Source organism: Spea bombifrons, chromosome 5 (assembly GCF_027358695.1).
Source record: "Spea bombifrons isolate aSpeBom1 chromosome 5, aSpeBom1.2.pri, whole genome shotgun sequence".
Classification (NCBI taxonomy): Eukaryota; Metazoa; Chordata; class Amphibia; order Anura; family Pelobatidae; genus Spea; species Spea bombifrons.
Genome location: NC_071091.1, coordinates 77,231,793 through 77,300,644, shown reverse-complemented (window position 1 = coordinate 77,300,644; position 68,852 = coordinate 77,231,793). Strand labels below are relative to the sequence as shown.

Sequence of the window (68,852 nt, the reverse complement as noted above, 5' to 3'; positions counted from 1 at the left end):
GAAAGAATAGTTTGCAGTGTTAAGGTCTCTGATACGATCTAAACCTTCATCAGGACAAGGCATTGTCCATGCCAAAACATTACAAAGAGTTAAAATACAGACTAAGCATTCTAGGCTGATTAGATAAGTGATGTACCATAAATAAAGGAAATGTAAAGCAACGTTTAGCCTATCAGACATCACCACAGCTTAAAAGCCCTTGTGCTGCATTTTTTCCTCTTGGCTAACATCACAAGTTGCAGAAACGTAGTCTTCTTCCCACAGTCGTTCAGGCAGTTACTGACTAATGAACCATAGAACAGCTAAATCTGTTCGTGACAAAGATTGAGATTCATAATCAATGTATGTCATTTTAAGTTACAAAGTTACAGTGGTATCATATATATAACGCAAGTCAGGGGGGGTTATATGCTCACAAAGCCAGACGTGTGTGAAGGATTATTTACTAACGCAAAAGTAAATCATTCTGAAGAGGAAATAGTGTAAGGAGTACATTTGAGACTCAGAAGAAAAACAGTGCAATGTATATTAACCTTATGCATTAGAAGTTAATGGACAATCGACAATAAAACGTTGGTCTTCACTAGAATGTACAGAATGCCATAGAGATTAACCGTTTTTATGTCAGATAATTTACTATGAATGGAGACCCAATGTGGTAGACTTATTTGGGATTCCAGGGGTTAATCATTAGTATGCAGTAGGCAAGACTCTAATAGTCCATGTGGGTTCCTCCAGCAATCTTGCTTGTAATACAATGAGCAACAGAGAAACTAAGATCTAAGGTTATGTAAGTGCAAGTTATTCAGAAACAAAACATCTATTATGGGCAGAATAAGACGCCAAGATATCTCAGATACGTACTGCAGTTGTCCATATAGAATTGCATATGCTAATTTGGTTGTTCATACACTTTTATTATGTTTAGCTCTTTGTGACTCCTTGAATATTAACGGCCATTTGACATTTTAAGATGAATAGACAATCATGCTTCAGATTAAGTTTACATTGAGTGAGAAGTATTTAAGCCTAAAGAAAACCAATTGGATGGCATAAAAGCGTATTTATATAAAAAGTGATTCTGGTGTAAAGTTCAAAAAGTGGTCTTATCAATGATCATGACCATTCCATTACTTGTTTAGGTGACAAGGCCATATTTCAACAGCAATTATTATTTTAACACATAACCCAAGGTATAACCCAGCATGTTGGTTTTATGGCTGGGAGTGATCCCCTTATTTTTGGTCTATGAGTAGAGTGTTCCTCCTTCAAAGTGCAATAGTGAGTTAGCATTGTACTAAAAGGCCTTTGTCACTTCTGTAGGTTAAATGTTTCTAATTCCTTACATTAATTATGGGAATATGGCCTATTACCACAAGGAAAGGCTTTTTTGAGGTTTTGCTCAATACGGTTTAATGGGTTTCATGTAGAGGATTATTTGGGAGGCATTCTAATATCCAGCGCTTAAAAAGACCCAAAAACTGTGCTGTTGGGAAGGATCACCTCTGTGTCATTCAGTAAATAGCTTGTCCTCATCTAACAATTAAGAACTAATTACAAGTTAGTCCTAAAACAAGCTTCCACATCTCCTTATCTTAATCCAACTTGCGCTTGGCACCTTTATGTCTGGGGTCCTTCACAGACTGACTCCTGCTTGAAATGAGTTTGGAAACCAAGTTTCTGTCCCAATCTTAAAATTGTAAGAAAAATGCTTATCTAAATCTAGTAAATCTTTATTTTAATCTTAAATCTCACTTTAACATTAACTAATTTAATTTTATGACGATTCATTAACCCTTTCAGTTCCATTTCTGTAAAACATCTTTTTGGGAGGGGCGTGGCCGACCGTTGGAGAAGATGGCTGCTTGAGACCTGAGCTCCGTCGGTCCCCCGGTAATATTAGCTTTTATTAGCTATCAATCGCAATCATGGTGTGTAATAGACGGCAGTCCTCCGCCCCGTCGGTGCCTGGGGAGGGTGCCGGGTCGTCGGTGGCAACCCTTAGGGAGTACTTTCGTACCCCAGCGGCGCTGGCCTCGCAGGCGCCTGAAGACCACGAGGCAGCGTCGCCCTCGAGTTCCCGCGATTCCGGGGACAGGCGCGAAGATGCAGTGTCCGGAGAGGCCGGTGTACCTACCTGTTCCGCGGATGTTCGCCAGCTTTTCTCCTCTGCTCCGTGGAGGGAGGACTTTAGCACGCTGCTTTCGGAGCTTAAGCAGACTGTGACCGACGCGGTGGCGGGCCTTCGGGCAGATCTGGATGGTGTGGACCGTCGCCTCACGCTCCGGGAGACTGAAGCGGCTCAGCAGGCCCAGAGGACATCTGCCCTGGAGCTATCCTCAGCCCATCATGCTTATTGTCTGGCCGATTACAGGAGGCGTTTGGAGGACCTCGATAACAGGGGCCGACGGCACAACATAAGGATCCGAGGCCTTCCGGAGGTCACTTCTGACACCCCTGAAGATGTTAGGGGTATTGTGGTCCGCTTGTTCAACAGCCTCTTGGGGAGGCCTCCTGAGACTGTGCTCTCTCTGGATCGGGCTCACAGGGCTTTGAGGCCTAGGGGTCCCCCGTCGGCGCCCCCGAGGGATGTTATCTGCTGCGTGACTGACTACCGGTTGAAGGAGCAGCTTATGAGGCGTGCGAGAGAGGTGGGATCCTGGGCTTTCGAAGGAGCCGGGGTCACCCTCTTCCAGGACCTGTCCGACATCACCCTGCAGAATCGCAGAGTGCTGCGACCCCTTACAGCCGAACTCCGGAGCCGTGGCGTTCAGTATTATTGGGGCTACCCCTTTAGCCTTAACGTGCGCTCGGGAGGTTCTACTTTCTCGCTCCGCTTTCACCGGGAGTTGCCTGCTTTCCTCCGGGATCTCCGCCTGCCTGCTCTTCGGATTCCGGATTGGGACTTGCCCGCCATTCCGGCAGATCGTGCAGCTAATTTTGGAGGGACTTCACGTCGACGGGAGCGGTCACCGGGCCGTGTAACCCGTCGCGGCAGGCTGTCTATGCAGCTTCCGGAGGCGACGGACCCGGAGGAATAACTTCAGGAGCTGCGTCCCTGCTGTTTTTGCCCGCGGTCGGGCGTCCATGTTGGTCTTGGGCTCCTGACTTACCTTCTCGGGACCTGTTTGGTGACTCTGGCTGGGTCTTCTTGGGCCCTCATGCCGCACTTGTGGACACTCTCCTGATCCCGATCCTGGGCACTTCTGTCCTTGTGTGGAGCCTATTGCCGTATCGCCGCGCACGTTTATTTAATTTTTGGGGACTATGTTTGTTTTCTTTTACTTTTTGTGTGCGTTGGGGGGGGGTGGTTGTGAGTGTGTATTTTTATTGTGTACGTTACATTCGCTGCCGGCACGCTCCTATATCTGTTGCTGATCTGGGCCCGGGGCTTCTGCCTCGAGTGTCCATATGCTGGCTCTAGATGTGGTTAGTAGGGGTAGGGGGAGGGAATCGGCTCTTTTGGGTGGGGGTTTGGGTTGGGGGGGTTATGTTTTTTTTTTTTTTTTTTTTTATTATTATTTTTCTTTGCGCTAATAGTTTGGTTCTGCCTCTGACCTCTGTTATGCCATCTTTGTGGGAGTGCAGCGCTCTGCGCTTGCTCACTTCCTTTTTTATCTTTGGGCGACACTTCTGTGTGCGTCTCGGCGTGCTCTCGTCCTGGTTGGGGGGTTCGGCTCTTTTGGGTGGGGGTGGGGTCGGGGAGGGGTTTATGTTTTCTTTTTTCTTTTTTGTTGCGCTACTGTATCGATGCTGCCGCTTGCCCTCTGATCTGCTGTCTATGGGGGAGTGCTGCGAGCGGTGATTGCTCGCTTTTTTCTCCTTACGAGCAACACTTCTTTTTCAACGGGGGGGTGGTCCTCTGTTGGTGGGGGGTTCGGCACTTTTGGGGGGGGTCGGGGGGTTTATAGTTTTCGTTTTTATTTTCTTTGCGCTGTGCTGTCGGCGAGGCCATTTGCCCTCTGCTTTGGTGTCTCTGTGGGGGGTGGCGTGCCGCGCTATCTACCTCTCTCTGCCTAGGGGTTCCACTTGCTCTCGCTCGTTTCCCCTTGGGGGGCTGTTGCTATGACACGCTACCTTTCAGGCCGGGGACCGATGGGTGGTCTCATGTTTGTTGTTCCTTTTGCGTTTTTTTTGTTTTGTTTGGTTTTGTCCGGCTTCTTTTTCGGCCGTTACTCCGCCTCTGACCGTAGGCGTCGTGCCGTGCTGGTAGTACACCGTGGTCCTGTTATTTTTGGTCCTACTGTGTTTTCTTTTCCAGCTGACGCCCTTGGTACTTTTTTGGAAGGGGGGGTTTTGTTCTCCTCTCTTTTCCCTTTTTCTTGTTTGTTTGTCTGTACGTTTGTGGGTCGGTTTGTACCTGCTTCCTTCCCTTTTCCTCGTCTCCCTCTCCTAGTGTTTCTCTCCTCCCCCCTTGTCTTTTGTGGACACCGTCATGGCTTATCGGCCTGCTGATCTCACTATCCTGTCAATCAATGTTAAGGGCCTTAATGTGCCGGAGAAACGGTCGGCTCTATTTCGTGATCTGAAGCGTCACCGTGTCTCGGTGGCCTTTGTGCAGGAGACTCATTTTCGGGGCACGTCCCACCCTAGTTTGATGTCCCGGGATTATCCTGTGGCTTTCCTTAGCAATAACGCCCAGTCTAAGTCAAAGGGGGTGGCGATCTTGTTTTCAAGACACTTTCCGCTTACTGATGTTGTGCACCTTGTTGATCCGGACGGTAGATTTATTTTTGTCAAGGGCCGGGTGGCCGGGAAGGCCTATACCTTCGCTAATGTTTACGTCCCTAATGTGAAACAACATGCGTGGCTCTCTAAGACGTTGCGGATACTCCGTTCCTTTCAGGACGGTTTATTGCTTTTTGGGGGCGACCTCAATGTGGCTCTCCACCCCAAACTGGACTCTTCTACGGGGACGTCCCAGACCCCGCCTGGGGTTTTGCGGAGGATTCATGCTTTACTTACTGCTGACCAGTTGGTTGACTGTTGGAGGGCCCTCCACCCGACTGACAAAGACTTTAGCTTTTACTCTGTCCCGCATAAACGATACTCCCGCATTGACTGTCTTTTCCTCACGCACTACCATTTGTCCCTTTTGAAGGAGGCCAGCTATGGTTCCATTACATGGTCGGACCATGCCCCTCTGAAGTTGACGCTTGCATCCCCGTTGACTCGTCCCACTCAGACTTCGTGGCGGTTGAATGAGTCCTTGCTGTCTGATGTGGAGGTGCGGGACTCGACGACCGCGGCCCTTCGCGACTATTTTCTGACCAACGTTACCCCTGATGTGCCCCTTCCTACGGTTTGGGAGGCTCATAAGTGCGTGGCTCGTGGCCGGTTTATCCAGATGGGGGCTGCGAGGAAGAGGGCCTCTGCTCAGAAGCTTAGTGATCTTTCTGTGCAGATAGCAGCTTTGGAGGCAATTCATAAGGATACTTTGCGTGACAGTGACTTTAACCGTTTGCTTGTGCTTCGGGCGGAACTCGCCGATATACTTCATAGTCAATCTCAGAGGCATTATGATAGGCTTAAGGCCATCTTTTATGAGCATGGGGATAAGCCTGGGAAGTATTTGGCTCGCGCTTTACGTCGGAAGAGGCAGCTGTCCTACATCCCCAGAATTCGTTCCCCGGGTGGTCGCATGCGTTATCTCCCGTCGGCTATAGCCGAGGAATTTGTTACTTTCTATTCCGCCCTGTATAATCATTCCCCCACGCATGATGCCCCTGAGGCGCTTGAGGGCCACAGACTGGCTATTCGCCAGTATTTGTCGCGTTTTTTGCCGCGCCGTTTGTCCCCGGCCGACTCTGCGCTGCTGGAGGCTCCGATCTCCAGTGAGGAATTGGCTTATGCGCTCAAGTCCTCTAAGCCGGGGAAATGCCCGGGCCCGGATGGATTGTCTTTAAGTTACTACAAGGTTTTCTTTTCTGTCCTTGGCCCCCAGTTGGTAGCTGTGTTTAACTCCATTCTGGATGGTGCGGGCTTCCACCCCCACACTTTGGCCGCTACGATCTCTGTGATTCCGAAGGAAGGTCGGGATCCGGAGCTTTGTGGGAATTATAGGCCTATTTCCCTTCTCAATGTGGACCTAAAGCTGTTCTCCAAGGTTCTCGCTATGCGTGTTGGGCGCTTTCTCCCTGGTTTGATACATCCGGACCAGTCGGGGTTTGTGCCTGGTAGGGAGTGTAGGGACGGGACCCTGAGGGCGGTCAACTTGATCCATTTAATTAAGCGGTCGGGCGCCAAGGCTGTCTTGCTATCTACGGATGCCGAGAAGGCCTTTGATCGGCTTGATTGGACCTTCATGCTTGAGGTGCTAGGGGCGGTGGGCCTTGGCCCGCATATGCTGCGCTGGGTGTCCGCTCTCTATACTTGCCCGTCAGCTAGGTTGCGTATTAATGGGGCCCTCTCGGACCGGTTCTCTATCTCTAACGGTACTAGGCAGGGTTGCCCGTTGTCCCCTATGCTTTTTGTCCTTTCTCTGGAGCCCCTTCTGGAGGCTGTTCGGGTTAATCCGGACGTTACCGGTGTGGTGGGTGGGGGCGTGCACCATAAAACGGTGGCTTTTGCGGATGATATGTTGTTCTCCCTTGTGAACCCGTGTGTGTCCTTACCTGTGCTGATGGATGAGTTCAAGAGATACGGCTGTCTTTCTAACTTGAAAATCAACTTGTCCAAATCTGAAATTTTGAACATTTCCCTTCCTGTGGCTGAAGTGGAGGCTCTGGCTTCTTCCTTCCCATTCCGGTGGTGTGTGCGTAAACTGCGGCATTTGGGGGTCTGGTTGGCGGATGATGTATCCCTCTTATATGAATTTAATTTTCCCCCTCTTCTTGAGGCGATCCGGAAAGATCTCCGGTCCTGGGGTTCCCTGTTTGTCTCCTGGGTGGGCAGGGTGAATACTCTTAAAATGAACATCCTCCCCAGGGTGCTGTATTTGCTCCAAGCCTTACCGATAGCTTTGCCGCGTGCCTTCTTTTCCTCCTTGAGGGCGCTGTTCCTCTCCTTTATCTGGGCGAGACGGGCTCCGAGGCTGGCTCTGGCCTTGTTGCAGAAACCTAAAGATGCGGGGGGCTTGGGCCTTCCCTGCATTCGCAGCTACTATTTTGCTTGCCACCTGTTGCGTACCCTGGAGTGGACCTACCGCCCTGCCCATAAGCTGTGGGTGGCTCTGGAAGCAGACGCCGCCTCTGTGCCGCTGCAGGTGCTTTTGTGGCTTGAGCCGGCTGTGGCTCGGAGGCAGGCGGGGGGTCACCCCTTTCTTTTGGCTACGTTGGCGGTTCTGCATTCTGTGTCCCGTAGTTCCGGGCTACTCACCTATCCCTCGCCGCAGACGCCGCTGCGGTTTAACCCTGACTTTCCCCCGGGTATGTCGGGGGGTTCCTTTCTGCTATCGGCTCCGGGAGATGCGCCGACGTTGGGGTCCTATATGCAAGGGACGCGACTCCGTTCCCTGTCGACCATTGTTGGGGGTGTTGACCCGACTGCGCTGCAGACTCTGCAATATTTGCAACTCAGGGCTTATGTTGGGTCTATTCCTCAGAAACACAACCTTGTCAGAAACCCCACGCCTTTCGAATCGTTACATTTGAAAGATGCTCTTCCTCCTCATGGGATTTCCCTGCTGTATCAGTTGCTCTTGAGGGTGGGGGATGAGGTTTTGCCGGCCTATGTGGGGAGGTGGGAATCGGATCTTGGGGTGTCCTTCACAGCGGCACAGTGGGGGAAGATTTTCTCTTTAACACATGGTTGCTCTCTTAGCACCAGGTCTCAGGAGCTTTCTTACAAGTTGCTTACGCGCTGGTACCGTACCCCCTCTCGCCTGCATAGCATGTTCCCTGACCATTCGGAGTTGTGTTGGAGGTGTGGACTGTCGGTGGGGTCGATTCTTCATATATGGTGGGAATGCCCCCTTATTGTTCCTTACTGGGAAGCTATCCAGGCAGTCCTCCCGCGTTTCACTGACTCTCCACCTCCTTTTCAGCCTGCCAGTTATCTGCTCCATCATACCACCACGCCTGTTGCGGTGTATAAGAGGTCTGTGCTCCGCCATTTGCTGGATGAGGCTAAAGCCTTGATTCCCTTGCATTGGGCTTCTGTCACCCCGCCCTCGTTTAGGGAATGGATCCTAAGGGTGGAGAGACTGCGCGCTTTGGAGGAGCTGGTGGCCCGCTCTGATAGACAGGGTGAGCGCCATAGGCGGACCTGGTTCTACTGGTCCCAGTACTTTTTGGATCCCTCCACCCAATCTCTGTTGCCTTAATTGAGCTGGGGCCTTGGGCTTCTGGTGTTGGGGTCTCGTATTCCTGTCGTGATTCTACTGTTTGGGTTGTGTCACTGTACTTCGCCCTGCTGCGTCTGGGTCTCGTGCTGTACTCCTGAGTCATGTGCTGTCCATTTTGGTTTTGTTTTTGTCTTCCTCCCCTTCCCCATTCGGTTTCTGTTTCCCCTTCTCACTTTGTGTTATAAAATGTTTGAAAACCAATAAAATTTTGATTTACAAAAAAAAAACATCTTTTTGGACTACTTCTTATAAAATGCAATTATGGTGTAAATGTTGTGTGCACTACTGATTAAACAAAATGTATCCAAATGTACAAATAAAGACTTTAACATAAGTGATACACGACAAGGGTGGCCAAGCAGTTTTTGTAATGTAATTGTGGATGACCTCAAATTCCAAGATTTATTTTTTTACTCAGAGGACCTTTATCATACAGCAGTATGATCCTTCTGTACACGAAATGTAATTGCAAAAAGGGAAATTAACCTTTTGTGAATATATAAAATCGTGACAATGATATATAATTACTTTATATTCTTAATTGAAATACATTTCCTATTTAAAAAAGTCACTAATTACCTGAAACTCTTTGTATCTTTGCTGTAATTGTTTTTTGGAGATATTCTTTTTAAAAAATGCAACACATTAAAGCTGAGATCTGTGTCTCAAAAGTGGCAAAGCCAACATTATCTTATCAAATTCCTGCCCTGAAATATTCTCCTTCTGACTCACCAACCCTTATAAAGACTGCTTGAACCAATCAACACCATAAACCAGAGATTACAGGAAGAATAACCATATAGAACGTGGGAAAAAGAAAGATACCTTTATACATAAAGTGTTTTCTACATATACTTTGCTTATTTTAATCTGTAAAATCACTAAAATTACAAAATGTAGGATTTGGGAAAAGTGGCAAATCTACGTTGAGCAACATATTAATAGGGATAATCATTTCTGTAGATTATAAAAACATGAGGTTAAGGAGTTTTATTACAAAGTTTGCTTAATCTGTAAACACTATGACATGAGTTTACTTGAGGAATTTAAGATGTTTTTTTGGTAATATCCAAGAATCAGCACATTTCTACTGGAACCCATATTTTAAGCGCAGGGAGAAAAACTAAAGTTTCAAGATGTTCCGAATGGGTCATTGTGACCATAAGGTCTAATTTTGCCCCTACCTAATATATGATATGATTTGCACACAAGGTCAGTGAAATATACAATAAACGGGGTGTAAATCTATATACAAAAACTCTTGATATGAACCACGAAGGTCTGATCAGTATATCAGTATGACGCTGTCCAGAGAGGTCCCCGGAGCCACTTTGGCGCTTTGGGATAAGTGGTTGTAATTGTATATCACATGAGAAAATCCCCTTTAATCCAGTGTTGGTTTATATTTCTGAATTATACAACTGAGCCTTACTTTTAAACACTTTGATAGACCTGAACAATGGCACGACGCGGGATTAAGTGGGATTTACAAAAACGAAGTAAAGTACACAGTTTCATAAATGGTCTGATTCACACAATTCTATTTGTGCAACTTTCACTCAACATTCTTTATCTAAAGTTACAACGTATTTTATAATGTTTTCGCCAAATATGGTATTCAATTAAATAATGTTAATAATGAATGTAAAATGATTACATCATATACAATGTTAAAGGTCATTTTACAGTGGATGATTTGCCATTGAAATGTAACTCTTTTGCGGCTCCCTAAGTGTCTTCTTCACCAACTGTAGTTTAACATCTTGCTTTGAAGGAACTTTAAGGAAAAAGGTAATTGAGGAGTCCAAAGTCATATCCATTAATTATTATTTGGGTTGGCTTGGCTGAGCAATCCAGAAGAAGCGAGGAAGCCACGTGGGAGCTCAACAGTATGCTCAACAGAGGATCTCCCCAACTAGTCCATGATCATCACTGTAAAAGCGTGACATTGGGACAGTGCCCCAAAATCTGGTCTGTCCTATGAAAAAAAAAAAATCTGTCCTATGAAAACCAAGACTGTTGGGATGTATGTTTTCATTTAGTAAAACAGTAACAAGCTTCCAAGTGTATAAACATTTGAAGTTCATGGTTATATTTGTTTAGCTTTATAATATCACATTTTTAAGGGTCTGTATCAAATGATAGAAACATAACTCTGAGTATAACATGAATCGTGTCTTGTATGTCATACTGTTTTAGTGCGCTATATCATTTACTAAAACTGGTTAAGTGTTGTTTGATGCACTTTGGTCGCTCACATAACCTTCCCCCTTTTATCTCCTGTTTGAAGACACTAGCAATAAAACCATAAGAAACATTGAATTTGACACAGATAAGAACCATTTGGCCCATCCAGTCTGCCCATATTTCCCTGCTGTTCTGTCCCATGCATATAAATTCTGTTACTGTATTAACCTCTACCCCTTCTGCTTGGAGACCGTTCCACTTACCTACGCCCCTTCTCAGTAAAGTGAAATTGAATTGCATTACATCTAAGAATCTCTCTAGTTTTAGAATATAACCTCTTATTTATGATGATCATGTCATCTTCTTAGGACAACTGATCAGTGTCCTCACTAATTTCAGTAGGTACGCAACTTGTATCTACACATTTTCTTGGGGTAAGCATATATCTAAAACACCTTGATGACATATATATATATATATATCATTACATAAGTTATGGTGGGTAAAAGGTGATGGAAACCCTTCCACTTAAATTTAAGGGGTAGTAGAAGTATTATTAAACACTCATCTACACACACCAGACAAGCCAGGAGGCTTGCTTTTCCCTCAGAAATCTCATGGTGCTTTCACAACCACAAGGGATTCTGGGTAGGCGCATGCAAACAAGGTTAACAATTATCACCTTTGCCTCTATATCCACTTTATACATGGATTCCTTGAAAGTAATTGCCCGCTGTACAAGACAGCCTATAGACAAAACTCAGGAAGAGGTACAATAGCCAGATCACCACTCATGGACAGCTGTTTCGTCCTTCATGGGACTCGTCAGCATGAGGTTGGGATACTGGCTTAATAGTATGAGGCTTGGGGTAACTAAGAAATATCATTACATAAGTTATGGTGGGTAAAAGGTGATGGAAACCCTTCCACTTAAATTTAAGGGGTAGTAGAAGTATTGTTAAACACTCATCTACACACACCAGACAAGCCAGAAGGCTTGTTTTTCCCTCAGAAATATCATGGTGCTGCCACAACCACAAGGGATTCTCTTGTGGTTGTGAAAGCACCATGAGATTTCTGAGGGAAAAGCAAGCCTTCTGCTATATATTAGCATGTACAGTTTAAGTGCATTCTGTGCATTGGACTATCCCTTTAAGGCAATTTACCTTGAATTCTACATAGGGTTGTGGTAAAACTTTGAGCAATTTTTTTTTTTCAGAAACCTGTAAATCCCCTAAATATTAATATAATTAAATATTGACTCAGACCAGCTGAACTGAATGCCAAAGGCAGCGTTGGCTTTATGGGTCTTTTTATTTTTACGTTATGGATAACAGTAGTATTATTCATGTATTGTCTAGACAACTTCAAAGAAAAAGGGCATTTCTAGAGGCAAACAGCTGCAAATCCTTGACAGTGCTTTGTGGCTTTGTCTGTTTTATGTTGATGCGCTGTGCTACTCACTGCATGAACACATACTAACAGTCATGTAAACTCTTCGGATGGAGTCTTTCATCAAAGGTAATACCTTTTATTGGGCCAACCCAGAAAATGCTGTAAAGTAACATAGGCTTTTGAGACCTCACAAGCAGGGCCGGACTGGGACTGAAAAGCAGCCCTGGAAAAATTTGGAGACCAGCCCCATATAGTTTATCTCACGGTGAAGCTCTTATACCCACACGCACCCCTTATACATACCTATATATATGTGCCATTCTTTTTATCTCATTATTTGTATTAAAATGCCAGAAAGCAAAAGTGTTAAAAGGCCCTAATAAATGAAATACATTACACATAATGGGATCAAAACATTTACTACTGCGAACATTTTTAGATGAAAAAGTTCCATTTTATTCAGTGGAACAAAACACTGATCACATTATTCTTCACGATATTCTGGTAAGAAACTTTTATTTCTTTATTAATTCATGTAGACTATTTTTTTCCATATTTAATAAAAGCTATGATTGAGACATGTTTGGTTTTTATTTCCTTTCATTTGACAACCTACTCCCGAGTTATGCACCTCTGCCCCCAGGCTTGCCACTCTGCCCCCCTGATATGCCTTCAAACCCCCTATATGCCACTCTGCCTCCAGAAATGTCTTATGGCCCCTATATGCCAGTCTGCCCCATGATATGCCTTCTAACCCCAAATATGCCACTCTGCCATATAGGGGGTTAAAAGGCATATCATGGGACAGAGTGGCATATAGTGGGTATAAGGCATTCCTGGAGGCAGAGTGGCATAAAGGGGGTTAAAAGGCATATCATGCCCACTCTGCCTCCAGAAATGCCTTATACCCCTATATGCCACACATGCATTCCATCAGAAGAAGAGACATCTGAGGTCTTAAAAGCTTATGTAGCTGTACATATTTGTCTATGGTTATCCAGTTGTACCGCTCCATATCCACATATTTTTTTCATATTAAAGCCTACAGGATATGTATGTGGGATAACCCTAAAGGAAACTGTACTAAATACTGTAAATAGTCCATTGAGTGGAATCTCTTAATTCCTGTTGGTACATCAAACTTAAGCTTTTCATAATAATATTTACTTTTAAACATAGCCAGATGTAAAATAATAGAGCCTTTTGCTTTAAAAAGCTGCCAATTCGTACAAACGAACAGCTCCCAACTGTTGTCCCCTTACAATAAAGTAATCCATGTGTCTGGGTTTTGGCTGCTTATCTCTGCATACATCCGCTATACGTCTTTATCTATAATCACTTGGCTGATTATTTTGTTAATAAGTTACTTTTAGCACCCCATGTAGTAACCAACTGAAAATTTATGTTATGCTAAAATTGCTGGGTGGCAAATATACAGAAGAAGACAGACACGTTGTAGAAGGACCTCCACTAATGTGTTTTATTTGTTTTTTTTCCCTGTGTTGACCTAGGTTCCATCCTTTTTAATTTCTCAAGTTCGTAAAATGAATGACGCAGCTTTGAGTAATAACAAAAAGCAGCTAATTTTCGATAAAAGTGTAAGGAAGCTGTTACGGAGGAAGACAATGGAAAGAGAAAGACCTGAAAGACGTGAGGTACTGTTGGCTGATATTCAGAAAAGGCCATGTTACTTCAATGAACTTTTTTTTATTATTGTTCTCTTAGCACCGATAGACAGACTTTTTACAAAGTAGAACGATGGCAGCCTCATTTAACCTACAACCTGATAATCTCCCCTTTCATTCATAGGTACTTTACACAATACATTTAAACCTACTTTGATCTCATTTATAATGTAGCTATTCCCTGCTGTGGATAACTTAATTAATGAGATTATTTCATTGACCAACAAAAGGACAAGAAAGAATAATCAAATGTGAAAAGTAATTTAAAGGCATAGTAAAAAAAAAAAAAATACTTTTTCTAAAAAATAGTTTTTCTAGTACTTTTCCAAAGCTGGCTTAAATAAATTCCAAAGAATATTTGAGTAACTAATATAAACAGGATTTTGCACGTCAGTTGTATATGTAACCTGAACAAATAGGAGGAAATGAAATACTATGAGTTTAAGTATACAATGTAAGTACTTATGCCCAGATGTAGCTTGTTGACCAGCATCACATGCATACATGTCAAGTTCTCGCTAAACATATGAGAAGCTGCTTTATAGTGGGCTAGGCATCTAACATATCCAACAAAAAAATAACAAAATGGATCATAAAAGCTACTCATTGTTTTCCAAATGTAAATAAGATTATTGTTCTTCTGGCGTTCTGTAAATAAAATGTAAAGTGATGTAATACATGGCATCCGCGATGATTGAGAAGACCTGATTAAGTTATACCAGTCCCCGTGCTAGTTATCACAGTTGTGCTTTGCTATTGTATTACAGCACTGTGATGTACCTGAAGGAGTGATAAGAGTTTACGCTCCATTGCACTCAAAGGTTTCCATGGCGATCCAGCTGAACAGTCGGACGAAAGCCAAAGACATCTTGGCAAGGTTTCAGTGCGAAAACAGGTGTGAAGAGGACCACATTTTTACATTTCCTTCAAAATGACAGGTTTAATAACAGTAGTCATTTCAATTATTTTGGATAACCTACAGAGTGACCTTTATTATGTGTAACGTAAATCTGGTATCACAGTGTGCGGTGTATGTCTTTTTCAATTTCGATTTAAAAAAAAAGATAAGTTCTACTAGATATGTTACTTTGATACGCTCTGTGTTAATTTAGCATCATTTCGCCAGAGTGTGTTTCTTCCGTGTGCCTAGAAACTATTTGTGCGAGTTTCCTTCTTGTCCTGTAACTTGAGAAATAATTATGTTAAATTTGTTTTATATTAGATTAACATACAATTTGATGGCAGATGAGAGAGGTATTCCAGCAGCTTGATAAAAAAAGGTGTTAATCATCTGCCCATTTTTGTCCACATTATTATAACGTTTTATAATTTGTCTTCTTCTTTGTAGTAACGGAACACCAGACAGTGACAGAATAAACAACCAAAGTTTATATGAAATAGGAGGAAATATAGGTAAGCATGGTATACCAAATGGTTCCATAGAACTTACATCATGTGTACTGGCATGGGATAAATATGAGAGAATATCAGCAAATTAGATTTTATAAAGTCAACTGACTGATTGCTAGTACTCTACTGGTCGATAGTTCATATTGGACCAGCACTAGTGTCAGCACTATTTAGGTACTGAATTATTTTATTGATTTTTCTTGGCAATTGCTTATAAAACTTAAACAATGAGGTCCTTTTTTGGAAGTTTTAAGAAAATATTATTTATCTCCCTTTATACAGGTTCATTAAAAACTAGTAAATGCCTAATAGCTCAACTATCATTGTTTTTCTATTTAGATTCCATAAATAGTATAAAAGACCTCATACTAGAATTACTTAGTGACTAATATACCGGTATGTATATATATATATATATATATATATATATATATATATATATATATATATATATATATATATATATATTATACATGTATTTTTTGGGTGGAGATGGTTCACCAGTGTCTTATAGCAATGGTTTATGTTTCACTAATGACCTTTGACTATGTTTATTTTAGGAGAGCATTGCCTGGATCCAGATACCTATATGTTGGATGTGTACAATGTGAACCCTCGCGCAGAATGGATTTTAAAGCCAAAAAACAGCTGAAAATGTGAAGGTGATTTGAAGGACATGCTTTACAAATGCAGTAGACTGCGCCAATGGAATGCAGAAGACTCTGAGCAATAGGAACAATAATGATGGAGACTCGGCTCAAGACTTTGAAAAGAAATAGAGGTACTAAACCACAAGGAGAATGAAACCGTAACCCTTTCAGGAAAAGAGCAGACCATGGAAAAATGTTTCTAGGGAATATATACTAAAAATATATAGTGAAATGACACATCAACAAAAACCTACCTACATAAGGGACAGACGGTCAAGATATCCATGAGGTCATCAGTCTGATCACATAAAAGTATTATTTTTGACGTACAGATTTGGCTTGTGTATCTGTTAAAATGCACTCCTGGACAAACTAGGACCCCATAATCCTTTGATAGTAACAATATTTCTTTTCTAGTAACATTTTTATTATTAACGTTAAATGTTTTATGTGATATAAGTGCCTCACTTATGTATTTCACAGCCTGATGGTATCTCAATTTTGTACATTCTTATGTATAAACCACTATGTACAGTTATGTTTATATCATTTTGTACAGGCACCGATGTTTCAATTTGTATTGTAATGTATCATAATATTGTGCATGTATGTGTGTATGTGTAACCAGTCTTACATTATTTCAGTATTGTAGCGAGAGGTTAACCCGTATCACTAGTTCTTACGGCAGAATGTTCTAAGCATCTCAAATAATTTATTGAAAAAACAACCTTAACTTAAAAAAAGGACATTTCTGGTATATTGCTAGTTATATACTACATTAGATGCATATAGATGCAAACCTATTATACCAAACTAACGCAATCCAAGTTAACATTCCACCAGCCCATCTGGCTTTTTACAGATGAACCTAATGGCTTCTCCAGGTTACTAAAGAAAAGCAAATATTTGTGTCTATGTTTGCGACAAAAGATTCATATTATCAAAATATATTGTCCGATCACACATTTTTAGCTCAACCACGACCCTGGCCACGTATCAGTGTTTGCTATGCTTCTCCTTGTTAAAAGCTGCGTCAGTGTTAGTAGCCATGATTAAAACCCACCAAAACATGAAATAGAATAAAGTCAACATACTTGGCATAAAAGAACAATCCGTGAATAAATTACTCTTTTGTTTCTGTCGATTTGTGTTGCAATTTGTACATTTTATACGGTGTGGTGGCCCTGTTTTTTTTATAATGATATTCTGGCTATTCAGCGTGGTTATCATCTATAAATGTGTTATCTGGGGGTGTTTGAAAGAAAACTGTTACGTCCCAGAAACTGCCACGCAAACTATATATTTAGATCTTCTATAACATAAGCTGGTTGGGACCTAATGAGTATCCGTATATCTATGATGATGGTATATTTTCTCTTTCGGTGAAATAGAATTTGAGCCCCTATTTAAAAAAATGTGTTAGACCATATATACAGCCTATACTATCCCTTTAAAACATTGGATATCATGCACATTTCACTACGATAGAAGGAATTCACTTTATGAAAGAAGAGTATATGTCGCTGTCCTTGAATGACATGAAGCAGGAAAAATGACCTGGGTATCTTCCTAAAATAAGTGTCTCTGTTTATTTCTATTTTGGGATGTAGACATTCTTAAAGGTTCCAACAACTTAGCTCAAAACAGCTGATGTTCCTTTTGTTAAAGGATTATGTTCCTTTAGAGATGAGACCGAGGCAACGATTCTTAAAGAACTTTCCAACGATGTCTGGAATGCGACATCATTTTTATGGCTTTCTATGAAAGTAACACCCCTGAGGTCTGGAATATTTTTATATGTTCAGGTGATTGAACATAAAATAAATGCCATAAGGTTTGTCAATACACAAGTTATTACTTCTTTCTTACCATTCACCATTTTTTTCTCCCCGCTTAACCCTTTTATTCCCTTTTCTCCCCGATCATAACCCCCTCTCTCTGGAGCCAACTGTTGACATAAGAATTAACTTGATTGATCTTTAGTTTTTTTTCACTGCCAGTGATGAATGAACTCATTGCATGTGTTAGGTATTGTGTATAATCAATGTATACAACAAAGTTAATGTTATGAAATAATATGTTAGCTATTAACAATAAACTCTGACTTTCTACGGAAACAAGGAAGGGTAGGAGTTGGTGCATTTTTATAACTTACTGTTGTCACATAATGTTTGTCTTCTGTGTTAAAATAAATTTCCAATATATGAGTTTCCATGTGGGTTATGTACTAACAATAACATTCTGCCATGTTGGTACGCGTCGCTGTGGTTTTATTGCTTCTAAGTTCTATGAAGTACCAGTACCCAGGAAACATTCTGAGCCCATAAGGGAAACAACAGTAGAGAAAATGGATTTGGATCAACAACATGAAACAAAACATGCAACAAACATTTATTTAGCCTGTGGCTTCAACGTTATCAAGTTAGTACCAAGGAAAAGTCATTTAGAAAACAGTAGTACATACTTCTGGTAAGGTTAAGTGTCCTGAAGCTACCATGTATAGTCCACGTCCATGTATAGACCACGCAGACATTCTGTTACTGAATTCCCTTTTATTAAGGCTCACATCAGACGTGTAACACAGTTGCTGCCTTAAGGACTAAAGGATTTTTTGCACTTTAGCTACCTGGTTTTCAAACATAATCCTCTCTCATTTAATTTAACTACACAAGTAGTATATCATTTGATCAGAGAAGGCTTTCAATTGTTTGGGAGTCTCATTTGGGTGAAAATGCAGTGCAGTCTCATTGATTTAGTTATTTGGTAAGCAATATAGCCATGAAAAATTAGATAGGACTTGTCAAACTTGGGGTAAGCAATATATGGCCGTATAGCCATGTAAAATGTACAGATATCCACACAAGATGGGGTTCCATTTTATTTTATGTAAGACATAGACTGGGCTGTTCCTCTAATATTCACTAATCCTCTAATGTACTCTAATGTCTCTGTATACTAACTAAATCGATGCATCTGTTGTAACAATTTCAGTTACACAGGTTGTAAATGTGTTTGTGAGGGCTAAGGGCTAAGCTCTGTACCCCTGCCAAGCCATCATCTGGTGGTCTAGATGGCAGATGGCTATTACTCTTGTTATTATATATTCTGGCATGCATGTTGTTTTACATTCATGCTTCTGCTTCAGCCACAGAAGTTGTTATGACCACCTGGTCACCACAGCCCAAGAGCCACCTTGTGGTGCTCAGCTTCGGAGCATTGCAAGGTGGTCATATTGATTTTACAGCTCCCTGGGCTGGTCAAAGGAGATCAGAGGATCTTCTCAACTGCTCCTCAGCACCCTTAGCATAAGAGAATTATTATGTAAATATAAATCAAATCAATATTCGGTGTAACCTCCCCTGCCTTCAAAACATCATCAATTCTTCCAAAAATCTTGAAGAACTAACCCCTCTTCAGGCACAGACTTCGGCAGATTCAGGCAGCCTCCGTTGCTTCTCTCTCTATATATGTAATCCAAAACAGACTTGTTGATGTCGCAATGAGGGCTCTTGGGGGGGCATGCCATCACTTCCAGGACTCCTTTCTTCTTCTTTACACTGAAGATAGTCATTCAGCATATGTCTTGGCTGTATGTTTGGGGTCATTGTTATGCTGCACAATGAATTTGGGGCCTCCCTGATGGTATTGCATGGTTGATTCATGTCTGCCTGCACTTTTCAGCATTGAGGAGACCATTAATTCTGACCAAATCACCAATTTCACTTCAGAAGTGCAGCCACAAAGCTGCAAGGAACTTCCACCATGCATCACTGTAGCCTACAAACACGCATACTTGTACCTCTCTCCAGCCCTTTGGTGAACAAACTGCCTCCTGCTACAGTTTTTCAGTCGCTTGGCGGCACTACTGAACATCTTCCCATTACAAAGGGAAGAAAGCATGTGTCTTTCAGCTGTAGCTCTACAAAAACCGACATATAATTCTCCATGACTACATCCGGGTTGGGACAAACACATACCAACCTTGCAAAGTCTGACCCTGGTTTTTGTTGCTAATTTTCAAAATTAAACATACTGGAAATTGCCTTTATTTTAAAATGAAAGGAAAATCACCAATCGGAGGGTACTAAATTGATATATCCATGCTACCGTAAACACCAGTGTCGCCGACCACAGGTTCTGTATCATTCAGATTACCTGAAAATTGCAACAATGCACAGTATGCACTTACAACCAAAGGTTTTATTGCTGTATAACGCCATTAAAATTGGCTCAAGGCAGTAAGAGCAAAATGCTAGTAAAATTGCATGACACTGGTTATAAATCAATTATACAGTGTGTGTGTATATATATATATATATATATATATATATATAGGGGGCATGTGTGTATAAAGTGCTCCTGTAAAAAGGGCTCATGTGTCAGTATATAGTTGTAGCATTCCTCTGTATAAGGGCACATGTGCCTGTATATAGAATTATAGGAGGTATGGAGCAGAGGTAATGATCGGATATAAGGCAGCGTAGTTACTATGTGGGAGAGGTAGGCATCATTCCGATACAGAGGAGCGGGTGTTTGAATAAGGAGAGGGGTAAGGTTCCAGTACGGGGCAGGAGAGAGATAAGGATTGGTGGATTGGTAAGGGTTGCAGAGCTCAGGTATGGGGCAGAAGAGGGGGTAGTAAAGCCCCGATACAAGGCAGGGGGTGGTAATGCTCCAGTACAGTGATGGGGAAGTCTGATGCGGGGCAATGCTCTTATTCTGTGGGCTGAGGTATAGCACAGCTCGCTGTTTCTATATAGCACAGTCAGTATAATGCCCCCACACAATGGCTGGGCTAAGGCCGCTTCTCACTGGCTGTGACCCATGATATAATCTGAAAATTAGTAAATTAAACTAAAAAATAACATTGTCCAATGGGACACCATTGTTGCAGTTCTCAAAAATATGTATTAAGAATATCTATTAATATGGAATCTGCAATACTTTTTAGTGTTATAGCTGCAAAACTTGGATATTAAGTATTTATGTTTTGGAATTCATTGTAAATCGGATGCACAGTCTAAGTTAGTTATGAATAAATAGCAGATACAGCTTTGTTGTTTATGCAGAGAGGGTAATAAAAATCAAAGCTATCAGTCATTATTTTTAAAGAAGTCATGCGTATTTTATTGTAAATCATTTTGAGAAATGTTTGCATTTTAACAGCTCTTAAAACAATTAGCACTGAGCAAAAACAAAATACTGTCAGATTCTCAGCAGCAAACGTATAAAGACAAAAATATTTCAATTTACTGCTATCCTACTGGAGGTATTTGTTGTATTTTTCCTCAAAAAAAATTAAATTGCTAAAACTTTAAGAAAAAGTTCCTGAGTTGGAAATATGAATTAAAAAGTTTTGGAGCACCATTGAGAAAATGGGGTAACAGTTAATAAAAAAGATATATTTTCACATTAGATCAAAACTGCCACCCAAGGTCCTATGGCAAGGAGACAGGCCCCAAATGCTTTATCGTGTTCTTAGAAGACCTGGGAAATTCAGGGGTTTTGTGTACTGAATAACAGATTAAATAGGCTCTGTGTCCCTGTATCACCCAATACGTGTTTATATTTCAGATGGTGTCGTTGGCAGCACTTTGTGAGCTAATATTACTTCATGCTGTTACTTAAAGAGCTGGTTCCAAACCTACTTTGAGAATAACAGCATGGAAGTATAGACCTCCTCTACTTGATAACATCTTGTTCGATGAATGTATATGTAGGAGATATGTCTCTGTCCTGTTTATTGTTCTGTTCCAGGACAGGAATGAGGAAAGACTCCGCGCATTTCAAAGGCTTTGCTGAAATCACTGGCTTCGGTCTGCGTGCCCTTCACCAGTTTCATGTTGCGTATGCATCCGTGGAATGAGGTCTGGCTGGTCAAGCAGTTTTGCTTCACATCAGCTACATACGAGGGGAAAAAAACAAAGAAAAAGAGTGTCAATGTTTGTTTTCATTCCATTCTGTGCACCTTTGGGGACAGTTGTGGGGAAGCTGACATAGTTGTCAAAGGTGTTCCTTTGACAACTATGTCAGCTTTTGTGTACATATATTTCACTGTATATTATCTGTAACAAAAAAAACTGATAAATCAGGAGGGCCATGCTCACAATTAATTTTTATAATTTTGTATTTATTTATATATTATATATAATATGTTTTCCAATTTATCAAACAAATCATAAATTAAAAGTAGGTCCTTTCGAATATGGCTTTGGCTGTGATATGGATATTCATCAATGTATCAATGTAATAGCAGATTTAATAGCTTTCTGTAAGCAGTAAAAGGGATAGAACAAGGAGCCGGATACAGTGAAGCACAGCATTCACTTTAACAAAGTGCCGGCACACAGAATTTCATGGTGAATGTTTTCCCTTAATAACTTGATATAACTTTAAAATGAGGACTGGAAGAGTTAAAACAAATGGAGCTTGCAATTATTACATTAACCTGTGATCCTGGAAGTTGTTTATACATCTTACTTACATTCCTACTATTAGTGACTCAAACTTCCTTCCCCATGGCTTTATGTTTTCACAGCGCCTCGCCTTATTTAATTAAGTAGACACAACACTGGTGACGTGATGGAGCCAACACTATTTTACATTGCATTTTAAATGTTTGGAGACATATCGTTTTATATTTAGCTTACAAACGGAGATCATTTTGAGGTATCGTACGCCTGTATATGTAAATATATGTATAAGGATGTTGGCTTTGATAACAAAGTAATAAATAAAATACATTCTAGTTGTGTCGGCTGTGGCAAAAGCGGGCTTTAAGTAATGATATACAAATACGAAAGTTTAAAGGTGTAAAAACTGAGGTCTCAATTGACCTTACCGAGAAGGTGTTAGATAAGTCTAAGATAAGCTATCCTAAATCTAAGACAAGACCACAGACACATTAGTCAATGAGTCAGGGGATACTCTAACCAGAAATAATTCTTTGAAGTTTACATTAAATTGCTCTTACCCGGATAGCCTCCAACATAAATCGGATTGTTAGTGTCTGCAGAGGTTGACTGGACATGTGGGCTCTCTGCATTCACAACATTTCCATCCACCGTAAGGACAATGCGATGTTTAATTTTACTGGCCTGAAGCTTATGCCACTTGCCATCACATAAAGAGCTGGGGCTCTCTGGCTTGTAGACTGCTGTTATTCTGCCGGCACCATTATTAACATGGAACAAAACCTGTCAAAATAGAACGCAATGATTAAATCAGTTCTGGTCATATAGTTAATATTATCATTTCAAGATCATCCTTTTGATGGTACAGACCACTCTTCTCCTGATGCCTTGATGGTCTGCACTCTAGCAGAGACAAGAGGCACTGGGTCATCATAACCAGGCTCCCTTGGTCTCTGTGTAGACCTCCACTGAAGGAGGAGAAAAGAGATACTTGCCACTGAATTCACAGATCCTCCTACTCCACAATATAAATTATGTACATGAGTCTTTGGATCCCATTATAATGTCTCTGGTTTCGCTTTTGTGACACTACTCATCTGTTGCAGTTGTGTGTGCTCATGAAGTAGACAACAGGGCAGTGTGCTTAATCAGCCCATTAGAATACGTCATCACATACTTGTTGTTGTCCACTATTCATTCAACATAGGGCTAAACGTTATGTGTATGCAGATATACCATGGGTCTCTTGTGGAACTGAGATACCGTGTCAAGACAAGGTGTGAGTCTCTGGCTGGAATTAGGACAATATGGTATAAAGCCCAACGGACTGTCACCATCAAAATGTTTACATAACCTGACAGGAAGAGCATTGTCCCCAAGACTCCTGGCTTTGTTATTGTTATTTTTAGGTGACAATATTTAGCAACATTTCCAACCCCAACATCCATGACTCTGGCAAAGAGCAGTGGCTGTAGGTGGTTTCAATAGGGCTGAAACAACTAATCGATAAAATCAATAATAATCGATTATGAAAATCGTTGGCAACGAATTTCATCATCGATTAATCAAATCGATTTTTATCTCCTTATAATAATCCGATCTCAAACAGAGATCGGATTATAACACCGGAATCCAGATCCCCCGCAACGCTGCAGGAGACCTGGATTCCCCTCACTGTCGGCCGGTCTCTCACTTCCGTCTCTCTCCCCCCTCCCATACACCCCTCTGACTCCTCCCCCTCCCATACGTCACTCTGCCTCTCTCCCAGCTCCGTTACTGACAGTAACGGAGGCTGTCTGTGCGATGCAGACCCCCACCAGCTGACAGAGAGGATGATTCTCTGTCAGCCTGTGAGTGTCTGCATCGCACAGACAGCCTCCGTTACTGCACTTCACTTACACTGTGGCTTCTATGAAGCTGCAGTGAAAGTCCTTGTCTAGTGAAGATCCGTTGCTGACAGGAGGCAGAGTGGAGTATGGGAGGGGGAGGAGGCAGAATGGAGTATGGGAGGGAGAGGAGGCAGAGTGGAGTATGGGAGGGGGAGGAGGCAGAGTGGAGTATAGGAGGGGGAGGAGCCAGAGTGGAGTATGGGAGGGGGAGGGGCCAGAGTGGTGTATGGGAGGGGGGAGGAGGCAGAGTGAAGTATGGGAGGGGGGAGGAGGCAAAGTGGTGTATGGGAGGGGGAGGAGGCAAAGTGATGTATGGGAGGGGGAGGAGGCAGAGTGGTGTATGGGAGGGGGAGGAGCCAGAGTGGTGTACAGGAGGGGGAAGAGCCAGAGTGGTGTATGGGAGGGAGAGGAGCCAGAGTGGTGTATGGGAGGGGGAGGAGCCAAAGTTGTGTATGGGTGAGTTATAGTGGTGTATGGGGGGTATTATGAATTTCAGGGCATATAGGGGATATAAGGCATATCGATATTAGCATATCAGGGGGTCATAAAACATCTGGTAAAAGGTATATCGGGGGCTCAGTTGCATATCACTGGCATATAAGGAGTATAAGGCATATCAGGGGCACAGTGGCATATCAGGGGGCACAGTGGAATCTGGCATATAAGAGGCATTTATGGGGGCAGAGTGGCAAGCTGGGGGTCTGATGTGCATAACCGGGGGCAGTTTGGTAAATAAAAAAAATTTAAACAAGGCTTTTTTTCTCATAGTTATTATTAAATATGAAAAATAGTTAACATATGAATTAATATTTACTAATAACTTTGTATTAAAACCTAGTTTGAGAAACACCGTTCTTGTAGCTTTTATTATTATGTCAGTAAAATAAGAAGGTGAATAGAGAGAGGCCATTGCAATAAAGAGATGAAAGTGTAAATTGTACGTTTTTTATTACATTATTTTAAATTTAAAAAATTGCATTTTTTTATCCGATTAATCGAAAAAAATAATCGGCCAACTAATCGATTATTAAAATAATCGTTAGTTGCAGCCCTAGGTTTCAATAAATTAATTTACTTATGCTAAAGTATGTGACAGTTCCCCCTTAAAGTATCACACTAGATGGATCTATTGGAGACACCATGGATGATGCCTTTTAGGGGCAAGGAAGAAATGGTCTGAGAAAAAAGTAAACCCATTTGTAAGATGAGGTAAACATCCTCCTCTCGGAGGGTGGATCTGTGTGCATTACACACTTGCATCCATCAGCAAAATCACAGGCAGAATGTATTTCCTACAAAGCATTAAAAAATGTAGAAATGAGCTGGAAGATGTCAAGGATGTGCTACGTCCTTGGCAGGAAACATTTGAGAATCAACAAACTCATCTCATTTGTCTATGTTTTACAAAAACTGTTTAGCGTTTAATTAAAATGAAACACATTATAGGACATTTCAAGGTTTATAACCTCAGTGTTTTCTTATGCATATTTGATTCCTAGAATTCTGTCACTATACAGTTATAATTACATTTCTGATGTCAAAAGCATACACAAAGGACAGCCAAAAGATGCTTACCTTGCCATGTATGATTTCCAGGCCAATGGCATCAACTTTTGCGCTGCTAATTCCAAGAAGAACACCGTTCATCTGTGTAGTGCGGAACTCGAGAGACACGTTTACGTCTGAGCGGACTTTGTACCCCTCTTTAACTACAAACCAAAGATTTATAACGTGTATATTAATTATATACTTGTAGGTTCCTCAGCAAGCAATACTTTTATTGAATTTTTAAAACAAAAGAACTCTACATTTATTGTAATGCTTACTGTAACAGATCATTGTAAAGAATCAGATATTTTCTAAGAGAAAGGATGCATCATATGTGATGACCATACCTGATATGTTAATTCTTTAATAGACCATAGTGCAGATTTTATGTAGTGACACACCAGATGTGTTCACCAAATGACTAATACCAGTCCTTGTGGAAACCTTGACCTGTCATTATTTAAACATATATCTAATTAAGTCACCTGCATTCAAGCAGGGATATCAATCAAAACATACTGGTAGTAAAAGCACCAATTGGGAGTCTAATTTGGTTTATTGGAAATTATGTTAATATCAGCTTTATTATAGTATTAAAGTTATAGAGTTTGATCTAGAAACAGTAAGTGTTCACAATAATTATTATTTCTTAAAACCATGATTTAACCATAATTAAACCCGATAGGAACATACAAACCTATTAAGTGTGAAAAGGTGCTTAGTATGCACAGTAAGTGCTATTCAAGTCATATTTACCAAGGGCAGCAAATCCAGTTCCATCAAAGTAAGTTCCCTCTTGGACGGATGCGTAGCACTTATTTACTGCGTGTATGGAGATAGCGCTCTCCTTATCCAGTTGTTTGTTATTAATGGCAACTTTGCCAATGCATGCTGGGACACTGTGTGTGATCTAAATGAAAGAGAGAATGACGGCTAATTAGTACATTGCCACCTCTTGTTAGCAGCCATTTGGCCACAACTGTTTTCATTCCGAGACAAAACAAGCAACCAAGTGCACAGAAATAGAATTTGAGGGAATTTGGCTTATCTGCCTGTCCATCTTTTTCTACCTACAGTCAGTCCTCAAACTGTACTTGGCCATCAATAGCCTGATAGCATGTGCAATATAATATATATAATATATTTTTGTCTCCAAAGTTTTGTTTCAATACAAGCAGTTTACTTACATTCCCAATGCTCTTCGCTGTATAGTCTAGTGGAAGCCCACCAAGATAAAGCTTCCCTTCCACATCCAAAGTATTGCTGTCCCCTGGAGCACTAACTGATGCTGATTCCTGACCATCAATAGTAATCGTACCTTTTCTTTTATAATATTCTGTTATTACCTGAAAAAAACAGATGGCTGTGACATATAATAATAAAGACAGGATACCAGATTGAGCAAAAAATTATATTTCCTAAATACTCTAATATACGTTCATATTCTTGCTTCTTAATATGCATTTCATATTAATGAATGTATTATAACAGTGTTGTGTGACTTCATTAAAGGGCCACTTCAGTCTGTACACTTACAAATATCACCACCAGTGCATCGACGAGCACTAATTCATTTTTGTTTGTTGAAATGATGATTTTCAGTATTATCTTTGCTGTATGGTGTCGATGAAAGATAGGCATAGAGACGGATTCTAATAACGAAATGATTGGCCATTGTGCAATAGATTAAAAAGGTGAAATAAACTAATGATGAGGCAGAGGTTTTCTTCTTTTGTAGGATATAACCAAACCTGGGAACTCTTGGTAATTTCCCAGGGAGTAAATGTGATCAAACGCTGGTCTCCGGCCCGCATATTGAATGCACACGTGAGAAAGCAGAGCCTTACCTAGAGACTTACTTAAACAGAGTTTTACTATAAGTTCCCAGGCATGGTTATAACTCAAATACCAGCTAGTTGAGATTTTTGGGGGTTGATAATGATAATTGTTCACATCTTAAGTAACTGAAAATATAAGCAGCAGTCACTTACTGTGTGCCACTTTCCATCATTAATAACAGCCGTATGGAAAGCCTGAGTCCGTCCTTTTCCCATATCAAATAAGAAATAAAGTTTCCCTTCATGAAGTTGAAGTGCAGCATAATCCATCTGGTTCTGGTGAGCCATATAGTAAATAAGACCACTGGTGGCATATGTCCTGAGAGTTATCTGTACAGAGAGTCTGGGAAAAAGAATTTTATTTAATTTCATATTTCTTTTTCAGAAATGACTATAAATTACCAGTTTTCCACTAATCCATGAAGGAGTATATACTTGGAATTTTATCAATTATTTCCATTAATAAGCAAAACATATTAAATAATATAAAAGCAGATTTAAAAGTGTATTGTAATCAGTTTGATTTTAGAACATTTTGTAATTACTATGATGTATTATACATCAGGTAGTGACATGTAGGTCACCGGCAGGAACTATATCTCCCACGATGCTCACGCAGCATCCTTAAATGAAAAGTCTAGTTTCCAAAATAGTTTTATTATTTCATTTTGCATTGACTCCAATGTATTTTACTGAAAATTAGGGCATACAACCTTTAGTGATAGGAGTTAACATATCTATCTCATTTAAGGCCTCTACTGACAACTGGACGCATTAGAATGCAAACATCATCATACTCAGAAGCAGTCTGATTGTCACTGACAAGCATGGGAGTTCTACTGCACATGTGCAAGAAGCATACTGCAGTATGAACCTTGCTCTCAGTAAAGGTGCTGGAGGAGGAGTTAAATGAAAAATAAAAACTTGAATAACTAAAGAATGTTTGCACAGTTCTGCATGCAGTAAAATGATATGGAGTCCATGCAAGATGCATTTAACATGGAAATAGGGCTGGAGTGCTTAGTCAAAGAAAATAATCTCATTTATTCCTAGCTTAGTATCATGGTAGTTGTGGTTTCTCAACAAAAGGAACTGTACAAGCCGGATACCCCTACCAAATAGAGCAAAATCAATTGATTAAAAAACATGACAAAATAACAAATCCATCAGTTGACGTGAAACTGTAACCTGAGCATATCACCATAAAGGTTTGTCGACATCTCTTTGAAAGTTATTATAACATGTTTACTTGTCTTGGAAAGTACATATGTTCTTAAATATTATATATTTATAATCAGCTTTACAATGTACTTACTTTCTTCTGACAGCTGATTGGTCAAAAGGCAGTACAATGTGGCTTCCCTGAGTGAGGCCAAACTGGTGAGCATCTGGCACATGGTCCGGCTTCATCTCCAGTGCACACTGCAATGGCTGCAGGCAAAAATGTCACTTTTATAGATATATTGATTTGACAAATAAATATAATATTAACTACATTTTCAAACACTTAAAATGCCTTAGCTTTTTAAAGGACAGGAGTTGTGAACTAACCAGTGGTGAGGATAAACTGGTAAAGGACCTAATATCTGTATGAAAAATAACGGTTTTATTAAAGCTACATTTTCTTAAAATAGATTTTACGGCATTGGTCCTAGAGGAGCAGCATACTCATGTAACAAGATGTAGACACACATGACCTTCTAGGGACCCCTGGAAACATTTTTACCCCACAACTTAGACTGCCATTTTTTATGGAACCTACGTATCAGCACCATGGTATAACACAAACCCTACTGTTCTTTCCGATGGGACACCGTCTACTAATAGATCAGTTGTTGCAGAGCTAGCTGACCCCTAGGAATTCTGGGCTTAGCTTCTGACCCTTTTTGCCACCCCCGAATGATAAACCACTGCCCCTGTTTGATTCAAAATTTACTGGAGTTGTTCATTCTTAATTTGCACGGAACTCATGGTTTTTAGAAAACCTTATTGAATGGGAATTTCTAGAATAGACTGTTTTACCTTAGTTACAAATGATTTCTGTATGGGGGTAGTTAATTTTCTCTCTGTGACAGGCTGAGCAGGCGTTGCAGTCGGCAGAACTTCCACTTCCAGCTGGGCAATGGATTTAGGCTTCTCTGACAGCATGCAGCTATCCATATGAACCCCCTCATATTTCAGGACATTGGTGAAATCCATCTGCCTTTATTGCAAAAGGGAAAATGTATTATTTTGTACAGTTTATTAGCAGTTTATTTTTTCCTTAAAAAGAGAATTAACACTTACATAAAACAGAGTACATAAACTAAACAAAAATAAAAGTTGAGATTATTTAAATATTTTATAAACTAAAATAAAAGTTGTTTAAATATTTTATAAGCTAAAATATATTTGTATAAATAAGTGTTGAGTTATTTTATTTAATTAAAAATATTGGTTAACATAAGCATTAAAACAGAACTCCCGCCATTGTTATTGCTGTTATCAGTTTAAAAATAAGTTATCTAAAGTTTTGTGCTTTTTTTGGATTAATGCATATTAGACAGTTTGATGAAACTTACTCCATATTTACAACCAGATTGCGTATACATCCGTAGAAAGACTGGCTTGTTTTGAGGGGGGCTGTACCCATTTTACCAGGGACGCCACCGACATAAAAATTGGAAGCATTTATAGAGATGGAATCGACAGATGGTCCGTTCATCTTCACCTCGGAAGGTTTTCCTTCATCCACTTGTACATTCACAAGTCTAAAAAAATAATGTCCAAATTGTCAATTCTGCCCACTTGACCCACTTGATAACTGAAGTCATAGAATGTATATTTTTCTCTAGCAAAGATTACAATATCTTAACATATTATAATTAACATATTAATTATAATAATTAACTTTATTTATGGAACTTTATTAAATTCCTAAAATTTTAAGAGGTTTCTATTATATCTTTCCCTTAAAATGTATCATTTGTCATATATGAAGAATATGAAACATTCCCTGATGCATCTTTCTACACTTTCTAGAGTTTATAATATAAACCTATATGTTTTGCAATTACCTCTTGTTCCGGATGACAATAATAGAGTGTTCTTGTCCATCACTAAAGGTTCCAGTAGGAGATTTGATGATGACCTTTCTTGTGCTGGCACCATCCACAGGGTTGATATGGAATTCAATATGTCCATTCACCAGCATTATAGCAAAGAATGGCTAAATGAAAATATATGGTTTTAAAATCTATATGTTAGTTCTGAGGGCTGAGATTCCCATCAAAGAGATACAAGCACATGGATAGTACTGATTTATATACATTCAAGGACCACATGAGGCCCTTGTCACGGAAGAATGTGCATGCAAATAAGGTTAACAATTATCACCTTTGCCTCTAATTGTTAACCTTATTTTGCATGCGCCTACCCAGAATCCCGTGTGGTTGTGGCAGCACCATGAGATTTCTGAGGGAAAAACAAGCCTCCTGGCTTGTCTGGTGTCTGTAGATGAGAGTTTAATAATACTTCTACTACCCCTTAAACCCTTAGGGGTTTCCATCACCTTTTACCCACCATAACTTATGTAATGGTTATATACATCATTATATACGGTCTAGTGCTAGTAACATTTTGATACACATGATATAAAAAGTACATTTACATTTATAGGACTCATCTTGCTTTTCAAGCAAACTACAGGTTAGCTGTTATAATAAAATATCTGCCCTTCTTTGGAGCTCTCTTTGTCCTGCAACAGGGACCAATCACCAAGCTCTGTAATTTTATAAAACCGTCATAAATCTGAATTATTTGTGTAAATATGTTTCATAAAATTATAATAATAATAATAATAATCATTTGATTACTCACCAAGAGAGCTTGCCTGTGACTGAGTTTTTCCGCTCCCTTGCCAAATCCAGCCACGATAATTCCAGATTCATTGAGTGTGGAGAACGATACCATTAGCTCTGATTCTGCTGCCAATGATACTGGCTGCATTTCCACGTAGCCATCTTTTAAAACGGTAATGCTACGAGTTGGCTACGGCAGGAGAAAAAGACACAAAAATACTTTAGTGGTTGGATTCAAAATCATTCACTCAGATTACAGTGGATTAAAAATTGTGGAGTCTCACAGATGCTATCAAATGAATAATAACATAAATAATAATATGCTTATTGGTTGATAGATATGCAACCGATAATCAGATTAAATGTACCTGATTGTAGATGCGGTAAGGTAAATGTATAAACTTCAGTTAATGCATCTATGATAACCTAAACTGTATTGAATTTAGTAAGTGAAGAAAAGCAGGAGTTTGTAGGAGAGCTGCGGTAAATAATATATGAGGTGACTTCTGAGACATTTCACTGATTATAATTGGCATTGCCTCATACAATTTGGATAGGAAGGTTTCTTACCTCCAGTTTACAGCCTTTTCTTACACCATAGGCATTTCTTACCAAGTCAAAATTTGAGCGGGAAATCTCCAAGTTCTTTATACAGCCCACATAGGACCTGCTGCTAAGCTGTTTTCTAAAATCAAGAAAGATTTGCAATTGATGTGATAAAAACATAATGAACATGTTTGAAAATGTTTTAGATAAAGGATACTTTCTTTATACTAAGTTTGAATAATCTTCGTTGGCTTGAAGTAAAAATTTTCATAAAAATTGTGTGGTTGAGTTCCATAAAACACACATCTCTTCTAAGGGGAGCCATCATTAAAACATTTAATTTAGCTTTACTGCAAGATTCATCCTTTGGAAGATCAGCCTGGGATCAAATCATTTCTTCTTGTTTTCAAACAGATGTTTTATTTACTAATGCAGTTTATGTTCGTCCAAAAATCTACAAAGAAAATTATAACTAGACGTAATACCTAACACTCCTGGATCTGGGAAGTCCACCAATATAAATAGGATCCTTATCTGACCGGTTAAGGTCTGAAGCAACGCCTGGAGCTTCTCCTTGCTTGGTTTCTCTCTGGGTTGAGTTGTAGGAATCCATCACAGCCAGTATACCTTTGTCACAAGAGAACACATCGGTCTTAAAACGAAACTTCAAATACTTCACTAGTTGAAATGATCTACAACAAGTTCTTAGAGGCCCAAAAACTTTTAAAAAAGTGTCAAGGATGGCCACGACAGACACTTGACTGGTTTGTGTGTGTGAGCTTCAGCCGTACCTTGCTTCCTGTTGCGCTGGAAGGCTACTTTATGCCATGCTCCATCATTATAGCGTCCATCTGTCATCAGTATCAGAGGTCCTGATCCCAATTCGACAGATACTCTCAGTTTACCGTCCACCATTTCCATAGATAAATAATCTCGCTGATAAAACAAGAACGAAGTTTGATCAACTTTGTTGAACCATACTGAGCAGCTAAACACTAGGATGTTAAACTTATTTCACCTATGTGTCTACCAGTTAAATAAATTAGTTTAAAAAAGCGAACCTTGACTTATTCTAAACATCATCTGGGTATTGCTTTAAGGCTTGGGTTCATCAACAAGTAAACAGCTGGACCAAAAGCCAAGCACCAAAAAGCAAGGGATTAGCAAAAAAACATGTGTTTTCATTTTTAAATGATTAACTTTTAGAACGTAGAAAACAATAGCTGGAAAGAAATGAAAATAACTAAAGGGCAAGGTCTTACTGTTCCATTGGAAGCAAGATACAAAAGAAGGCCATTTGGAGCGAATGTTCGGAAATGGATAACTATCTGAGATGAAGTGGAACGAAGCGTCTTCTCTACAATAGAATATCCACTGCCGTCAAAATGGAAAGCAGTTTCTTCTTCTCGTGGGCTACAAATACAAAAGGGAAAATTTCAGTCAAGCCATATCGTGGTGGACAAATGCTGGCACTACAAGTGCCATTGAGATAACTAGTATATGATTAAGAATAGCATTGCAGGTGGATATATCACAATTAGGCAAGTTTAATACCGGTATATGATTTAACAAGGGGTAACAACATTTACTCATCTCCATGATAAAATCAAGTGTAATTATTAGCAGGGCTCTACCGGGGAGTTGAATTGGGCCAGACACAGGCACTTTAAGGCCAGCAGCCCATAAGTGACGTATGTATGCAGATGCAGGCTACACTCTTACACTGTCTCATGGTGCAGCTGCACATTAAAAGGCCAGATCTGGCATGCAAGTGGCAGTTAAGGTAAGTGACTGGCGACAGCTGGCACCGGCCAGCTGTATACCTGTTGACTTACTATAGCTATACTCATTGCAAACGACTATGACAAGCATGGAGCGTGTCCACGGTTTATGCTTTTATAGGAGTAACTATGTAACTATCTGGCATTATGTGGAACTTATTAATGCAAACAACTACATAACTAACATTTGGAATACACTAAGAACTTAGATCCCTGCAGAAGTTTTACGCCTTATAACGCTCTTGCTGGTCAATATAAATTGTAATATTGCCACCTGCTGGTATGAACGTGTCATAACTACTCACTCACAAACAGTGGTGTTACGAAGGGATGAATCCTACATTCATATAATTGACATTTGTAATATTTAGGGGTGTCCCATCACCCATTAATTTGCAGGACATATATATATACATTTTACTTGTGGCTGAGTACTGCTACCTTGCAGTATGTACTCATAGAACAGTTCAATAACCGATTTCATGTATCTGATTTTCAATTGTGGGTAGCATGTGAAAATCTACATAATTCTACATTGTAACGCATGCTGGACGCCCATTTTAGGAAGATTATCCGTTATATACATATGTCATGGCTAATGGCAGATGTGTGATTCTACATTGGAATTGGTTATTGCTTCTCCAAGAACTGCACAAAGGGAAAAATCAGCACGTGTTTAAAAAAAATCTTTGAAAATAAATAAGAAGTGATTACTAATAGTTATTTAGGACTTAGCATTAAAATACATAGCTAGGAAAAATATTCCTTGTAAACTAAAACAATTTACACATTTGCATATTTTAACACATTCCTAAAGCGTACCCACTTTTTATGAGAAAGTAATAAAATATGTTTTAGCCATGCTCTGTAGGAAAAAATAAAAATAGAATCAATGTGTCCATTTTTAGTGATTAAAGCTGGTATCTGTGTTAGAGGCGAGTACAATTTTCCATAAAAAGATAAAACCAAAAAAAAAAAAAAAAAAAATCTATAAAATCACGCTCTCTGCTTCCTGCAGGAATTCCAGCATCATTTAAATTTCCAGACGTGTAAAAACAGGTAGAAAACACTTTTCTTATAATTTTCCATATATTTAAATGTTTTCTATTTTGGTGTGAAACTGTGCCTCTAACAGTAATGATGGGCTGAACATGAAAAGAAACAGAATATCCTCCTGCAGCCACTTTTGGTTTAATAATAGTATGTCTGGCTTCTATCTGAATACCCATTATAGGTTTAGATGTCAATTTTTGCATTTTACATATTTATTTTGTTGACAAAATATTAAATAAACCAAATATATTTTATTTTATTAATTAGGGGGGGGCAGAAGAGCTTCTCTAAAGAAGATAAGTGAGCTTACAAAACATACATTAGTAAAAGGTAGCATGGCAACAATATAGAAATAGCATTAATACTTTTAGGAAGCTAAATAATACCTTCCATAGCATCCACCACATTTGCCCTCTCTCTCAACATAGTTCCATAAACCAATGGAGTGCCCATTAAGGAACGCCTCGCCCATGCAACCTTTAAAATCTGTGGTCTTGACTGCTGTTGATTTCTAGGAAAGAAAAATACACGGATAATTAGCCATGGGATTTGTTTATACACGTTTTAATGTTATTTTAAAAATATATTTTCCTAACTATATCGGAAAGCAGAACCTCTCCTGATGTCTTTAGGCAGCCTACAGGTCTGTATCTAAGTGTGACAACATCAGGCAAGCCCTACATACTACCTATGGAATAATGCATACATATTTTAGGTAGAGGACATCAAAGGTCTGTCAAATGCCTGTTGAACAAACATGTTTTTGGACTATGTTCTAGCACACTTCTTTTTGACTCTGCTCAGACATCTTGAATGCATCCTAGGTTACAATGTCACAAAGATACTGATTTTGGCTTAAGCCAGTGTCTACATTCCAAGCTATATCTACTGATATGCTTAATATCCATGAGGAAGGGAGAAGGAGTGTGAACCAGAGGAGGGTTTGGGTTGCTCCAGGTTTCTGTACACCTATAAGATGGTTTTCCTAAATATAAAAATATATATATATATATATATATATATATATATATATATATATATATATACCGTATTGGCTCGGATATAGGCCGCCCCCGTATATAGGCCGCACCCTAAAAGTCTGGTGCTTTTTTAAAGAAAAAGTTTTTTTCTTTAAAAAAGCACCAAAAAAAAAAAAAAATGCTGCCACTCTGTCCCCCCTCCCCGAGATATGCTACCACTGTCCTCCCCCCCCGAGATACGCTACCACTGTCCTCCCTCCCCGAGATATGCTACCACTGTCCTCCTCCTCCCCCCCGAGATACGCTACCACTGCCCCCCCCCCGAGATACGCTACCACTGTCCTCCCCCCCCCCCGAGATACGCTACCACTGTCCTCCCCCCCGAGATATGCTACCACTGTCCTCCCTCCCCCCCCGAGATACGCTACCACTGTCCTCCCTCCCCGAGATATGCTACCACTGTCCCCCCCCCCCCGAGATACGCTACCACTGTCCCCCCCCCACAGAGATATGCTACCACTGTCCTCCCCCCCCCGAGATACGCTACCACTGTCCCCCCCCCCCCCGAGATATGCTGCCACTGTCCTCCTCTGCCCCCCCCCTCCTCGACTTACCGGAGCAGACTCCCGGGTGTCTTGCGGGGCCGGCGGGGGACATCTACGCAATACGCGTATGCAACTTCCGGTGCCGGTGCCGGTGCGGCCTATATTCGAGCCAATACGGTATATATATATATATATATATATATATATATATATAAACACTTCTGTTTCACAATGATACAGCAACAACGGTGCAAGAAGACCAAATTATGGAGCTTGAGTCTATAATATGATTAATCATTTTTTTTTTCTATATTGTAGGTTTAACCATGTCTACAATTATTATAGGTAACAAATAAGTTCATGCTCAAAAAATGCATTTCATCTGGGAAATATACCTGTAATTGTCCTCCTATTCCCCCAACAAACATCAATGTTGAGTTATCGATGTGGAGTATGGATGATGTACCAGGTGAAGATGACATTTTGGCTGTGGGCTTCTGAGAAGTGCCAATTTCTTCCACAGTCAATGAACCTGATTTACCAAACCTGTGAAGATGAACCATGGATGTTATAGCTAATGATACTACAATATCATATTTGTATAACCAACTCTCTCAACTAATTAGTTTTTGTTGTCTTTGTGTCTATCTAACTAAACGCATACATACACTGATCCTGTATAAAATGTTATAAAGTGTTTTTTTCAACCTGGAAGGAACATCTCAGTAATTGGTACTGAATTTATTTATCAGAGAAGGTCAACTATATTAATTTACGTCTCAGCGAAATTACTTTTTGATAAAAGATAAAGTACCAGAACACAAAGGAATTACATCAAAGTATAGAGTGGAAAATGTGGGGTTCAAGTTTGAAGATATTTTTTGGTGGTCAGTAAGTACAGTAAATGAACTCTTGTAGAAATCGTCACACTAAAGAACAAATCATTAAAATCCTGTACAATTGCCATATGTTTTACTGGTCACATCTAAATAAGCTTTACCTTGTTGCGTGTATTTTATGCCACTTGTTATTGTTTATCTGGATATCAGGTTCTTCGAGCCTTACAGATCCTGCGCCCAGGTCCCAAAGGAAGGAAACCTTGCCTTTCAGCATTTCTACCGCCATGAAGTCAGCCTGCAAAAAAACAAAATAAATGATCAATGTGCTAATAAAGCCCCATTTTTCAAATGCTGTAATTTCATTAACATTATGACTAGAAGTTTTATTAATAATAAAATCCTTTTCACTGTGTAATAATTCCCTGGAATATCTGTCTTCTGTATGTTCATATATACGATTACTTTAGTTGCATACTGTAGATCAAAATGACTTCAAAACTTTTGTAGCCGCTTTCATGTTCAGTGTCCAGGTAAACGCCAGGTGAATGCACAACTCATACAGAACTGAATAAAGACTCAACTCAATGGGAGAACAACTCGTAGGAAACTTTTAGCCCCCAAGTTATTGATAGTCGAACATTTCTTGGAAACGTTGATTTGAGTATCTATGGCACATAATGGAGTCTGAAGCTTAGAAGTATCCCAATGCAAGAAGGGCCAGACATTGCAAGTTTCTCCACAAGGGCAAATTTGCACTTTAAACCTCTAAGCGAATGACTGTAGAGGGACACGATCTTTTCTTAGTAAATGTTCTTCAAATTTCTCTTTACTGCATGATACATCTGGCATTGAAATGGCTTTTTGTCAACAAATGCATGAAACATTAAAGTCACTCACTTTCGTGCTGCTGCCCAGGTAGAAAAGCAGGTTGTCCGGCTCGCCGGTCTTAACATTAAGAGTTAGAGTGCTGAAATGTGTAGAATAGAGCTCTGGGTGGTAAGAGCGTACACAATCTCTGTCGGCTGAAACAGCCACTTTAATCTGAAAAAATAGAAAACAATTTATTATTAATATCGAAAAACAATTGCTCGTTCAGTGCTATGTGCTGTAGAGTGCTTTATAGCTAAATTATATAGACTATTAACAGGCCATGCCAACACCACAGCTACTTATCAAACTTATTTTATGTCAGGGTCTCTCTCCTTAAAGTGGTACTGCTGTCTCTCTTAGATAAACTAAAAGGCAGTTATCTGTAGTGAGCTGTCTATGGTACGCAAGGGAACAGTATCCTCAATCAGTGAAATGGTAAGTGGACCAGAACCAATATTGAAATAATTCATCTATAAATCCAATTTTTGTTGCAAAGAAATGTTTGGGTTTAAAAAATATGATATGTTTTTAGATATGTGTTTTTCTTGGAAATCCGCTTCCACTTGTATGGTAACTGATTCTATTAAAAATAGCGCCTCTTTTAACCATCGAAAGGGGTTGTTTTTATGGTACTGAGATCATTATTCTAAATATGCCTTATACTATCTATGGCTGACTAAGAAGTCATCAGTAAAAGGTAATAGTTGAAACTCTCTTTTTTCCGTAACACTTTTATCACACTTACCGATGCGGCCTGTTTACGGGCCTGACTAATAAGCTCTTTAATTTCAGATAGATTTCTGCTTAGGTTTTCCTCAAGCAATTTCAAGGGTTTCAGTCTATCCAATAAAATGTTGGCCTGTGTTTCCACTTCTTTAATTCTGCTTTCCGCTGTTACCGCTGGTGAAACACAACATATTTAGGAGCTTGCACATACAGTATACATAAAAACATTAACATAGGTGAACCTAATACTCGGGCGCGTTGTGTGTTCTTAGCATGGCCTTTGTCACGAAGAAAAGTCCTACTACCGGCAACCAAGCGGCAGCTAGCCAGTTCTGCCAGTGCCTACCCGACAGCCGTCTGCAGTGCAGTCCCATCGGGCTGCAGGCAAATTTGTGATGCGCACTAGAGGGCCAACCTGTGCCGCGCAACAAGAGGCATCCCTGCGATGGATTTAAAAACCCGGAACTGCTATTAAGAAGCACCCTATTGTGTTCCTGTTACACGTATCAGGAGAATCTGCTCCAGAAAGTTCTGTTGACTCTCTGGCTTGCGATTTTGTACCTTGCTGACATTATCTGCGTCCCAAACCCAGCTATCCCGACTACCTGCGCTGTGTACCAACCTTGGCTTTTTCTGACTACTTGTTTATTATAACATACCCAGCGCTGGCTACTATCTGACCTGGCATTCTGTGGTACCTGTCCTGAGTACCTACCTGAGGCATTAAGTAGACAGGTATTCTGTACCTCCAGCAAGTGCTACATATGACTCTTCCTATATATATTATATATTATACACCTCCACACTATTTTGATCACCAAAGTCCCTGTCTTCTTATTTTGGGGCTCAACCTCTTGAGGCTGAAGGCTGAAGGCTCTATCAGGCTGAAGAACTGTGGTGTGTACGCTTCTGGTTCACAGCAGTTGTGACAGCTCTTCGGGGGGGGGGGAGACCATGAGCTGGTAGTCAAGCTGAAAATGGGGTCCCTTATTTCAGGAAATTTAGAATTTGACAGTAGATAAGAGATATTTGGTCAGTTTAGTCTCCAGAGTTTGAGATGACTCAATAAGCCTGGCCAAGCTCTGCTTTGGCTCTTGCTCGGGCTTTACAGAGCAGATAAAAAAAATGAACAGCATATTAAACCTCTTCCACAACGATTGTACATTCTATGCCAAAGTATTCCGTGCACCCTATATTTTTGCAGAAAAGTATCGGCGAGTGCATTAATGCAGGAAACATACCCGTCTTGGATGAGTCCGCTAGAAGCTCGTTGGTTTTCCGCAGCGTGTCATTGACTTTGGACAGCGCAGAGGACGCAGTTAACACCTTTTGGTTGAAGTTCGTGATATGGTTTAAAGTGCCAGCTGCACTGACATTGGCAGACAAGGCAAGCTCTTTAGCATCTTGTAGTTTCTCACTGGTATCTGTTCCAGGGTAGATAAAGCAAATTATGAACTTTTTCGCTTTGAAAAGTGAAGTTGAAAAATTGAGAAAAGGGAAAACATTTCTAAGAAAAAGTACATATAAAGAGGCTGTTATTGAAACCTGAATTAAGGGGTGGTTCTCAATTTAGGACACAAAATCCCAATGAGGATTATTCTTATGAGGAATGAATGCAGACTAGATTTTAATACTAACCCCACACTAAATTACTCACAGACATTAATGTGGCTCCTGCAGGGGAGGGCCGGCAGCCTAAGGCCTGGGGGGCAAGTCAAGTGAAGTGGCTCCGCCCCCTCGCACTCACCTTTCACCCCTCACGCTGCTCCCATCACTATGCGGCCATCAGACTGCTGGAAAACTGATCTAAACAGCCGCTGGGTGCTGATGCCACCGGCCAGAGCTACTTTAATCCTTTTTTTTTTTATTTATTTAATACACCGGATCGGCTTGCCATATTAAAAATAAATAAATAAAGTATTAAAGTAGCGCCGGCTGGCAGCATCAGCACCCAGCGGCCATTTAAATTCGATTTCCAACAATCTGATGGCCGCATAGTGATGGGAGCAGCGTGAGGGGTGAAAGGTGAGTGCGAGGGGGCGGAGCTTTCACCCCTCACGCTGCTCCCATCACTTGGCGGCCGTCGCATACGGCCGCTGGGTGCTGATGCCGCCGGCCGGCGCTGCTTTAATACTTTTTTTTTCATTTAATAGCCGATCCGGCTTGCCATATTAAATTTAAAAAAAAAAAAGTATTAAAGTAGCGCCGGCCGGCGGCATCAGCACCCAGCGGCCGTTTAGATTAGATTTCGGGCGGCCTGGGGGGCAATTGCCCCCCGGCCCAGCCCGCCCCTGGGCTCCTGCCCTGTTGGGGATGTGGATACGCAGTTATTGTTTTGCAAGAAATAAAAGCATGGGCTTGGAAGCTCAGAGGTTATTTCAGAAATTATGCTTCTCAACATTTCAAAAGGCAAAAGAAGGACACATTTTTGTTAGGAGCACGGTTACAGCCTTTTAGTGTGTATCGAAACATATTCACAGCATTTAATGACTTATTTTGTCAGAAAATCACACTGAACAGCCATTAACAGGTAAGCAGGCCTCGCTCTCAGGAGGAAGTCTAGGCATTGTATGTCTGAACTGAATCAATAATTAAAGCTTCTGTTCCAGCAATATGTTTAGCAAATAAATCTTAGGAGACCTTTCTTTTTTTTTTTGGCAGTCTCATCACATTTTCAGTTTCTGAAGCATAGCAATGTCTCATTAATGACATAAGCGTGATGTCATCATTACTGTATTCATTACGTTGTCATCACAAAACCATACATTTCTTCTTTTAGAGTCTTTTCAAATATATATAATGTCTGAGAACTTGCGGAACCTCCCTTTTAAATGCAGTGTTCCACCTACTCTAATGAATATGCCCAAGAAATAATTATTTAATACTGTATATGTTTTTTCCAGGAACATAGGCAACCAAAAAGCAGACACTAATAGATTCTTGCTATAAAAACTGAAAAAAAGTTTTGTTTTATAGGTAAAGAAGATACCTTTTACACTAGGATAAAATTCAGCTTTGTTTTGTTAATGCCCATTTGGAATGAACAGAGGATTATGCTGAGATGGTCAGGAATTAAACCGAAGCAAATCATTTATGTGTTTCTATTGTGCACCTGTACAAAGACTCTTTTGTCTGCATTTCCATCAAAGATGCACATTTTTATTAGTGGAAGTACAATTTGTAGGTACAGCTAGAAGTAAATGAATACGCCTTAATGCTACTTACCATTTGGTAAATTTCTCAGAGCCAGAAGCTGTTCACTTATTTGACGTGTAAATGCATGAGTGCGTTTTTGTATTGTATCTGCTTTTGTTTTCAGATCGTTCAAATCAGACACAAGACCTATGGGAACGAACAAAAGAGTTTGAGAAGATTACCAATTTAAATATCTGAAAGGAAGAACTGTCAATGACAAACAAGTGTCGGGCATAAGAAATTGGATTTTTATTTTTCTCAGTAGGTGTTTCTGCTCTGTCTGATGATGGTAACTTCACGTTGTCATACTGAAGTGTCATTTGATTACAGTGCGGATGCCACGTAACCTTTCAGCTTCCATTTTTTTGTTTAAAACATCCAAAATGACACAGAATCACTGAAATAAACAGTAATCTATTTGTATGCAGGCCTGGACTGGCCAACTGGCAAACCGGGTAAATGCCTTGTGGGCCAGTGCCAGATGGCGCTGGTCACTTACCTTTACTGTCGTAGATCTGGCTGCCAGCTGGACACACGAAGCTGGACACTGCAGAGGTATAGGAGTGTGGCATGCGTCCTCATATAACCATTCTTTTATTGGATCAAATAAGAATGTCTATCATTGGGGTCTATAAAAGTAGCTAATACTCCTAAAGTCATGTAAAGCTATGGTACTGACAAAAATATAGTATAATATGGTACGAAACTATCAAAGTTCCCAGACCCTTACCTTCCGTGCTAAGACTTAAATTTTTGGCCTCATTCAGAAGTTGTGTGCTGAACTTCATAGAATTTTTTGGTGCAACTTGTAAAGATCCATTTGCCCCTGAAACCTTTTAAAAGAAAACATATCGTTATCAGATTTTTTAAATGATGTAATAAGTCAAAAATGATTTGTGTTTGTTTGTGTTCTTAGAGTAAAAGTTGTAGTTTCAGTGCTATACCTGCAGTGATAAAATGTTAACCATGGTCAGTAAGGTAGGTTGGGGAATTAAGCTCAAGTCAGGTGGTATATATTGTCTGTCATTTACACATTTATCAAGTGCTATTAAAGAAAATAACTGCATTATATCTTAATATTTGGTCAAGGATGCCATTTGTTGGCACCATACATATTTTAATATGAACGCTATAAGGACAAATCAAATGGACAATTAAAAAAAACTGGTTATAGGCAACACTATGATGTAGGCATTGGATAACTACTTAAAACTAAGCACAGCAGAAACAGTCCCAATATAAAATGTTGCATTTAGAACAAAATGAGTTCTAGGATATGGTCCTTTTTCAAAAAGTTATCTACATGTTTGGGGGTCCATAAACCTGAGATCCAATAAGCTTTTTGCATTGTTGTGATGTGAAGGACAAAATATATTCTAACACTAAGCAAATAGAGGTCTGGAAAGTGATGGGATGTTGATGCTTTCACATAACACTGGAGATCTAAGTTATTATTTTACTTTAAGGAGAATTTTGTTTGTGACCAGATGCATTCTATAGTTCTTCTCTGGGTTTCGTGTATGATTTCTGTCATTGTAAGACACATTTTCTGGGCTAATTTATTACAGGGGTACCTGGCCAGGGAAGCCACCACTTATCAGACACTATGGATTAGTTGGGTTTTTTTGCCAGTTAACTAAACTATACATTAGTGCTTACTTTTTAGGTCTAAAACCTTAGGCACCATATCATATAGTTCATAGGGTTAACTGATGAAAATTATACAACCTAAAAATGAACTAGCAATTCTTACTGATCTTAAGTAACAGTGAGTGGACATTACTAGTGACATTATTTCCAATAAACATTAATCAATCTAGTTAATATAATAATCTGAAAAATAAAAACCCACGTTCTAATAAAATGTGCTTAATCTTTGATACTGTACTGGAGAGTTTTGGCTATAGAAGGTGTACCGTAACCTAAATTTTGTATATTTTTTAGCATATGGATGTCATTAGGATACAAGTCTATTAAGAGTGTTAATACAATTGTCTATTAAAATGTCATTGTGGATTGATAACACTAACAGTAATCTTTTTACCATTCCATGTTCTTTAGACCTATGCACCTGCCGCTCTTTGAAGACCTTACCATTGCCAGGACTCCTGTAACTGTGTGGTTACACTGTTCTGCAAGAACCTCTGATTGCTCAATCATATTTTTGATATCTGTGTGAGAATGGATCGCACTGGTGGCATTCAAAGAGGCATTCCTTACATCTAAAAGAGAACTGGGAACACACAAAAAAAGATATATTATTATATTGTCCCTTTAAAATATGATGTTTTTGCTGAAAAGATTTTGTAGCAAAATGAGTTAAAAAAAATCACATCATCAAATGCTACAACTAAGGTTTACAGCTTTAAATAGCAGATGTGTTGTTCTGCTTATGCATTTGTTTTAATAAAATAATCACATCTTCTTCTACTACCCAGCTTGTAGCAATTTAGATTTGACTTCCATTTAACTTAATACCGTGACAAAACCAAGGTAGATGGCAATGCTGACTTATATGAATATGACTGAACTGGATGAATTAATAACTACATTTTGGTATTAACACTGCTATGTTTACCTATTTAGAGAAGCAGAAAGTTTGTGTAGTTCAGCTGCATAATCTTCTGCCTTATAGACCATGTCAAGTGCGTCTCTTTTGGCCATCTGCATTACCAGACGATCTACATGGTGTCTCAGTTTAGAATTCCAAAGAAGAAGCTCCTCTTGGTGGGTCTCCAAAACCTATGGACAACATTACAACATTAAATCCACATTAAATGACTCTCTATGGTCCAATTGATTCAGTGACACCTGGATACATACAGATGTAGCATTAATGGTGTCCTCTGCAAGCAAAACTGCATCATCCACCAGCCCAAGACCTTCCTCAATCAACAACACAGAACGGTTCTTATTTTCCTGAAGGTCGTGTTTTTTTGTCTGTAAGGGAAAATAAATAAAAATACATTCCGCTAAAATTATTTTGATTGTTCCTTATGATTTTTTTTAGTTATCCATGGGTCAACTTTCATACTTGCAGCCCCTAGGACTAATGCAGAGTTCCCCCGGGATGCAAAGATGTTTCAAACGTAAAAGTATTTTTTTAACCTTGATCAATTGTTTTACCACATTAATAGGTAATTACAAACATAAATTCTGAAACTCACTTACCCTCAAATCAGCCAGATTTCTTTGTATAATGACCAGCAGATCGTTGGTGTTGTTGGTGTTTGCAGATGCCACATACAGCAAATCCTCCGCTGCCAGTAGTTTGTTGTTACGTTGTGCGAGGGCATTTTCAAGACTATTTTTTAACTTTGTTAAATCTTGGTGTGGCTTCTCATATTGTTTCTGAACTCTGTGTAGATAGCCTTCTGATACTCTGATAAATCATAAAAGGAAAAAAACTACTCAGATAAAAGTAAATACCGCTATTGGTTCGGGTCTGGTACTCTCTGCAGAATTCACCTTTAGTCTAACTTCTTGTGTTCTTGTGACAGGCGGTATAAAAAAATAAGGAAAAGGGCAACTCATTTTAAAAGTGTGTTTTAATTTATATAGATATATTTGATTTAGCAATTCCTTTTTTCCCTGTGAACATCTAATAAACAAAACAAATATATGTACGTATAATAATAATATAAAATGTATACGTACTAACATGTATACTAATATATATATATATATATATATATATATATATATATATACACATACACACATACATATACATACACACATACATATATATATTTCGCAAAAACAAGAAAATAAAAGCGCTTACTTGAGGGTTTTGGTAGCATCTTGACTTTGATCATTAAAATATTTCGACCTCATAGAACTGAGCATTAAGGAGACATCATCCTCATAATTTAATTGCAAATTGTCAGAGAGCTGTGTATCAATGCTCGTCTCATTTAGGCTTTCGACCACTTCCACCAATACTGCAAGAAAGATAGGTTAATAGCTCATTTAGAAAGCTCCCAAACACTAGAAACGACAGATCTGGCCACATAGTCAAATTAGGCAGCTGTCTAGTATGCTGAGTTGGTAGGGGTGCCACTCTCTATATATACCGTATATTCCGGCGTATAAGACGACCGGGAGTATAAGACGACCCCCAACTTTTACAGTTCAAATATAGAGTTTGGACTATACTCGCCGTATAAGACTACCCCTCTACCCAGCATACAACAACCAGCCAATCACGGCAAGCAATGTACCTTACCGGTGATTTGCTGGTTGATTTGCTGACATATACATACATGCACTGCCCTTACACACACACACACACACACACATATATATAATATATATATATGTGTATATATATATATATATATGTGTGTGTATATATATGTGTGTGTATATATATATATGTGTGTGTATATATATATCTACACATATGCCTGTCCATACATACACATTTAAACACTGCCCTCACCACACACCCCTGCCTTTACACACATGTATATGTATATGTATATATACACACACACGTATGTATATATATATATATATATATATATATACATACATACATACATCAGTGTGTGTGTATATATATTATATATAAATATATATATATATATATATATATATATATATATACAAAGTCCAAAATCAACAATTGCACACCAATCACCACTTTTTTAGCCCGGTGCCAAGTAGCTGCAACAGCAAATCTTATAATATCAAAAAAATCGTTACCGGCACTCCAGGGACTTCTTTAAATAATCACTCCAGAAACAGCAGTTTTCTAATCAACGTTTCAGTCTGTTTATTAGACTTTCATCAGGACACGTGTGTGTGTGTGTGTGTGTGTGTATATATACACACACCAGCTTACAAATACACTGACCATATCACACCAACATACATACACTGCACTCACACCCCTTTCTCCCCATCTCTTACCTTATCTTCTGTCTTCTTTCTTCCATCCAGTTGTGGGAGCGCGAGGTCTGGCACTTCAGACCTCGGCTTCCCTGCTCCCTCATCACTACGCGCCGGCAATTGATGCCGAGCGCCGGGACATGACGTCATCCCCAGGCTCGGCATCAATAGCCGACACGTAGTGATTAGAGAGCAGGGAAGCCGAGGTCTGAAGTGCCAGACCTCGAGCTCCCTAATGTCGGGCTAGTTAGAGGGAGGTCGTGATCTCCCCAACCAGCCCTGCTGATCAGGGCTAGTTGGGGAGATCACGATCTTGCACCTACCTCGGCGCGGCCCTGAAGACCGGCCCAGGGGAGGCGGCTTCTTCACTCGCCCCTCCCCTAGAGATTGGTGGCTTCGTGGGAACCTCCGGCTTGGTAAGTACCCGGTGGTTGCATTTCTTAGGGGTTTCTAAGTTAGTACCCGGCGTATAAGACGACCCCCCACTTTTAAGAAGATTTTCTGGGGTTAAAAAGTCGTCTTATACGCCGGTATATACAGTATGTTTTTTTTTACAAAGAAAGTATACATGTAGCACTTAATTTACCATGGGTGCTAGAAGTCCTATAGTTGTCCATGTATGCTATCAACCTCAGTACTAGAAGAAAGTCTGCGTTGATTTAAATAACTATTTAAAGTTAATAAAGTACGCGCAAAAAGGAAGAACTGCCCTTATATCGCCAAACAACTTCTATCTTTGACAACCAGATAATTGCTGGATAGGTATCTGTAGTTCAACAACTGTTGGGGATAACCCCATTTAAATGGCAATAAATGTACCTTGAATAGTCGTTTGCATTTTGTCAATAAAGCCGATTAACTCTTGAGTCTTATTCAGAGTTCTGATGGTGGCATTGTTCAGTGCTTCTCCATCACCTATCACCTGCTCCATCTTAGGGAAAAGTAAACATGTATGATTTAGATTTTTTAAAATGCAAAACAAATTACATTTAAGTTGTAGAACAATGAGCAATGTATAGATCATTTTGAACCATTTAATAATATCACTGAATCTTAAACGCTCCAAAGCACCTGTATGTAATAAAATATTTTACATAATTAACCTAATTTTAATTGATCTCGCAGGATAGATATACGAATTTCATAAAGCAAAAAAAAAGAAATACTACAGTGCCCTGAAAAGGTATTTATTGTAATTATGTCTGTGTGTGTCTAGTGAAATTAAACCCAATTATCTATTATATTTGGTTAATTGGTTTAGTATCTAAGGGGGCAAGGGTCAGATTTTTTTTCCTTCTACAAATGAAAAGATCATTTAAGAACTGCACGTTATCTTTGCCTAATATTAAAATTATTTGGATGATCAAAAAAAAAAAAAAAAAAAAATGGTGACAAATATGCAAAAATAGAAATTGGGGGCAATTGCGTTTTTGTAGCACTATATGTATTGACCTTATTGGACACATATGAGGTCTACTTTTTAATATTTGCCTTACTAGATTTTACATTAAGAAATAGACGTAAATAGAATTAAAGCTGTCCAAGGTATAACAAAGCAAACTTCATATTATGGCGATCTTAATAAAAGAGGCACTGTAGGAAAATCAATCTGCAGATTATGGCGTGTACTCACGTGCTGCTCAAGTTGGAGGGTGTCTTTAGACAAAGAACTGAGCTGCTCCATTGTCTTGTCCAGGGATATTATTGGGCTGACTCTTATTGGCACAGACTCCTGAAAAACAATCCAAATTTGTCTAGTTATTGAGAATATTGAGAAACGTGACTTAAAACTACACATTTTACTTGCATAAACCTAGATAAAAATAATGTAAACTTTACTTGGGAATATACCTAACAGATGGAATATACCGTATGTACATATGAAATAAATGAATATGTGTTTTTAGTCAAATACATTTAAAAAATGTAATGATGACATTAACCTGACTGAGAAATATAAGAGATTCCAGAGATGCCATAATAAATGCTCATGGACCTTGGACAGGAATACAAATCAAATCTGTACTTCTCCAGCCTGAACATACATGGATTATTATTATTTATTGTTTTATATAGCGCCATCAAATTCCGTAGCGCTGTACAATGGGTGGACAGGACATAACAAGTAGTATATAACATAACAAATTGACTTACAGAGACAACAGGTGAGGAAGGCACTGATCAAACAAATTTACAATCTAGAGATACAAGCCTAAAACATGCAGAAATGTATAAATGGCCAAAGAACAGGGTATTTTATAGATAGATAGATGCTATTTACTTTCAGTTTATTTAATGTGTGACTTTCAACACTTTGTATTATTTTTTTTTTCCGGGCAGACCTCAAAATAAAGTGATTGCTGTTGATTTAGACTTTAAGAGCTGTTGCGTTTCAGCTATGTGCTCGTAACCTTTCAATAAATCCTGTGAGCCCTTTCCATGAACCTCAATGTTTGTTGTATCTTAATCTCCTATCAACCATCGTTTTTGGCTTTTAAGGCATATTTAAATATGTATTAAAATTATATTTGCATATAATTGCCTCTGGTAATTGGCGAACATCATGCTCTAAGCCGGGACCTGATTACATTACGGAGAGAGCAGCAACTTCATCTACAGATCCAATTTGAACAGTTTCAAGAACATCATAAAGACCCTTTATTAGATTTTATCCAGTTTTCCCCGATCTGGACAGTATCAGCCACAACTTGTCTACAGAGAGCAACTACATTATTTGTACGGAGGGATGGAGGGAAACTTAAAGTAACATAATTAATATTTATTAAAACGCGTTCTTATTCACAAAGCTGCCTATGTTATAATATTTCATTTGCAATCTAATGTTGTTGATTAAAATTAAACTAGACCCACATTCTACATATATCTACCATTTCTTCTGGGAGGCTGTTCCACTTATCTGCCACTCTTACAGTAAAGTATAACTTTCTTATAAGTCTATATTACAGATGGATGGATGAAACATGATGAAAGCAAGCGATAGATAGATAGATAGATAGATAGATAGATGATAGATAGATAAATACCTAATCAAATACCGCCATATCTGGTTGAAATATGTGTTATACGTTTTGAGTAAGATACCTTAAAGTGCTTTGTCACATTTTCCAAGTTGAATAGAGTTTGATGAGGTGGTCTACCAATACCGGTCATATTAAAAGAGAAGATGGCCTGGTGCAAACTATCCAAATCATCAAGTAAGGTTCCAGTGCAATCATCATCACAAGCTGGAAATAAAAGAACAAATAAATGGTCAAAGCCATGGACAGGCAGGAAACAGCTTGAGTACTTTATACCCCAGTAGTATTAGATCATTTTATTAAGGTGCACTGAAGAAGTGGTGTTAAGATATATCTATTAAGAAGTGTTGCATGGATCCTACAATAATAGACTCAACAGGTTCTAAAAAACCCTTTACTTCCAATCAAAGGGCAGCACTACTATGTAGCAGCTTGGCCCGTCACTATGTATTATCACACGCAGGACACCACTGAAACAGGCTTGGGTAAGTTTCCCTGAACGTCTCACATTAATAACGTTATCCCACACAATGAGCACGAAGCATCTAGTAAGAGTTGGTGAAGGAATCGTTAAACAGCATTAAATAACGAGGACACTCTTTACCCGTATCTAATTATAATATGAAATAAAACATATTCAACGGTTTCATATCTTATTATGTTTGGGTCACATGAAGTGCGATTTATTAGGTGCACCACTAGTGGCAAGGGTGACCGCCTAATTTTTGGCTTAGATTGGCCATTGTACCGAAATGTACTTGTTCGTGCCTCTGATCCATCACTTTCCTTGCATTATTAAACTTTTTCGACTATGTGTGTGAACTGGTTCTTTTGACTTATAAGTTGCTCTTATCACAGCGTCATTCCCCGTCCACCCAACTCTATATACCTATGTCAAAGGTCCCTTTCTTCCACTAACAAAATAGCTAGGTTATCGGCACAGTATAGAGTGTACTGATGTGTGTTACTTACATATACATTCTTCTTCCAAAAGAATGTGTCTTAATTCACAAGTATCACAAAGACGGCCAGTTACTCCTGTTTTGCAAATGCACTGGCCGGTTAGCCGATCACATTCATTATTCAATGAGCCGCTTGGGTTGCAGTCACATTTCTGGCAGAAGCCATCAGGCTCATTTGGATTTCCGTAGTAGCCAAGAGAACACCTACATGTTACAAAACATATACAGAATACATTATTAAATACTTTATGTTTGCACCATAACTCCCTTGCATCATAAGTAGCTATTGTTAAAGAAAATGTCAAGTTCTTATTTTAGCGTCTTTTAAATAACTGAACTGGTCCAACTTTTCTAGTGTTTCTGTGAAGCCCAACAGCTTGGCCAACACCGACAACCTGGCTTGTTTCATAGGCTTCAGTGATAATAGCATTTACAGGAGCCACTGAGTTTAGTGCTCGCCTCAAGCTTTAGGAAAATTGATAGGGTTTTGGTCCAAAAGATGACAGGGTCTTTTGCTGAAGATGGCATAAGCTATTGGGAAAACACAGAAAAGTATGTCTTCTTTGTTGTTTTCAATGTTCGCCCCCCAAAAAAAGAGTAAAAACTGACTGTAATACTCTCTTTTCAATAGCACATATGGTCCTTACCTTTCACAGTATCGCCCTTCATATCCAGGTAGACAGGCATCACAACGGAAATCATTAATACCTTCTAGGACGCATGTGGGGCTAAAACTAGGAACATAAACAGTAAAAGGGAGTTTAAAATGTTTAACAATTCTTCTCACAATTTATAGCGCAGAACTGCATACTGTCATATTAGAGCAGATTTTATTTCTCTATGTTTATATTTTTATACTTAATTTCTCTAATTTGCTAATACAGCATGTAATCAGAGCTATATTACCCTAGTCAGCTTCCAAGGACAGGAGACCTGAGAAGAATGCCAGCCTCAAACGGCCTATTGAGCCCCAGCTAGGAGGTTTAAGAGATCAATCTACTCAACACAGCACATTGTTTTGGGAGAAGGAAGAGGTCTGAACTTCTCCGTCATGCTTCCGCGTGCAACTGAATATTTAGTGCCAGAATATGGTGTCATGCGCAGACATCATCTATCTATATGCAGAGGTGGAGTGGTCAGACAGATCTATACCACCGTAAAGGTAGTCATTCAGACACTTGAACTCTGTATTCCACTGTACAACTTAGTACCCCATTTTCACAAAAGCTTCTAAGTAGGACATTGATGTTAAGCATATATTTTTGGCTCATTTGCAGACGCTTCAAGATGCCTTCTTATGGTTATTTCTCAACAATATAATTGCGGTTTATGATACCATATCATGTTGATTCCAGCATTAATGCTAAGAGGACTAGAAACTGACACCATCAAAAAAGATTCTAAAAAAAGCAATATTAAAACATAAATATCTGATTTGTGGAGTAATGGCAGACAAGGGAGAAGACTGTACACACATTTCAACATAAAATAGGTGTTTAGATGTAAAATTACCTCTGGCTGTTGCCCTTGGGACAAGCACACAATGAGCAATCTGCAATTGACCCAGTTACTTTCCCATAGTAGCCAGGAGCACATAGATGGCAGTGGTCACCAGCTGTATTATCTTGGCAGTCCTGCAACATGACAGCAAACCAACAATCAGCATTGCCTATAACTGGTTGTCGCTGGTAATACACTAATCCTTCACTTAATACTGCAGCAAGGAGGTTCTATAACAATGTACCCACTTTCAGGTAATGATCAGGGAAATTGGTGAAATCTGACAGTATGGTTTTTAGACTGGTCGATGCATGTTATCTATTGCTATAAGGCATATGTTTTTATGAAAGACACTTTTTTGCACTCGGAGATTGATTTTTTTGTTCACTATGCGGTGTTAGACATGTGAGCATAGCTAAATAGTTATGGTATTTTTATGGTATTTTATTAACATGTTGGCCCGCTAATGGCTGTATCTATTGTGAGACTGTGAGCCCCAGGGAGTTGATTGGCATGGCATCTGGGTACAGCTGCTATGCAGATTATACATATGGGTCCCTGGGGTGGAGCAATTGGAGAGCAGGGTGGGCCAATGCTCCATTTCCCCCATTTTGTGGAAATTCCATGCCAGGTTTTCCAGGAGGCAAGAAGTCCACAGGATCCGGTCCGGGATTCCTATGGGGCCGGCATAAGGCACAGGTGCTGGACATTAAAAACCCCTGGAGCTTGATACTCAGAGAGACTGTTGGGGGGAGAGGAAGTTCCCTGTGCTCCCAGGGCAAGGAGAGACCCTGAAGAAGACAATCCCTGAGCCAAGTGAGGCAATACCTGCCTGGACGTTTTGTGTGTTGTCTGGGGGAGGTTTTCCAGAGCCTGGCGTAGCTGGGTCTGGCTGGCAGGTTGAGTTAGTGGGTGATTAGGCTGGTCAGTCTGGACCAGCATAGTTAAGTTAGAGAGGGCTCCAATTGGGAGCTAGGTTTTCTTTTTATGATTTGGTTTTTGGGGTTTAAGCGGTTAAAATAAAGCGCTGTTTTGTTCAAAGCTACTGTTCCTGACTCTGATTGCCCCAGAGGACTGTGCTTAGGACCCCTAAAAGTGACATGTATGGCCCTCATGCTATAGGGTTTGTCACACTATTTTTATTGAATGGGAAATTGGGATTATACAGTAAATTATTGCAAATTATTAAAATATTAACCAACTCTCTGGTGGGGGAGTCGTAGGATAAAATTGTACAACGCCAGTGGGTATTACATGCAATAACATTCACCTTAGTCATCTGGCTTGATCTACTATCATTTAAACTAATATTTAAATGCTCAAACAGACATAACCACAAATGGAAAAATATTTATCTAGATGGTCTAGAGTTACAGTTTTGCACATACATTCAGAATCATACAAAATACCCCTGATTTTACTTATATATAACATAGGTAGACTTGAATAAATGAAAATATTGTTTCAATTGTAAATGTTGACTGACCCCTTCAATGTGAGGCAATATTAAGATATGAAATAATATATAAATACGATGTAAATACTGAAAATATATTATCTCTCAAGGACCCTAAAATTGACAAGTTTTCACCCTAATTTTATTCTAACATTATTTTAATGTTAGTTATTAATGTAATTACAATGTAGAATGCATTATCATAAATGAGACTGAAATGTAATATATCTGGCTGCTTTGAGATCCTGTATAATGTTACATACCATGCATCTGCCAGTATCTGGATCACAGATCTCGCTGTGGTTGCTGCACTGACAGGGGACACAGGGAGGGTTTTGGAAACGTAACCCTAAGATACTGATTTCTGAGAGCTTCTCTCTATAGTATCCAGGTGCACACTCCTAAAGAAAGAAAAAAATGGGGTGAAAAGGGTAAATCCATTGTTTTTGAAACGGCAGAATAAAATTCTACTTTTTGGAAATGCAACCTACCTGACATGAAAGTCCTCTATAACCAGGGGGGCACTCGCAGACCTCAATGAGATGAGCAGCTTCTCGGCCAGAATGCATGTCTGATGCCTCCACCGCAATCTCCATTGATATATTAGAGATCCTAGGAATGTTCAAAAAAAGAGGAAAATAATAGGAATTTAACACAGAATGAACACATTAACTGATGACCTGATGTTTTACAAGCACATAAGTATAACGTGACTGTGATTTATGTACATAATTTACTAAATCTTTACCTGCTTTGTTGTAATCCATATCCATAAGATGCTTTGATTAGAATGTAATCAATGTTGTTTAAAACATACATGAAATCTGATCTTGTTACAGTCTGTTCAGAATCAAAATACCTCCAGTTATTCTGCAAATGACAAGCAAATAAAGGAAACATTCAGTGAAGTTAAATGGTAACCATTACATTGGATTAAACAAAAACACAGTTCCAGAGAAGTTTTGTGATCACAGCATAGACCATTGGATTGCTCACATTTTGCTGTCCTACTCTTTAGAATAATAATGTCTAAAGCATCAGAGACAATGTTCCAAAAGTCTGTACCTTGGCACTGAACATTCAACTAAGAGCCTTAATCCTTAGCAGCATTATGAGTTGGTTACTAAGTAATACATATGTTGGTTTGATGTGGCTCAGTTTTATTTTGCCCAGTTGGTTTTAACTGTGGAGAACTTGAGCAGCTGCTGAGAAGCCAGGCTATTACTTATATACAGTACTTACCTCTGTCATGCTGGCTTGAATCTCCGTTCTCACCGCGTTTCCAGGAGCAGGGGTGTACATAGATATAATCAGTTTGCTGGCGCTCCCACCTTTCATTAAAATCTGGGGCTCAAAATCAGAGGAACCAGAATCTCCCAGAGCATAATAAGTAATGACATATGACAGCATTCCACCGTAGGCCAAAATCTGTGGCCAGATAAATAGAAGATAAAAGTGTAAAACATGGTTTACATTGCCAGACAAAATAAAAAGAATGACTGTTAATGCAACCGCAAACATTAGACCTTTACGGCTCAACAATAAATTTTTATGTTATATTCATATCTTGGAATTCTCTGGGTTTGACCAGGATTCTCCGGGTAAAGCCCCGCTTCCTCGGGTCTTCCAGTCTTTATTTTTGCTTGGCAGGGGGCGGGACTTGGCTATATCCAATCTCCACCCACTTCCTGTTTTCTCCTACCCACTTTGCTTTGACTTCCCTTCTAGCAGGCCCCTATACAAGACCAACCCCGCCTCTATATGTGACTAGCCCCACCCGCCATCAAGGCAAGGCCACAGATATCACATTAATATGACCATTTTACATGTATCAAGTTAAATATTAACTACTGTTCTTACCTTATTATCTAAAAACTGTTGTGGTAATTAGCAATGCTAATTTTAAAACTTTAAATTAGAATAGAATGTATACTTGGTAATGGGATACAGGACAATAAATACAAATATCAGTGACTTACAGGTATGCGGACATAGCCTTCCATTTCGGCACAAAGCTGGGATACTCCAGAACAGAAACAGAGGGAACAGCCCAGTGGATTCTCAGCATGAAGAGCAAAAGTGCCAGCCTTACACTCGTTGCAATAACTTCCAACCACATTGTCCTGTAACAAAACAGGTGTATAAAATCACGTTTTTAAAAGGACAAAAGTACACATCATTTTACACATTTTGCAGATTAGCCATTTGTATAATGTGTTCTAGCTCTGTTACTTAAGCCCAAAATACTAGACAATCACCTAGATTCCTTATCATACTGTCGGTGGAGTTGCATTCATGAATAGCATAATAGATAATTAATCATAAATCATCTGTGCGCCTTTGCACTGTGGATTCTACGGTATCTTGGTCAAAATAAAAGTTTGCTAATGCAACCAGAGAGTTATGTGACAAAAATGGCCCATTGTACCTTAAAATACACATTCCCAATGTGATTGATTGAATTTGGTTGAATCACAATCTATTCCAAAAAGCAGTGGCTAAATCTTGTGGAGGCCAAAAAAAGCCTACTTTAAGGGCTAAACATTTTCTCTTTAATGTTTAATACAAAAATTCAATGGATTCTAGCTGAATTGGCTTCAATGGGAGCAGTGCAGGCTGCAGGACATGTGCTCTCGGTGCAGACAGGGGAGAAGGAGTCTGGTTTTGTTACTAAAAACTGCAAAATAATGTACAGTACGTGACAAACTGCACGCAGAAAAAATGCATTGGTTTTACACAGAACATTGTTTTCCCAAGGATGTTTGAAGCTATACAATGTATTATACCATGTTATATATTTTTTATCAAGTTATGTTATAAAACACGTGTTGGAGTAATACAGAGAACAGGGTTTATTTACCTTACAAGCACATTCGCCGGTCTCTTCCACGCAGCTGCACACCTTCCGTTCATCATCACACCATGCAGACTGCGTGCCTTCGGGATCACAGTCACAAGAAACGCACTCGGGATATTTCCTATATCCAAACAGGCAGGCGCTGCAGCTCTGTCCACCAAATTCCTTTCTGCAATGGCACTGGCCAGTTGAAAGGTCACACTGGAGGCTGTTGGACCCATCTTTGCTGCAGTTACATTCCTGAAATCAGACAAATACATGACATCTTGACATTTGCAGCATTAATATGATCCTGTTGGCAGATATCCCCGCCAGACCAACTAGGTTGTTGGTCACATGGTTATCTGGCACAGGCTTTGATAATTCTAGAGGTCTCTTACCAGACATCCAAGTTCTGGATCATGACCCCAGTAGTTGGTGTCACAGAATTCACACTTGGGTCCATGCGTATGAGGAGGGCAGATGCACTCTCCAGACTCAGGATCACAGTTATTCTGGGTGTGTGCACAGTCACAAGCTGGGAAGGAAAACGTAACACAACAATGTTGGAAAATTGCAAAATGTGAAAGGGGGACACTTTTTTTTAAAAAAAACTCTCCGATACAAGCAATTGCATCACCACTTAAAACACACTTTATTTTTGTCAGCACAGTCATGCATATTAAAAATAACCAACACATTGAATTGAATTCCCATAAGGCTCAGCCAGACATACTACTTCCATGATGCTGGCTGAGCGTCATGGGAAGTGCAGCAACAGTAAAGCTGCAGATGCTAGCTGTGAACTACAATTCCTATGATTCTCAGCCATCCAGCCAGGTGTCCACCATAATGCTGGCTGAGCACCATTGGAAGAGTAGTCCACAGCAGCAGAATTTTTTTTTTAAATTAAAAAAGGCTAATGTTATCCTCCCTCCATTGATTTTTGGAATCAAAACGTTTGATACTGCAAAAATTGATGACATTATTCTTCACGATATTCTTGTAAGAAACTTTTATTTCTTTGTTAATTCATGTAAACAATTGTTTCATATTTATTAAGAAATTTCCTTTTATTTGCCAACCCCCCCAGTTATGCACAGCTGCCCCCAGAAATGCATTATACCCCCTATATGACACTCTGCCTTCCTGATATGCCTTATACCCTCCTATATGCCGCTCTGCCCCATGATATGCCTTTTAACCCCCTATATGCCTTATACCCCCCTATATGGCACTCTGCCTCCAGAAATGCCTTATACCCCCTATATGCCACACTGCCTCCTGAAATGCCTTATACCCCTATAAGCCACTCTGGAGGCAGAGTTTAAAAGGGGTGGGACGAAGAGCTGAGGCACGGCCATTGGGCGGCGCGGTGGGTGCACGCCAGCCCCTTTATTTTCATTAGACGCCGGCGGCCGGAAAAGGCTTTCAATCCCGTTTGCAGCCGCTCAGCGGCTGTTTTCAATGTTGATCTGCCGGCCAACATTGAAAACAGCCTCTGAGCGGCTGCGAACAGGATTGAAAGCCCCTTCCGGCCGCTGGCATCCCGGGACAGAGACCCCAAATCGGGACTGTCCCGCCTGAATCGGGACAGCTGGGGGGCATGCGATCATAGAATTGAATATAGCTATGCATCAGCTCCAAAACATAACTAATCAACACTGTGCAAAACCTACGAGTGCAGCCGCCATCCTGGTATGCATAAAATCCATGGGCACAAACATCACACTTGAGTCCAGCTACTCCAGGTACGCAGGTGCACTGCCCGGCATCATTACAAGCATCTGAAACGGAGCCTGACTCGTTACAATCACAGGGGAGACATCCAATGCCAGACGTCAAACCGTAGAATCCATGCTGTGGGAATAAACCATAAAGTCACTCACTTTCCATGAAAATGTATTTAATTCCTAGAGTGCGTTAATGGCCCTATAGAAGTGCCGTTTGCTTAACCGGATCCGTGTTGGTGAGTCCACAGGAGAATACTGTTATGTTATCTATCTTTGTATCTGTTATAAAATCAACTATATTTAATTGCCCTGATCTTATTCTTTTTACACTATACATTCACTTTAAGAATAACCGGTTTTATTGTTTCTTACCACGCACTGATCGCATCTTTTTCCAAACACATTTGGTTTACATTCACATATGCCAGTCTCGTGGCGACAAATGCCTGAAACAGAGCTTTCAGGATGGCATTGGCAAGCTTAAAAAAAGAAAAGGAAAAAAATAGACGTAAATAATGGTCAACTTTTTTAAATTAGCAAATATACACATTTAAAAAAATAAATATGATACATAGTGAATAATGCATTTGTTTGCATTCAAAAGCTTAGTCTGCCAGAAAAAAAAACCAGCAGATGTTTAAGGGAAAAAAGAAGGGAAATTCCACAATAAACTAGATGCCTTCATTCAACTATCCGAAGACATAACGTGCATACAGCTATAGGGATTAATCAACGGGAAATGTTGAGGCACAACAAGAAATAAAAGGCACAAAAAAGACAATCCTAGTCAAGTAAATGCCACATTTGTGACACCAACGGAGAGTGCGCCGTTTTCTTAACTAGATCGGTGTTGGTGGGCCCACGGGAGAATACTGCCTCCTTACTACAAAGAAGGTGACTCCGTCCTGAATCACAGGGGCTCATACCCACCAACACAATATGTACAGTCAACCGCAGCGGTATTTATGTCACGCGAAATGCTGCCGTACTTAAGTTATGGCGAGTGCTTAAACTTTTTTTGTTTTGTCATATTAAAATCTCCTATGGGTACTTAATTTATTAGTATGATTACTTTGCATTATTATGTTTATCTTAGCTATACTTCTAAAGTATTTGCTCGGCTGCACAGTCAAGTCAAACGGGAGTTAATATATGCATGGAATCAGCCATTCACAATCGAGTGGGCGGGGTTATCTGGCTGACGCAATAACAAAGGCACCAACGATGGATTTCTTGGATGGATTTGTACCTTTGTACCTTTTTGTATGTTTTTTATTAATGGATAAATGTATGTAGTTATTTCTGCTCATAAATTGCCACTATAGTTTCCATCGTTTATTTTATGGGATTTTAGAGTAATAAACTAACATTTATCGAAAAGCCTTTGTCTGCTACCTTCTTCAAATTTTACTAAACCTCCAAACACCGCGCAAACTCTCTTCACTATCAGACAGTAGGTGATGAATGGCTGCTTTATACAGAATATGCTTAAAAGACCTTGTAACAAAATATGAAACAGCTATATGTTTCTTTAAATTCTGTCTATGGAAACACTATGACTGCTCGAGCGATATTCCAGCTGTTTTGTTTTTTTTCCTGAAAGCAACAGTTTTTATCTTGATAGAGACAAAATTCCAAAGATAATCAAAGGAATTTAACACTGCAAATCTTTTTTGGTTTTGATGTAAATCAGCCAATTATAACTAAATACATACTGATATATATTTTCCCTATGGGAGAAACTACAGACTGCAAAGATTACTGCTCCTCTTATCTTTGCTCCCTGCAGACAATGACCGCAAGGCTGAAGAGATCATCAAAGACAAGAATTTCCAACAAATTGTCCTTGCTGGTCATGTCATTGGTCTGTAGATTAGATGAGGAAACACAACAGCAATCTCATTTACTAATACAAGCAGAGGGCAAACGGTTGTACATGGTCTATCTGCGTGACAATGGAAGCACAGATTTCTGCTCCAGGATTCTGGAGAAGGCATCTAAAAAACAGGCTGTTGTTTACGTACATTGGGATGTAACCAAAAAAGCAAGGTTCCATGAATCATGGTGAAAGTGATGGGTATAAATACATACTACACCAGTCTGCAACTATTTAATCAGTGGAAAAGTAAAATTTGAAATAATTATGCCTCTCCATGTTCCAGTGGCACAAGTCTTGAATAAAATGACGTGCAAATCACTTCATCATCCCTTCTGTACGTTGGTGGCCCAAGTCTTGGTGTCACGTTGTATCGACTCAAGCACTCGTAGTCACTGATTGCATAATACTGCCAAGGCGTGAACTCAACACCATCCTGAGAACGTTCTAATATCCAGTTACCTGGCCGTGGGGAATTTGCTGCTTTAATTATTATGTATGCAACTTGGAAGATCTGCACACAAAAAGAATGTTTCATTAAATACATATTTCACACAAAAACATTTTCTTTTTCATTCCTATTGCTACACAATTGCTATAAGACACTGCCCCTCAATTTGTCTTTTCTTAACTGTATTTCCAGGGTTATAAGTTACCTCCTAATTGTACCAGGCAAAACGCTTGTAAAGATATATTTTCCTAACAATTTGCACCAAAAGGATTAAAATATGCCAGTATTATTTTTTTTTTCTTTCCATAATACACATACTGCACAAATATGGATATTTGCAAAAAGAGAATACATATTATAGCTCTTAACTAATTATTATTTATCCATTTCTCATATTTTGCAGAACTGTACTTCAGGTAAGCAGTACAAAATAATTTGGATTTCCAAGAAGAAAAGATAAGGAGAGCCCTGCTAACTGAGCTTACAATCTAGATATGTGTGTTTCCCATTCTTAAGTGAAAACCTTAACCCCTTAAGGATAATGGGCGGTCCCTAAACCCATTGAAAACAATGCTTTTTGAGCCCGTACATGTACGGGCTTTGTCATTAAGGGGTTAATATATATTTTTCAGGGGTTTGTAATGTGCATTACTATTTATCCATGAAACTGCGCTTATATTACCATCACAGTATTTTCTCCCCCACACTGTGTATTCTGCTAACTTGCCTCCCTGTTTGTTATATGGTTGAGTGAACGACAAATGAGCCGGTTCATTTTGTGCTGAGATTTTTTCTGAATGGCTCCAGAGTCATGAGTCTTAACAAAGCTACAGCTGATGTAGCTCATTGTAAGCCCACACTGGACAAGTATTTGCAACAATATATGTTTCTCCTGTAGCCTGTTTCATTCTTCAATTTAGAGAACATGCAGAAGCACCAATTTAAAGCTATACCGCTTACGAGCCAATATGAATTATACATTTTAATTTGCCATCCAAACAACATCCCACTATCGCTCTCTGTAACATATGGGCAAGAAAAGGAGTGTCCAGTGTGATTACAGGAGCCACTTAAGGCTGATGGACCGATTTCCTCCAGTTGTCCGTGGGCTAACATCCCATCTGCACTATGATGGGACCTTCGTTTTAAGCCCAGTGCTGCGTGACCAACAGTTCCCGACCTGGACAGGATTTTAGATGTTCTAGATGTGGCACCATGTTGTTATCTAAATGGTATAATTGGTCAAACATGACCTTGGTCTGAAAGTTGTCTTTCTACACCTGAAATCCATACAATTGTGCATACCATAACAACACAATGGAACAGCAATGAATTAATTGGCAAGCTATCAAGGTAATTATATTTACGCAAGTTCTCCAACCAATCCTGGGATGCATATTAATACCCTCCGTTGCTGCTAATAACATGTACCTTATGTACTTACATGATAAGAGATATTTTAGGTGATTATTTTTAAACCTGCTTAATAACTTATAAGTTATTTAAAATATTCTGTGTACATTATTTTATCATAAAAGATTGACTTTTTGTCTTTCATAGCTTGATGTGTGCTAACTGATATTAATCTGGTGTGAACATTGCGAGATAGGGTGGGACAGTGTGCGACGGGAAGAGGTAAGCGGAGTGAAATTCTGTAAGCACAAAGATCAGATTTATATTTGTCTTCAGACTGAGGCATACATATTTTGGGTTGCAGACTTAATTATTTTCCTTAGTTTAACAGTTGGTACCCTTAGAGATGTATATAGAGGTTGCACAGATGGGACATTTCACTGGTCTGTACCTTGCAGGACACCATAGAATAGACTAGGTGGCAGAGTAAAAAGGCACATAAAATTCTTAGGCATACAAGAGGATTAGCGTAAACTGCTAACAAGCAGTGTGTTGACAAATAGCTTAACATCATAAAAAACACTTTCTGAACTTAAGAGAGAACAGCTCATTCTGCATGTATTTTAGGATCTAAATAATGACATCACCACCCACTTACTATAATCCCATTTATTGCAACAACCACTAGGAGGAAAATGGCTTCTAAAATCCAAATTCTATTAGAGTGTTTTGTTTCTTTCACAAACTTATATATTTATATTGTATGCAATGTGTCCCCAGAAAATACAGTGGAAGTGTTTAAGAGTATTTAAAGAAAAAAAAAGTTCACCCAGTGTGCTGAAAAATATATAATAAAACTGCTAAGAATATAAGGCATGAAAGTAACCCTTGACACCAAATAAATGGCTATATGACAGTGGCCTGGGAAAAAACCCATGGAAAATAATAGGCAGTCAAGCAACATGCTGTAAAACTGTCTCTTTACAACATAATGGATGAGCAACGTGACTGCCGATTCTCTCAGGATAAATTTACCAGATCAGTGATGTCTCTTTTTGCTGCACAATATTTGACACAAAGAGCAAATAAGTAGATTTATGCATGAATACCTTAAAGCTTGTAGGGATAACATGCAAACACGTATGCAAATTTAGGATGCATTATTTTAAATGGGACATTGCGATGATATAAAGTATTGTTTATCTAATGAAATAATCTCCTCGAGTCAGTAGTCAGAGTGTCCACTCCATTAATTAGACTAGACATTCTGCGTTTAACAGCAAGGTAGCATGATGAGGACCTAGTTTGTCGTCTAGATGATTGGACTGAGATAACAGAGATAAAACATATATCTAATATGGATACACGCAACCGTTCAAAAGTTTGGGGTCACTTACCAACTTGCTTGTTTTCGAAAGAAAATACATTTTTGTCTATTAGAATAACATGGAATGGATGAGAAATACCGTGCAGACGTCGTTAATGTTGTTAAATGACTATTGCAGATGGAAAGAGCTGATTTTGTATGGAATATCTTGATTGGCGTACTATCACTCCCATCACTCCTGTGTTCCAATGGCACGTTATGTTTGCTAATCCAAGTTTACATTTAAAAGGCTAATTGATCATTAGAAAACCCGTTTTGCAACTATATTAGCACAGTTACAAATTTCCATGACCCCAAACTTCTGAACTGTATTGTATCTAATGTCAAAACATTGTATTATATGAAAACCACAACTGTTTTGAAACAAATAACATGTCATTTTTTTCTGCATAAATGTAGCAAATATAGTGGCACATTAGCCTTTCTGAGTCGGGACTGAGTTCAGGGTTGGAAAGAAAAAACCCGACTTGGAAAAGGGGCAAACACATATGGGGTGGGGGATTCTACAGAACCCTAAACCCTAGCCTCATGTATTCACAAAGCAGACAACAGGAACATTTAAAGGAACCACATGAATTGAAGTGCATATGATGGCTGTCCCTTAAATAAGGAAAATGGCTATAGCCATGTTTGTTCAAGAGGTCCTACATTAAAGTTGATATATTTAATTGGGCTAAAGCCGTAGAATAACATAAATCTTTGGAATCTCAGAGGTTTCAAAAACGTACCAAATTTGAAAAAAACAATACATTTTCATATAGCTTAATTGAATCTATTTTTTAATATAATGAGATAATGTAGAGATGTGACCCTAGCTTTCTCATTAAGGTGGTTAGGCATGGTTAATAAGCAGACAAATGGATCCCCCGGTTAAAGTAAACTGAATTAAAATGTAAACCCCTTATCATGCATTAACCAACACTGAAAATGAGAAGCACTAATACAGGGTTTAATTAATTATTCCTAGTCGCAAATGCTAAAGCTGTCCTTATGCCCTAAATAAAGTAAATTTTTTACACACAAGAGGATTTGGGGCATTTATGATACAGTGGTGGGGAAAGAATTGGCGAGAATTGATTCTAGTATTGATCCTAGTGATATCTTTGACCTGCTATGTCCATTTCATGCACGTAACAGAACAATTTAGTATTACTAATACAATAATAATAATAATACTTATTATTTTGAATGTCATTTACTTTGTTACCTTTCAAATTCTTGGATTGTGATCAACCACACTATTAAAAGGGAATTGTGACTATTTATTTTACTTAGTACCAGGTTACAAATATGGTTTCCTTATTTAATAGTTGTAGTTTTAGCAAAATATAATATTTTCAGGCAGACGTTCATATCTGTGAGGTAGCTCTGTTATCTGAGCCCAACCTACTAGGCAAACACCCTTACTCCTTTCAAATAATTGAATGGCTCAGTCTTAATCACCCAGCAGGACACTCTGATTAATGAAATGCATAAATTATTATATTTAATCCTCAAAGAGAAACATATTTTTTTCCCATGAGATTTTGACTTTATCAACTAAATGTAAAGCATTGTGTGCCCCTATTTTTTCTACACAGTATTACATGCACTATTTAGAAAGTTCACAGATAAAAGACATAAACACTACAGATAAGCAGTCCATATATTATGCAGTTTACAGGTTATTTATAGAGAAACAGAGGACCGTATAATGAGTACTTCCAAGTGGAACAAAGACTGTACATGTGAGATTTATAAGGATCCAGACGTTATTTGGTTAGCTTGTAATTTAGATTGTTCGAAGGAACTGGAAATGTGATATCTTACACATTTGGTATATGTGTGGTATTTCCAATTCAGGATGCTTGTAATTAAAGAGTAATGAAGGTCTTTCTAATACAGTAGGGGTTGTGCAGTACTTGATCCATACATTTTAAAATGTGAAGGTATAGGCAATCTGGTTCTAACTGTGCTAACTAAAAGATAAAATAACCCTGGTGTCACACCATACCCTTAGTTGACTATTCTCCCACAAATACTACATAGATGCCATAAAGAACTGCAAAGGTGTAGGACTATGCAGAAAGGTGCTATTTAAAACCAGGAAAAAAAGATTTTAGCTAGAAAAAACATTAAAACAAGAAAGTGTCATAATTACTTGTCTTAAATCCAGTGTTATGGTGACCCAGTGATATATTCTGCCATTCTGAATACTGGGACTTTGCCACCAATCATTAGTGCCATCGATTGCATTGGTTATCGGGTGCCGTTCTGTAAATAAACAAATAAAAAAACATATACCAGCTTGCAAGTGAAAGAGAATAGAAAATGGAGTAAGAAAGTATTTTATTTCTATATATTTTGGTGAGAAGATTATTGGGTTCCGGTCAGTAAACAAAATACTACAGAAATAACGATGCCTGTTTGCAGTTAACCAGCAAGATGTACAACACATAATGAGGTCTTTTAACTACAATGTGAGTGCATGAAAGTTGGCAAACAAATCTTAATTTGTAGCAGCTCATTCATATATTCACTATTACTAACTCACATACTCAAACACACACAACTTATTCTGCACATTGCTTGCTTGAAAAAAGCAAGCAATATGCAGAATAATTCAACCCCCAGATTGCTTGTGATTTGTAAATATAAGCTGAAGCTTGCAAATTTCTCTTTGTAGCCTCAGGGGGGTGACATGTAACCTCCCACACACACAGACACCAAAAAAAGATTAATTACAAAAATAATAATAGAAATGAAACAGGGATCCCCACATTAAGCAAGGGGGTCAACAACCCATCCACCTTTATCCCCTACCCTGTATGTGGTGGGGTAGGGGGTAATAATAGACTATATTAGGGTATAAAGCCCACCATGCTCTACATAATTTAGTGTTTACTGGGATGAAGTTTAAAATATACTGGGGGGAAAGGTTATTGAGTACAAAAAAATAAACCTTATATTAAACACCCTATTTACCCCCCTCCCCCCAAAAAATCCAAGTCGGTGAACTAGGAGTGAATGAGGTACTTCACTGTCCACCCCTTTGCACTTACAGGGTTCAGCCTTTTTAACTTTTACATTTTGTATTTGAGTGACTATATGAATTGCTTGCATGTAATGACATGTGACTAAACCATTTAACTATTTGTTGGTGAATAGACTCAACAGTATATCAGAAGATGGGTAACTTACCTTTGGGATTGGAACTGTTCTCATCACAGATGCTACATTGAGGGTTGCGTATTGGCCTCCCTGGCACATGTTCTACAAGTTTACAAAACATTTCTGGTCCCATTTCACCACATGTGGCATTAGTGGTAATAACGGCATTACTGGCAAGATTCAGTATAGCGGGAAACAAACCTAAACAGAACACAACAAGATTTACCATGTAGAATAACATTCAGAACACAAATTCATTTATGTGTTAGGGGAATAATGTGTTTTCATTTTTAAAGTATTACAGTTGATGATTTAAAACACAATATGTATGTGTATTTAATCAAGCATTAACTCTTTTTCCCTGGTTACTTTGCTGTCATCACTATATATTAGCACAATGTTAGTGATTTTTGGTATCGTCCGTGAACAGTTCTTGCTTTAGAACAATATTATGAAGCAATGTATTATAGTACGTTTATTAGAGAAGAATTGTCCTAAAAACCTCCCAAGAAATGTTGATAAAATGTCATGTTTTAAAGTTATATATATATCCAAACAACATAAAGATAATCTGCCATGCCTGATGGACCAATCTTAAAAAGAACATGTTAATAATATAACTTAAATGTCTTGTTCTCCATACACTGCTAAATGTCACACTTTTGTAATGAAACATGGAAACATCATTTCTAGCGCTGTCAAAAGTGCAAACTCTTCTCAGAAATAATTATATATTCATGCAAGTTGCCTAATTTTCATTTTTGGGGGAAACACTTGTCAAGTGACACAAAAAAAAACATGAACTGATAAGACTTTTTACGCAATTAAACCTTCAAATGAAATAATAAAATGACAGATCTGTAAAAGGTTAATTTACTTAACATGCAAGAGCTTGTAATTAACATTTTGTCTAAGTGACACAGTGCCTTTGAATACAATTATGTTTAAAATTCAATGTTGATGCTCTAGATAAAGATATAATACATTAAGGCAAACAAAGGGCTCGCTCGGGCATTCTTCCTGACCTGGGATCGCAGTGTTTTCCTGTTTACTTTCTTGCTACCCTCATGCTTGCCTGTCTGGTTAGTGCTCTACTTTATGAAGCAATCATGCAGTTCAATTGCCAAAAAAACTGTAGGGTTTTGTTATCTGTGTTCATGTTTCTAGAGCCATGAAACTGCAAATCTGCACATTCCTTCCATTATTTTGACTGGCTTTAGCTTATGTATGCCTCTGACCTTTTAAGTTCTGATAACTTATCTTCATACCACATTCCTTTTATTGGGAGCTTTGCTCAGTGATCAATACATATTTTCTTTTAATATATGTCAAGTTTTAACCTTTTATCATTTGAAAGAATGATAAAAGCAAAGGATCTTTATGAACAATTACCTAAGCATTGTTCTGTATGTCCTACTTGTTATGTGCGACACTACTTGTCGCCCATTGTAAAGCTTTACAGAATATGATGATACGACATAAATCAATAAATAACAGCTACATTTTAGTTATCCATATTTTTAACAAAGTTAGGACCTATATGGAATATTCAAAGATACTTTTCAGTTTGTGTCCTTCTTCTAAGCAATTAAAACCATAGGTAGTAAGAAAAGCAAAAGAAAAATTGAAGATAACCCGCTGTGTGGATGTTACCACTTGCTTTCCCCCCACAGCCTTTTGTTCTTTGATTGTTGAGTACAATAAACATCCTTTAAAGAGAACGAAGGTGATGCGTAGTTTGAGGTGAGGTAAGCAACAGTAATATGTGGGTTCAGAACAGAAGTCACATCATATTACTCAGCAGTCCGTGTTCTTTATGGGGCTTGGCTGTATGGGCTACCCTTCCTACATTATTCTCCAGATTCTCCCTTCTTTGACTCAGCTCCTTCCACTCTCACCCCTTCGATAGTCCACTGTACGCTAGCCCAAACCCGTGTATGCAGCCAACCCTACCTACCTGACTTGACCCCACTCACATGCAGCCATTGAGCGTTGAGACCCAGCTATAATAAAAATAGAAACCCGTAGAACTTTGTAGGTCATAGAGAATCACCTCCTTCCAATACACTAAGGGCCTTGAGAAATAGTACATTTTAAACATTTAGAATGTTTGATACTTTAAGCAAGAGTTAACAACGATTATTCTCAGACATGATTTTCTTAACATGGAATGAATGGCCTCACCAGTTGTTAGAAACACTGTAGTATTGTGTGTTTTATTTTTTTTTGGAGTCTTCCTCCTGTGGTTTATTATCTTGATATCGCTATGTATATATTTTAATTTATTTGAATATTTATATAGCTTTAGATGTAGAATTCCAAGCATGTCTTCAGGCGTCTGGCTTTAGTTCCTCTCCAGGGCTCTTTTCCCATTCATACCAAATTTCATTTCCTGTGTTGCTTTGTTGAACTTCTGTTTGCAAAAACCTGCTTTTCTGAGAGCAGGTATATGTGTAAAATGCCTTGGAGGTAATCTCTCATAGAGGGTCATGACAACGAGGCAAAGTTAAAAATGATATTACCTTATGAATGTTTTAATAT

General features: G+C 39.2%; 2 protein-coding genes across 2 annotated transcripts; one reads left to right on the top strand and one right to left on the bottom strand.

Annotated features, from left to right (window-relative positions):
- The first annotated feature begins 14,249 nt into the window (after nt 1-14,249).
- Nucleotides 14,250-15,737, top strand: LOC128497384 (rho GTPase-activating protein 28-like). The gene is made up of 3 exons (XM_053467431.1): nt 14,250-14,446; nt 14,900-14,964; nt 15,522-15,737. The coding sequence occupies exons 1-3, from the start codon at nt 14,379-14,381 to the stop codon at nt 15,611-15,613; spliced, it is 225 nt and encodes a 74-aa protein (XP_053323406.1). The 5' UTR covers nt 14,250-14,378; the 3' UTR covers nt 15,614-15,737.
- Nucleotides 15,738-21,351: 5,614 nt separating this feature from the next.
- Nucleotides 21,352-66,540, bottom strand: LOC128497714 (laminin subunit alpha-1-like). Its single transcript, XM_053467875.1, is given in 47 exon segments — nt 21,352-21,512; nt 22,585-22,807; nt 25,489-25,622; nt 26,218-26,371; nt 26,649-26,807; nt 27,453-27,642; nt 28,615-28,730; nt 29,322-29,502; nt 29,861-30,049; nt 30,356-30,507; nt 31,158-31,328; nt 31,709-31,823; nt 32,170-32,311; nt 32,476-32,620; nt 32,947-33,097; nt 34,905-35,029; nt 36,439-36,589; nt 37,044-37,177; nt 37,780-37,923; nt 38,498-38,652; nt 39,720-39,902; nt 41,704-41,820; nt 42,404-42,506; nt 43,768-43,906; nt 44,252-44,415; nt 44,497-44,613; nt 44,845-45,055; nt 45,458-45,617; nt 47,389-47,500; nt 48,203-48,301; nt 49,672-49,814; nt 50,580-50,773; nt 51,217-51,303; nt 52,082-52,203; nt 53,789-53,926; nt 54,017-54,137; nt 54,274-54,395; nt 54,768-55,120; nt 55,501-55,648; nt 56,386-56,622; nt 56,763-56,899; nt 58,041-58,221; nt 58,467-58,573; nt 59,463-59,565; nt 60,242-60,484; nt 65,302-65,414; nt 66,342-66,540. Coding segments are annotated over 47 exon segments (7,245 nt in total).
- Nucleotides 66,541-68,852: the final 2,312 nt, after the last annotated feature.

Excerpts from the sequence above, each read along its gene's own strand:
- LOC128497384 (XM_053467431.1), top strand. The coding sequence starts at position 14,379 with ATGGCGATCCAGCTGAACAGTCGGACGAAAGCCAAAGACATCTTGGCA. Across the intron at positions 14,447-14,899 it reads AGGTTTCAGTGCGAAAACAG|TAACGGAACACCAGACAGTG; the intron begins GTGTGAAGAGGA and ends TCTTCTTTGTAG. Across the intron at positions 14,965-15,521 it reads TGAAATAGGAGGAAATATAG|GAGAGCATTGCCTGGATCCA; the intron begins GTAAGCATGGTA and ends TGTTTATTTTAG.